Here is a 51,915-nt window from a genome sequence, read left to right on the forward strand (position 1 = left end):
CACTTGAGGAACAACAGATAATTCATCTCTTCTCGAGGGTTTCCCAAGGTTTTCGCTGAGAGTGCCTGTGTAAAGTAATTGAACAGCAGAGCCAGGAGCAGCTGGGCAATTTCCAACAGTATGCAAGGACAGAAGTTGCACACCTGTCAGGAGACATCTGATCTGTCCTGGAAAATAGACTATGAATATTGTGCACTGCACTAAGGCGTGTCCCATCTGCCCTCTCCCCAGCAGTTGATACCCAGGGCAAAGTCACCCCCTGGCATGCCACCTGCTCTGCATCTCCAGGTGCTAGATCATCATTTCTCTTCATCTCTGGGGAATCGGGAAGTGGTCACCACCAAATATGCTACTCCTCAAAGGAAGTCAGCATATTTTTTAATACATATCATTTTAACCCAACAGCAACTCTGGGTGGACCTGCCAGTGTGAGCAGCCAGCGTTATTCTTAAGTGAACACATTTTCCCTTGGGTGAAACACTGTGAATTTTTCCCAGGGTTGAGTGCTAACTCCTGGGTCACATCCCAAATGGCCCCTCAGTCCATTTTACTCCCAGTTGAAACCCTGACCTCATAGAGAATGGTTAGGTGGACTTTTTGGCACCCTGGGAGGCACACGAATGATCCTCTGCTACGAGCAGCTCAACTTGGTTGCTGTTTTGTTTTGATTTTACTTTTTATTTCGGAGAATGTGTTTTCCACACTGCAAGGCTTGTGGAATCCTAGTTCCTTAATCAGGAATTGAACCTGGGCCCTCGGCAGTGAACGTGCAGGGTCCTAACCTCCAGGGAATTCTCTGGAGAATTTTAATATACAAAGTACATTTATTGTAAATATGCCATAGGGGATTAAGGAAGTTCCCTAATGGGAAGAAAAGAGTTAATAGCAGGGCTGCAACCCACTCCCTCTTTCTCCTGAGATGAAAGGGGAAAAAAATATCCCTGGTCAAATCTTGTATGCACACTAATAACCCATGCTCTTGATAAACACAATAAGAATATATATTTACTAGCAGAAAAGTAACAGAAAATCCTTATCTATGAAATGTTTTTAATAGGATACAGCTGCCCTGTTTAAACTGCTTACTGTAAATAATCCTGGATTTTATGGATTTATGGAGAGCGTGGCTAAGCAGAGAATGGGGAATATCAGTTCAGTTCAGTTCAGTTCAGTCGCTCAGTCATGTCCGACTCTTTGCTACCCCATGAATCGCAGCACGCCAGGCCTCCCTGTCCATCACCATCTCCCGGAGTTCACTCAGACTCACGTCCATTGAGTCCGTGATGCCATCCAGCCATCTCATCCTCTGTCGTCCCCTTCTCCTCCTGCCCCCAATCCCTCCCAGCATCAGAGTCTTTTCCAATGAGTCAGCTCTTCGCATGAGGTGGCCAAAGTACTGGAGCTTCAGCTTTAGCATCATTCCTTTCAAAGAAATCCCAGGGTTGATCTCCTTCAGAATGGACTGGTTGGATCTCCTTGCAGTCCAAGGGACTCTCAAGAGTCTTCTCCAACACCACAGTTCAAAAGCATCAATTCTTCGGCACTCAGCCTTCTTCACAGTCCAACTCTCACATCCATACATGACCACTGGAAAAACCATAGCCTTGACTAGACGGACCTTAGTCGGCAAAGTCATGTCTCTGCTTTTGAATATACTATCTAGGTTGGTCATAACTTTTCTTTCAAGGAGTCAGCGTCTTTTAATTTCATGGCTGCAGTCACCATCTCCAGTGATTTTGGAGCCCCAAACAATAAAGTCTGACACTGTTTCTACTGTTTCCCCATCTATTTCCCATGAAGTGATGGGACCAGATGCCATGATTTTCGTTTTCTGAATGTTGAGCTTTAAGCCAATTTTTTCACTCTCCTCTTTCACCTTCATCAAGAGGCTTTTGAGTTCCTCTTCACTTTCTGCCATAAGGGTGGTGTCATCTGCATATCTGAGGTTATTGATATTTCTCCCGGCAATCTTGATTCCAGCTTGTGTTTCTTCCAGTCCAGCGTTTCTCATGATGTACTCTGCATAGAAGTTAAATAAGCAGGGTGACAATATACAGCCTTGACGTACTCCTTTTCCCATTTGGAATCAGTCTATTGTTCCATGTTCAGTTCGAACTGTTGCTTCCTGACCTGCATACAGATTTCTCAAGAGGCAGGTCAGGTGGTCTGGTAGTCTCATCTCTTTCAGAATTGTCCACAATTTATTGTGATCCACACAGTCAAAGGCTTTGGCATAGTCAATACAGCAGAAATAGATGTTTTTCTGGAACTCTCTTGCTTTTTCCATGATGCAGCAGATGTTGGCAATTTCATCTCTGGTTCCTCTGCCTTTTCGAAAACCAGCTTGAACATCAGGGAGTTCATGGTTCACGTATTGCTGAAGCCTGGCTTGGAGAATTTTGAGCATTACTTTACTAGCATGTGAGATGAGTGCAATTGTGTGGTAGTTTGAGCATACTTTTGCATTGCCTTTCTTTGGAATTGGAATGAAAACTGACCTTTTCCAGTCCTGTGGCCACTGCTGAGTTTTCCAAACTTGCTGGCATATTGAGTGCAGCACTTTCACAGCATCATCTTTCAGGATTTGAAATAGCTCAACTGGAATTCCATCACCTCCTCTAGCTTTGTTTCTAAGGCCCACTTGACTTCAGTGTAATTAATGAGATATAAGATGGAGATATTCCACAACCAAAAGGAAGCAATGGCTTCCTACATATTGCTCAGAACACACCTCACCTGTTAAATCTGAAACTATGACACATCCTTCTTTTCTTTTTTGTAACATGTATTTATTTATTTAGCTGCGCTGGGTCTTAGTTGCAGCATACAGGATGTTCCATCTTCTTTGCAGCATGCTGGGTCTTTAGTTGTGGCATTTGGGCTCTTTTATTTTTATTTAATTCCATTTATCGATTTTTATTTCAGCTGCACTCGGTCTTCGTTGTGGCACACTGGCTTCTTCTAGTTTCTCTGTGCAGTGGCTTCTCTCTGTGGTGTGCAGGCTTCTCTCGTTGCCATGTGCAGGCTTAGTTGCCTCTGGCGTGTGGGACCCTAGTTCCTGGGCCAGGGACTGAACCCAAGCATCCTGCGTTGGTATCTATCCCGGGTGGCACTCGTGGTAAAGAACCTGCCTGCCAATGCAGGAGGTATAAGAGACATAGGTTCAATCCCTCAGTCAGCAAGATCCCTGGAGGAGGCCATGGCAACCCACTCCAGGATTCTTGCCTGGAGAATCCCATGGACAGAGGAGCCTGGTGGGCTACAGTCCATAGGGTCTCAAAGACTCTAACACGACTAAATCTACTTAGCACACACACCCTGCATTGGTAGCTCGGAGTCTTAGCCACTGGATGACCAGGGAGGTCCCTAGAACACATCTTACTGTTAGAATGGATGGACACGCTCTCTAAACGGGGAGCTCCATCTGACAGTATTGGACTTCTCCAAGCGGAAAATACTTTACCTGTTTTGTGATTGTCTTTTTCCTTTAAATCACTAGTCTAGTATAGGCTAAGAGCTATGACTTGTGTGAGTCTGATTCAAAAGTTCAGTTCCTCTTATTACCATTCCTTTTGTTTTTTTTTTTTAAATCATGAATAGATGTTGAATTTTACAAACACTTTTTCTGCCTTTATTGAGGTGAATGCATGATTTTTCTCATTTAAGTTACAAAACAGGATTATGTTAGATTTTTTTTAATTGACCAATGAATGTTGCATTCCTAGGTAAAATTAACTTGGTCATTAAATTGTTACCTTTTTCATAAATTGCTGAACTTGACTTGCTAATATCTTACTTAGGGTTTTTGCATTCATATTTATGATTGAGATGGGTCTTTAATTTTTATGCTTGTCCTATCCTCAGGTTTGGTTTCATGGTAATGTCAAATTCATAAAATGCCTTGGAGAATGTTCCCACTTTTTCTCTTCTCTGGAAGAACTTCTGTAGGATGGTATTTACTCCCTCTCTGCACAGTCCGCTTCTTTGGACAACCACGTCCACATGCATGTATTCTTAAACATCAAACATGCTTATCTCCTCCCTTACAGGCCATGTAAAGTCCCATCCAGTTACTTCCTCTCACTGAAAGTCTGTCTGTGATGTGCAGTCTTCTCTATCAAGTCCAAATGTGGAAAACACTACCTGCCTGTCATTCAACACTCCCAATACACAAAGATAAAGAAGAAAAAAGAAACCTGCAATTCAAAAAAAAGCTACAGTAGAGAGTGGGAACCCCCAGAAGTCATGGCAATTGTCCAACACTATTATTAAACTCTCTGGGGCAGGAATAGTGAGGATTTCCTGCCCAGTCCATACTGTAAATTCTTGGGAGCCAGGCAGCCCCTGGATCTCTTCTCTGGAAGGATCTTCTTAGTCCACCGTTTCCTGTATCCACATCCGAGGTGGCACTGGAGAAAATGTCCTTCTAGGCAGCTGCCCAGCTGTTCTGGTTATTGTCTCTCAGCTTCAAACCCACCCTCAAGGCTCCGCTTTGTAATGCCAGAGCTGAGACTCTGGGAAACCACAGTTCTTTTTTTGCCAGCTGCCAGTAGGGGACCCCAGAGGGAGACTGCATTTCTGGAAGAAGGTGAAGATGTATCCTTCTTCCTGTCTACTCCTATTCCCTCAGCAACATTTTGGCGATGATTTTGACTCTGGCAACTTCAGTTTGTTCCAGTAGTGGCGGTTGACTTTGGTTTGTAATTTTCTAACATTCGTAGAATCTATTTCACTGTGTCCCCTGAGAGATACCTGGGATTCCAAGCTGCCTCCTCTTCTCAGAGGTCTGGGTTCCAGCTTCGTTTGCCAGATTTCGCAAAGAAAAACAACACCACCAGTTAAATTTAAATTTCAGATAAACTATGAATAATTTTTTTTAGTATACGTATGTCCGCTGTGATATTTGGGATCTATTTACATATAAAATAGCTCATCATTTATTTGAAATTCAGATTTAACTGGTGTCCAATTTTTTTCTTTGTAAATCTATTTAGAGCTTCTAAACTGAAATGATTCCAGGACTTCCCTGGTGGTCCATGGCTAAGTCTACTCACCCCCAATGCAGGGGGCCTGGGTTTGATCTCTGGTCAGGGAGCTAGCTCCCACATGCTACAACTAAGAGTTCCCATGCCACAGTAAAGATCTAAGATACCACACGCTGCAACTAAGAGCCGGCACAGCCAAAGAAATTAATATCTAAATTGAAATGATTCCACCCTCTTCCCTATGATGCCCCAGAGGTAGGAGTGGTAACTGCTTCCTGCAGTTACTCTCTTTATGATACTTTCTCTCTTGGCCTTTTTCATTCTCCAACATCTGCTTACCAATTATTTGTATTAAATGCTCTCTTAAAACAACTGATACATTTTCTGTTTCTTGACTGGATCCTGACTGATAGAGCACCACAGCCCATTTCTCGGTGATATGGATTCCAAAACCCAGAAATGGCCTCAAATACAATCCCCCAAGAACTTCCCCAGGGGTTCAGAAGGTAAAGAATCCTCCCAAAATGCAGGAGGCGCAAAAGGCGGGTTTGATCCCTGGGTCAGGAAGATCTCCTGGAGAAGGAAATGGGAACCCACTCCAGGATTCTTGCCTGGAGAATCCCATGGACAGAGGAGCCTGGCGGGCTACAGTCCATGGGGTTGCAAAGAGTTGGACACAACTGAAGGACTAAGCCTACACAAAAGCACTGGCAGGTGAAAGATATTTTTAAAAGGTCCTGCAGCCAGTCTTATCTTCTTTCAAGGCAACCACTTTGCTGGCACCAGGAATGGCCTGTCCAATTTGGGAAACAGAGGCAGGTGGCTTTTTCAGTTGTGCAAGGGACCAAATGATGAGGTTCTAGTCAATTTAGATCTCAGGCTTTAAGCAGAGTTCCTTCCTTAGTAAAGCTATGCTCCAATCATCTCTTCTTGCAACCTGGCTTGCCCTACTGTGAGTAAGGCATCTTTCCATCAAAGGACTTTACTAAATGTAGCAAGAAGGAGCCAGCATGTACCAACAATCCAAATTTTCCTACCCCGGCTCCTAAAGCTACTGCCTCAGTTGGTTTATGACCTTCTTTCTTCTTTTAAAAAAAAATAGTTTATTTGGCTGTGTTGGGTCTTAGTTGCAGCATGCGGGATTTTCATTGAGTCAGGCGGGATCTTTCCCTGTGGCGCATAGACCCTCTAGTTGCAGCATGCGAGCTCAATAGTTTCAGCAAGAGGGCCTAGTTGCCCTGGGACATGTGGTATCTTAGTTCCCTTACCAAGGATTGAACCCCTGTCCCCTGCAATGCAAGATGAATTCTTAACCACTGGACCACCAGGGAAGTTCCTGTGACCTGCTTTCCAAGATTAGACAGACAACAATGGGAATACATATTTCACTTCTGTTACTTTATTTTTTATTTTATTGAAGTATAGTTCATTTACAATGTTATGTTGTATTAATGTCTTCTATACAACAAAAAGACTCGGTCACATGTACCTATGGGACTTCCCCCGTAGCTCAGTGGTAAAGAATCAGCCCGCAATGTTCAGGAGACACAGGAAATGTGAGTTCAATCCCTGAGTCAAGGAAGATGCTCTGGAGGAAGGCATGGCAGCCCACATCAGTATTCTTGCCTGAGAAATCCCATGGACAGAGGAGCCTGGCGGGCTACAGTCCATGGAGTCGCAAAGAGTCAGACATGACTGAAGCGACTGAGCAGCGTGTGTGTGTGTGCATGTGTGTGCGTGTGTGTGTGTGTGTGTGTGTGTGTATTTCACTTCTGTAATAAAAGGCTCACCTGTTTTCCAGCCTGCAAAAATCTGTTCTTCATTGCCCCAGACCCTACCTCCTCCCTGAATCTACCCACTTTAGGGTGGATTTTGTTTTCTGCAGAAACAGAAATTCTGATTCAAGTAGGAATTTTAAGTGATAGAGACCTGAAAAATCTACAACTTAAATTCTGGATTTAATTTTTCTAATGAAATGAGAAGTCCAGAGGTAGGCAGCCAGGGCTGTGTCATTCCATAAAATCATCAGGGACTTAGGTCCTTTTGTTATCCTGTCTGTCATCTAGCACACAGCTTTCATATTTAAGATTCCTTCTGGGTCATAGGATAACTACTGGAGCTCCAGTCATTAAAGTCAAGCTCCAGGAAGGAAGAAAGGGAACATAAAAGGGCAAAAGATATATACCAACTGAACTAGCTCATCTTTTTAAAGAGCTTTCCTGGAAGCCCTACCCAATAATTCCTACTTACATTTTGTTAGCCAGAATGTAGTCACATGACCACTCCTGCCTGTGAGAGAATGTAATTTCTTAGCTGGGAATATTGCTGTCTCAGGATTATGTTTATAAGAAAGTGGGAAATAAATCTTGATAAGTACATCTTAGCTGTTTGGATCAGCATGGGTTAGAGTGTAACCCATTAGCCATGAGCATCCCACATGCCATGGGCATCAGTCAGTATATTTAAAGAGAGCATGGGCAACACACAAAAATCAGTTTTGATTCTATATTCCAGCAGTGAATAATATGAAAAGGAAATCAAGAAAACAATTCCATTTACAATAGCATCCAAGAGAATAAAATACCTAGGAATGAATGTAATCAAGGAGGTAAAAAACTTGTGTACTGAAAACTAGAAAACATTGTTGAAATTTTAAAAGGTTTAAATAAAGAGGAAGACATTTCATGTTTACAGATTAGAAGACAATATTATTAAGAGAACAATACTCCACTCGGCAATCTACAGATTCAACACCATCCCTAGTAAAACTCCAACAGCCTTTTTTTTTTCTTTCAGAAAGAGAAAAACTGATTCTCAAATTCATGGGGAATTGCAAGGGACTCTGAATGGCCAAAGCAATATTGAAAAAGAAAAATAGGGCTGGAAAGCTCAGACTTTCTGATTTCAAAACTTACTACAAAGCTACAATCATCAATACAGTGTAGTACTTATATAAGAATAAATATATAGACCAAGGAATAGAATTGAGAGTCCAGAAATAAACCCAAACGTCTATTGACTTTCAGTAAGTGAGCCAAGACCAATAAGGGAAGAATAGTCTTTTCAATAAATGGTGCTGGAACAACTGGATAACCATATACAAAAGAAGGAAGTTGGATCCCTACCTCACCCCACATACAAAAATTAATGAAAATGAATCATTGACCTGAGTATAAGATCTAAAACTATAAAACCCTTAGGAGAGAGAACATAGAGGTAAATCTTCACAACCTCATATTTGGCAATGGATTCTTGGATTTCACAACAAAAGCCCAAACAAAAGAGAAAATAGATAATTTGGACTTCAAAAAATTAAAAATTTTGTTTTCTCAAAGATGTGAAAGCAACTTACAGAATGAGAGAAAATATGTCCAAATTGTATATCTGATAAGGTTTCAGAATATATAAAGAACTCTTACGATTGAACAATAAATAGACAAACAACCCCATTTAAAATGAGCAAAGGACTTGAATAGATGTTTCTTCAAAGAAGATATACACATGTCCAGCACATACATGTATGTCCAGTACATACAATGATGTCAACATCATTGGCAATTAAGGAAATGCAAATCAAAACCACAATGAGATACCACTTTACATCCACTAATATGGCTTTAAACAAAAGGACAGATAATATAATAACAAAGATCATAAGGCTATGGAGAGACAGAAACTCCTGTACATTGTTGACAAGGATGTAAAATGGTACATCTACTAAAGAAAGTTTTGATAAGTTCCTCAAAAAGTTGGATAGGATTACAGTATGACCCAGAAATATAGTAATACATTTATTCTTAGGTATATACCCAAGAAAACAAAAACATATATTCACAGAGAAACTTAACCACAAATATATTTATCAGCCCTATTCGTAATGGACAAAAGTTAGAAAAAAACACAAAGCCCAGCAACAGATACATGGATAAGCAAAATGTGGTATAAACACTCAATGGAATACTATTCAAGCATAAGAAAGAACAAAGTATTGACACAGTTGCATGCTGCTGCTGCTGCTGCTACTAAATCACTTCAGTCATGTCCAACTCTGTGCGACCCCATAGACGGCAGCCCACCAGGCTCCCCCGTCCCTGGGATTCTCCAGGCAAGAACACTGGAGTGGATTGCCATTTCCTTCTCCAATGCAGGAAAGTGAAAAGTGAGAGTGAAGTCGTTCAGTCGTGTCTGACTCTTCGCAGCCCTATGGACCGCAGCCTACCAGGCTCCTCTGTCCATGGGATTTTCCAGGCAAGAGTACTGGAGTGGGTTGCCGTTGCCTTCTCCACAAGTTGCATGAACATGCCAAGTGAAAAAGCCAGACACAAAAGGCCATATTTTGTTTGATTCCTTTTATATAACATACCCGGAATAGACAAACCTGTAGATACAGAAAGTAGGTTAGCAGTTACCAGGGAATGGGGGAGGGGAAAATAAGAATATGAGGTAATTTTCTGGAGTGATTAAAAAAACGTTGAAACTAGAGAGATGGCAGTTGTACAACATTGTACAAACACTAAATTTAAAACTTCTTAAAAAAACTTTAAAAAATTTGTTTTGGCTGCATCAGGTCTTCATTGTTATATCATGAGAGACATTTCATTACGGTACAGCCTCAGAGTCCAGAAGTCTGTTCTTTACGTCTCTGTCTCCTTTGCTCCCATGCACATTGGATCGCCAGTACCATCTTTCTAGATTCCATACATATGCCTTAATATATGGTATTTGTCTTTCTCTTTCTGACTTACTTCACTCTGTATAATAGGCTCTAGGTTCATCCACCTCATTAGAACTGACTCAAATGCATTCCTTTTTATAGCTGAGCAATATTCCATTGTGTATATGTACCACAACTTCCTTAACCATTCATCTGCCGATGGACACATAGGTTACTTCCATGTCCTAGCTATTGTAAATAGTGCTGCAATGAACATTGGAGTATACATGTCTTTTTCAATTATGGTTTCCTCAGGGTACACGCCCATGGGATGTACCAGTGGGATAGCTGGATCATATGGTAGTTCTATTCCTAGCTTTTTAAAGAATCTCCGTACTAGTCTCCATAGTTGTTGCATCAGTTTGCATTCCCACCAACAGTGTAAGAGGGTTCCCTTTTACCTATACCCTCTCCAGCATTTATTTTTTGTAGACTTTTTGATGATGGCCATTCTGACTGGTGTGAGATGATACCTCATTGTGGTTTTGATTTGCATTTCTCTAATGATGAGCAATGCTGGCACCTCAACTTTGTTTAAAAGCGTGGAGGAAAAAGTGGTCATGGACAGTACAGTTAATCAAGCAAATCAGTTAAGTGTAGGTCAATTAAGAGAGGTTCTTCTAATACATTTAATCTAAGTAGTAAGACTGCACTAAATTTCTTAGCAAGAAGGTAGAGGGTCGCCTACCAAGCCACAAGGAAGTGTTCTCTCCTCCCTTGTCTGAAGATTCTGATCCTCTCTTAATCGGTAAGACTGAACCCTCATTGCTGTAGAAAACTTAAGGCCCTTGTTGCCCGCTGGCCAGAACTGAAGCCCAAAACTAGCGTATCTTACAGGATAAAAAGCAGACCAAAAAAAATAAAATAAAATAAAATAGGCAAGAGGAGGTCTGCTGAAAGAAAAAGGTGCAGCAATTTGCTACTTTATATAATGAAAAAGCAGGAGACTATTTGTGGAGGTGGATTTGGAGGGTCCTTAAGGAAAGCCTGAATATAATCTCAGATCAAAATGAATGTATCGATCTCAGTGTGCTTACTGGAGAGTCTGCATTCAGTATGCTCCCTCTGACAGCTGGCAGCTGTTATTCTAGCAACTTGAAGTGTTGGTTTATGCAAATGTGGATACAATACTGCCCCATCATTAATTTGTATGACAGTCGAAATCTCTTGGCATAAACCAGAGGAAGAAATTCAAAGATTTCAAGAGGCAGGATGATTTGTTGAATCTATACATATGCATCTTGCTGACCAAGCCTATATTATCTTCTTTGAAAAGATCCACATTTTACCTCCTTTAACAAAGCTGAAGGACAATTGATGAGGGAAGTGCCCAAAGCATTAAAAAGTACTCTTCTGACCATCCTCTGTAAGTCAGGAATGGTGGAGTTTGGTCTAAATTGAAATAGACTCTCATCTCAGGGAAGATGGGAGGATTCTGGGGTGGTGGAGTCAGGTGGTAGCAGTTATCCATCAAATACCAAATGGGAAGGATTACCAATAAGGAGCAGAACAGGCATGAAATCACAGTGGTTTGACCCACAGAAGTCTTTGAAAGTAATTTACTAATCATAAACAGTTCCCATTTAGGCTTTTCCCCCATTTAGTTTTTATAACAATAACAAGAAAAAATACTTCTGTGTCCAATGAACAAAGGCTTCTATTGACATAATAAACAAATTTAATCTTTCATCCAATCCCCATATCCAAATCAATTTACAAATGTTCTGACCACTAAGAAAAAAGAAAATCTAGGATCCTTAAGGAAAGATACAACAAAAACACCATAAGATCATACTGCGAGTCTTTTTCCTGCCTGATCCAAAGAACTTGTGCTCAAACACTGGCCACACTTCTTTCTAGACACCTATAAGTCCCCTGTGCTGCACAAGAGTGTGGGCTTATGGAAATGTGTGAATCAGTACCAGTTGGAAAACAGAAACTACCCTACATATTTCAAGCAGAGAGGAATTTAATGCATGGATTGGTCACAAAGATATTGGAAATGCTGGAAGTTAGTGGCAAAAGATGGAAGTCTCTGGAACCCAGGAAGCTGCTTTCACTCTTAGGCTGATGCCTACAACCCCACACTCACTATTGACAATGCCGGAGAACCCGCTGCTGCCAAAGATAAGGCACCTCCTGAAGCCGAAGACTTTCTCCCTTCTACCTTCAAATGTAACCAGACGGACTTTCCTGGCAGTCCAGTGGTTAAGACTTCCAAGAGTCGATCCACGTATCTGTCACTTCATCCCACAGGCAGTCACGCTGGAGGCCCTATATGGGCAGAACACAAAACATGGAAAACAGCAGGTGCCAAAGGGTGAGAAGAATCCAGTGAAAATATAATAGCCTGACACTACGTTAAAATCCTAGAGCATATGCCTGAACACATCAGGACACTTACTCCAAAGCAAAGGGCAAGGTTGCTGCACTTTAGACTTCCTTCCTCACAGAAGGAGCCCAGCACCTGACAGGTCTCTTTGGATTTGGGAGGAAACATACAGCATGATTCGTGCCGACAAAGGTCTTAATAGTCAGGGTTATGGTCTTCCCAGTGGTCATGTATGGCTGTGAGAACTGGACCGTAAAGAGGACAGAGCACCAATGAATTGATGCCTTCCAACTGTGGTGTTGGAGAAGACTCTTGAGAGTCCCTTGGACAGCGAGATCAGATCAGTCAATCTTAAAGGAAATCAACCCTGAATATTCATTCACTGGAAGGACTGATGCTGAAACTGAAACTCCAGTATTTTGATCACCTGATGCAAACAGCTGACTCATTGGAAAAGTCCCTCATGCTGGGAAAAATTGAAGGTAGAAGGAGAAGAGGGCATCAGAGGATGAAATGGCTGGATGGCATTACTGATGCAATGGATACGAACTCGGGCAAACTCCGGGAGATGGTGAGACAGGAAAGCCTGGCGTGCTGCAGTCCACGGGGTAGCAAAGAGTCAGACACGACCAGGCAACTGAACAGCAACACACAACGTGACTGGTAAACTATTCCTACCCGTCTATCAGTTTCCAGCTTTGAGGAAGGTACAGAGAAAGCCAAGTAAGAGAGGCCTCTCCAGCTGATCCAGGCTGCAGTGTAAGTAGATCAGCCTTTGCATCCTGATGACCAAACAGATCCACAGCTCAAAGTGCCAGGTAAATTAGGATGCTCTATGGAGCCTATTGCAAACAATGATAGAGGAAACTCTGTAGCCAGATCCTTGGGGTTTAGGGGTTAAAGCCATGTTTCCTTTGGGCTACCCTAGTGGTTCAGCAGTAAAATAAAGAAAAACCCACTGGCAATTCAGGAGACGCGGGTTCAATCCCTGGGTCAGGAAGATCCCCTGGAGAAGGAAATGGTAACCCACTCTAGTATTCTTGCCTGGACACTGCCATCAGCTGAGCGACTAAACAACATGCTTTATTCATAAAAGAGTATTTCTCTTTTGTGAGCTAGCTCCTGGAGTTTTAATGGGCTCTGATAGACTGCGCACCTGACCACAGGGCTCCAGATGACCTTGCGACCTGAGCTGCCCATGGTGAACTGGATGTTCTCTGATTAATTCTTATGCCTGCAATTCTTCAGGGGAAATGGTCCATGTAACACCTGGCCCAAACAGACCTGAAGAGGCAGTGTGTAGGTTGTCCTCCTCCGAGCGTACCCATTCCTGCCACATTGTTACGATAGCGTCAACCCAGGAGACTGAGAAGGAAAAACGTAGAACTGCTGTATGTGCGGCTCTGTAAAACATGCAGGTGTCAGCCAGAAATGCGGGCTGCTGCGGCTGGAGCACCCCGTTCAAGATGACCCTGGAGGGCAGAGGAAGGAAATGTCCTGGTGGCAGAACATGGCGTAGAGCATGTGGTTGCTTCTACTTTGTCTCGAAGGAGACATTGGACCATAAAGAAGGCTGAGCACCAAAGAACTGATGCTTTTGAATCGCGGTACTGGACAAGACCCTTGAAAGCCCCTTAGACAGCAAGGAGATCAAACCAATCAATCCTAAAGGAAATCAACCCTGAATGTTCATTAGAAGGACTGATGCTGCAGCTGAAGCTCCAATACTTTGGCCACCTGATGCAAAGAGTCGACTCACTGGAAAAGACCCTGATGCTGGGAAAGATTGAAGGCAAAAGGAGAGGATGGCTGCACAGGATAAGATGGTTAGATAGCATCATCGACAAGGCACATGAATCTGAGCAAACTCTGGGAGATAGTGAAGGACAGGGAAGCCTGGCGTGCTGCAGCTCATGGGGTCTCAAAGAGTCAGACACAACTTAGCAGCTGAACAACAACCACAACTTGAAGGAGAGATGGCCTGAAATCAGGATCGATACTGAATCCCAGGCGATGGCTACTGAAGAGAACAAAATGAGAGTCTTGGGAACAAAAGCTGGCGACAGAGGAACAAGGATAGACCTGCTGAAATAGGCCCAGACCGTATGTTCACAGCTGTGGGTGTGATTGCAACAAGGCTCCCTATATGGGAAAAACTATTAGAGGTTGGCAGATTGTGAAAGAGCAAGAAATGGTTTTATAGAAATGGTTATGTGGCCCCAAAGTCTAGTGGAGAAGAAAATCTCTCCCCAGGTAGAACTATAAGAAGTATGTCTCACCGTCCACTTTGCCTGTAGGCAGAGAAGACCTGAGCTCAGGATCTGTACCAGCTCATGGCCTAATGATATGAGGAGCTCTAAGTTTTAAAAATTAGAAGTTCATGAGAAAGAAGTTTGCAAAAGATAGATTTCTACAAATATCCAACATCATAAGACAGGAGTATGCCATATGAATGCTCACCATGGGCCCCCACCAAGGGGAAGTTTTTATTAGCCAGAAAATAGGATGCTCTGTGGGTGTTAACTGGATATTAACCGATGACCTTTTCCCCCAGCCAGTCCAGCTCTTGTTCAGTGGGTTCACACACAAAGGACCATGATGACAGGGGTGGAGATTAGCCATGGGCTCAAGAATAGGAATATTCCTCACCAAGGGGGGTCAGACAACCAACAGGATTGATACCCAGTTAAGGGCTTCCCTGGTGGCTCAGAGGGTAAAGTGTCTGCTTGCAATTCGGGAGACCTGGGTTCAATCCCTGGGTCGGGAAGATCCCCTGGAGAAGGAAATGGCAACCCACTCCAGTATTCTTGCCTGGAAAATCCCATGGATGGAGAAGTCTGGTAGGCTACAGTCCATGGGGTCACAAAGAGTCGGACATGACTGAGCAACTTCATTTCACTTGTGCAAAGCAGCTAACAGCACTGGACCCTTGCATGCATGCATGGTAAGTCGCTTCAGTCATGTCCAACTCTTTGCCACCCCATGGACTATAGCCCGCCAGGCTCCTCTGTCCATGGGATTCTCCAGGCAAGAAAAATGGAGTGGGTTGCCATTTCCTTCTCCAGGGCATCTTCCCGACCCAGGGATCAAAACCACATCTCTTCTATCTCCAGCATTGGCAGGCGGTTCTTTACCACTAGCGCCACCTGGACCCTTGAACTGGTATCACACCTTAAGGGGAGCAGCCAACTACTTGGGCGGATTGATTACAGAGGACTCTGTGATGGAGGCAGGACTTTGTCTCACTAGAAGAGGCACTTATTCTGGATATGGATCTGCTTTCCTTGCCTCCAACGCCTCTGCCAGAACCTCCACCTGTGGACTAAATGCACAGTCTTGATATCCCATACAGTATTGTTTCTGACCATGGAACTCACTTCACAAGAAAAGAAATGAGACAGGATTCACTGGCCTTGCTATGTGCACCATTAGCCAGTCTAGAATGGTAGAAAGGCCTATTAAAGGCCCAGATAAAGTACCAACTGTTAGATAACACTTTGGGAGGTAGGGTACCATCTGCAAGATAGAGTAATCCTCCGAACCAGGGTACTGTCTCTCCTGTAGCCAGTCACAGAGTTCGAGAACCAAGGGGCTGGATGCAGGAGTGGCTTCTTCTAACAATGAAATCTGTTACTCACTCAAAAAGTATCTGTTTCTTGGGCTTCCCTGGTGGCTCAGTGGTAAAGAATCCCCCCCTGCCAACGCAGGGGACACGAGTTCAATACCTGATCCAGGAAGATCCCATACACTGAGGAGCAACTGAGCTTATGTGCCACAACTACTGAGCCTGCGCTCCGGAGCCGGGGAGATGCAACTACTGAGCCCACGTGCTGCAACTACGCAAGCTCACACCCCCCCAGAGCCCGTGTTCTGCAGCAAGAGAAGGCACCGTAGTGAGACGTCTTCCCACCGCAACCAGCGAGCAGTCCCCTCTCACCACAACTAGAGAAGAGCCCAAGCAGCAACGAAGACCCAGCACAGTCAACAGTAAATAAATATAATTATTTTTTAAAAAATGATCTGTTTCTTGACTGCAGGGAAGCAAGGTATGTTAAAAGCTTCTAGAGTCCAAGGAGGGGAATCCTCCACCAAGTGAGACAATTTTTTCCACCAAACCGGAAGTTGAAACTGCCACTCAGCCATTTTTAAATAATTTTTAAAATATTTATTTATTTAATTTTTGGCTGCGTCAGGTCTTAGTTGCAGCTTCTGGGCTTCTCTCTAGTTGAGGCGCATATGCTCAGTAGTGGCGTGTGGGCTCGTTGCCCTGCACCATGTGGGGTGTGATCTCCACCAGGGATCGAACCCACGCTCCCCGCATTGAAAGGTGGATTTCTTAACCACTAGACCACCAGGGAAGTCCTGACTCAGCCATTTTGAGTACCTCATGCTGCTGAACGGACAAGCAGAAAAAGAAATCAAGGTATTGTGCAGGGTTCAGAACTCTGGCTCTCAAGGGGAAATAAGTTGTTACCACACGACAGGGGCCAGAGGCCTAGGGACAGACTCACCTGTATTCCCTAAGAATCCTATTCCTACTGCAAACCCTGTGATCAAAGTTACTGCAAGACCGCTGCAATTCTATACAAGAGAATCTGTCTGTTCTGTGGGCACAGAATTTGACTATCTTACTGACCGAAGGCAGAAGGGACCTGGAATAAAGAAGGAAAATCATAAAGATCAACTTTTGAATAAGTCAAAGAGGGACTTCCCTGGTGGCTCAGTGGTTAAGACTCTGCGCTTCCAAGGCAGGGGCCGCGTGTTCCGTTCCTGGCCAGAGAACTAAGATTCCACGTACAGCACGGCATAGCCAAAAATAATAATATTAATAAATTAATCAAGGAGGTGAAGATTATAGCCTCTACTTGATCTTCCTTCCTCAGTGTACATAGTTAACATTTTAACATACATTTTCGTCTTCTCTCTTTTCCCCACTTCTGTCTCTTTGTAATTGAATATGGAGATTACCTTCACCATCCAGTCACAGATCACAGATTTTCAAGAAGGGACTGAGAAAAAGCTAGAGGGGGGACATCAAGGCATTGGGGTGCCTTTCCTGGAGGGTTAAGAGTGTTTTTAATTACAGGAATAACAACCGCTTTCTACTCCTTGGGGAGCAAGTCCCAGTTTGGGACACAGGGATATATGTTTGGCAGCAAATCGGGTTCATAGACTGTTAATGTTTGGGCCATCCACACTGTAGAGAGGAAAAGACTCCCTCTACCTCCCAGGTTCCATAGCTAGGTCTATGAAATAAACTGATAACAGGTGGATTAACAGGAGAAAAGGTATACAAATTTATTCATTTTTAATATTGGGTACATGGGACATAGTAGGAAAAAAAAAACAGTAAATACCAAAAAAAGAGGAGGGGTGGGAGTTAAAAGATTATACACTGACTTAGGGTTTTCCCAGTGGCTCAGTGGTAAAGAATCCACCTGTCAATGCAGGAGAGACACTGGTTCAATTGCTGATCAGGGAAGATCCCACATGCCGTGGAGCAAGTAAACCTGTGTGCCACAACTACTGAACCCGTGCTCTAGAGCCTGGCAGCTGCAACTGCTGAGCCCACGCGCCTCAACTTCGGAAGCGCACACACCCTAGAGCCAGTGCTCCGCAGAAGAAGCCCCTGCAACGAGAAGCCCGTGCGCCACACCTGGAGAGTAGCCCCCAGTCGCCGCAACTAGAGAAAAGCCTGGCAGCAACGATGACCCAGCACAGCCAAAAACAAAAAACCAAAACTTTAAAATATTATACGCTCACTTAATAAGGAGACACTTAGGGGAGAGAGTAAATGATTTGGGGGAAAAGATGAATGGGCCCTCAGAAGAATATATGATACAATAGATATGACACTTTGGGACAGTTTGTCTGGGAGTGGGGTCGACTTCTAGTCTCTTCCCTGGGATTTATGATAACTGAGTTCCTTTAGGAGGATTTGTCCTTAAGCAAATGAAGTTCAGAGAAAAAGCTGTTTCCTGAATCTGTCATTTTTCAAGTGCCTTCAGTGCAAAATAATCAATATTCCAAGGCAACATATTTGAGGTTGACATTTCCTGAACTCCTTCAGCGTCCAACCCCGGTCTCCATTTGGGCAAAAACCCTCAATGTCTGTTACAGTCACAGTAGGGAGAAAACACTAGTTCTCACCTCCCACTGCTGTGTCCTTCTACAGAAGTAGAGTGGGCTAGCTCTTTCGTCTGCCCACTCTCAGATACAGCCATGGAGCAAGTTTATGATGTACCAAGTCCCAAGAACAGTGCTGAAAGCAGCTGGAATATATTATTACTGTAGTTACTGTTTTTAAACACAAGAAAGAGGCGCAGGTAATACAGCTTGCTTCCCTGAGTCAGTCCACAGCGCCACCTTCTGGAAGCCTTGGTGACAGCCACCCTGGTAGACAAAGTCGTCAATCAACCCTTTCGCAGAAACATTGGCCCTGTTTTGTTTTTACTCTTAATTTACTTTCTAAAAATTAATTTTATGTATTTATTTTTGGTTGCTTGGGTCTTGGTTGCTGAGCAGGGGCTTTCTCCAGCTGTGAACAAGTGGGGGCTAATCTCTAGTTGCAGTAGGCAGGCTTTTCATTGTGGTTGCTGCTCTTGTTGCAGAGTGTGGGCTCTAGAGAACCAGGTTCCAGTAGCTGTGGTGCAAGGGTCAGTAGCTGTAGTTCCAGGGCTCAAGAGCACAGGCTCAATAGTTGTGGCACATGGGCTTAGCTGCCCCAAGGCATGTGGAATCTTCACAGACCAGGGATCAAACCCTTGTCTCCTGCACTGGCAGGCAGATTCTTAACCACTGGACCACCAGGGACGTCTCCTTTTGTGAATTATAAAGTGGTGCCTAGACTTACCAGAGGCTGGAAGGAACAGGGTTCTGCCCAAGATCACACAACACAACTTGTTAGGAGTATAACTAGGACCAGAGGGGTACCAGGAAAAGTTTAACAACTGGCTTAGGGGCAGGGCACATAGCTTGCAATGTCTGTAGATTTGATGATGCAAACGCTCCCACCTTCGTTGATTTTAAACTACCAGTGTGACATCACGTAATGCAGAGTTAGGAAGAGATCACAGTAAGTCACACACCATTACTTGGCATTTTCTCCACATATATACAGCAAAGACATAGATGATAGCAAAATGTATAAAAATATGAGTTTGGGGCATTTATTGCCTTTGTTTTTATAACATTTTATTTTCTATATCATTTATTTAATCTTAAGTTTCTATAATTTACATCTTTGTAATGGTTGTGTTTGGGCTCAGCGGTAAAGAATCCTCCTACCAATGCAGATGAAGGTTCAGCCTCTGGGTTGGGAAGATCCCCTGGAGAATGAAATGGCAACCCACTCCAGGATTCTTGCCTGGGAAATCTCATGGACAGAGGAACCTGGCAGGCTACAGTCCATGGGGTCGCAAACAGCCAGACATGACCTGGTGATTAAACAACAACCATGGCTGTGTTCAACAACCAGCATACTCAGCGCTAGAAGGCTGAATCAGAAACTTCCTGCTGGCTTTTAGACATGCCCTGTGATCCTTCCACCAGCAGCTTGGAAGTGAAGTGAAAGTAAAGTCGCTCAGTCGTGTCCGACTCTTTGTGACCCCATGGACTGTAGCCTACCAGGTTCCTCCATCCATGGGATTTTCCAAGCAAGAATACTGGAGTGGGGTGCCATTTCCTTCTCCAGGAGATCTTCCCAATCCAGGGATTGAATCCAGGTCTCCCGCATTGTAGGCAGATGCTTTACCGTCTGAGCCACCAAGGAACTCCACCAACAGCTTAGGCATTTTCATTTTGTACTGCGTCCCACAATTTACGCAGCTAGTCCTGCAACCAGCTCTGTGCTGGATTTCCAGAGCAGAACCAGGGCAGGCTTTGGAAACTTCACTTCCAAGGATCATCCTGGGCCTGGCTGCCTTCCACTGGGGAAGCCCAGACTGTCTAGAGGAACCAACCAGAAGGGCATCCTAGTACCACTCCCGTTAGCCCTGCTGGAGACGGGAAGCCAACTTCACTTGAATGAGTCCACAGCACCATCTGGTGGCAGCTGGGTGTTAGGGCTCCGTGGGAACCAAAGCTGGGAGGCTCCTGGGACAAGAATCATCCACTAAGAAGGATCCAGCAATGCAGGAGAGGAGATGTGGGTCAAAGGAGGTTCTGAGGGTCAGGGACAGGGTGAAATGATGCATTCATACTTCACCTTAGAATTAGAAGAAAACTCAGATGTCCCTAGACTGGTGAAAAAACAATGCCAAAAAGAAAAAGCGACCAATGCCCATAACCCAAGATTAAAATCTACTTCTCCTAGCTCTCAATGTCGTGATCTTTAACATACCATTTAGTTCAACAGATGCTTATGAGTCCTCTAACAGTGCCTAGGACAAGGGTGAAGGACTAAGACAATAATAATTGCCATATTAAGGGCTTTCATATGATATGTTAGGGGCTTTTTTGTTTTGTTTTTATGGGTTTGTTTGGTTTTTTTAGCCAAGCCCCAAGGCTTGTGGGAACTTAGTTCCCCAATCAGGGGTTGAACAGAGCCCTACAGTACTGATAGCACAGAGTCCTAATCACTGGACTGCCAGGGGATTCCCTGTATTTTACTTCTTTTACTTAATTCTCACAACAACCAGAAGTTGTATCCCCATTCTAATGATGAAGGCACTCAAGCGAGGGAAAGTTAACTCACCCAAGGCCATGTTGCTGGGAAGTGGCTGGGCTGGGATTTGAATCCAGATCTCCTTGATGTCATTCAAGGGAGCCAGGGCTCAGGGTGCAGGGAAGGACAGATGGGGAAGACCAAAGAGATCCAAGAAGGTCCCACTCGGTCCACACACACTGAGGGCCTCACGCGCGAGTGCTGTGCTAGGCCTGGGGGTGGGAGGGTGAGAGTGGAGGACACAGTCCTCGTCTGTCTGCAGCTCGCGGCTGGGTGGGGAGGCAGGACATGAACCTGGACAAAGTGAAGGAATATGCTATGGTCAGAAACTTGGTTTTATCATAAAGCCTTGAGTTCAAATCAGAGTTCTGCCATTTCCCAGCTGTATGACCTGGGAAAACATTAATCTCTCTCCATCTCTCTGAATCTCATCTTCTTCCACTACAAAATAGAGATCAAAAATATTTCCTACCTCATAGGACAATTGGGAAGATAACACAAGGTACACTGCGTAAGATGATTAATAAATAGCACCATTACTGTGTGGTCACCAAATCACTTTGCCTTCACGGCACAAGTCATTTCCTTATTCTAAAACCTCTGGTGGGGACACCCCTGGTGGTCTAGTGGTTAATACTCCATGCTTCCACTGCAGAGGATGCCCGTTTGATCCCTGGGGAATTAAGGTCCCACATGCTGCATGGTGTGGTCAAAAAAATGTTTTAAAACACTTAATAAAACTAAATCTTTAAAGCTCTGGTAACTCTCCTCTATCCATGGATTAGGTTTGAATTTTTAGCTGTTCATCCAAGGTTCTCAGGAGTAAAGGAGTTAATGATCTTTACAACCTCATCTCCATCTTCTTTTTTCAATTTTCTTTTTAGCCACTCCAGCTCGCTCCCAATTAGACTTGTCTTTGTCCCTACTCTCCTTACATGTTCTATTTCACTTGCCCTACCAATATTCCACTCCAGGCACCGTTCTAGGCACTCGAATATCTGGGGGAAGAGCATTCTAAGCAGAGGGAACAGCAAGTTCAAAGGCCCTGCGTCAGGAGAGTGCTGGGAATTTTCAAGGCCACTGAGGCTGGAACAGAAGGAATGAGAGGCCTAGCAGGTCAAAGTCAGGTCAACTTCAAGGAAACTGTGAGGCTGTCACGGCTTTTCCTCTGAGTGAAATAAGACGTTGGAGATTTCTGAGCAGAAGAAGACTGTGGCCTTTTCAGATTCAAACTCTGAATCCATTAAACAATAACACCCCATTCCCATCTCCCCCTGGGCCCTGGTAACCACCATTCTATAACCTGTCTCTATGAGTTTGACTATTCAAAGCATCTCATATAAGTAGAATATTACAATATCTGTCCTTTTGTGGCTGGTTTATTTCATTTGGTATAACGTCCCTCTTATAGCATGTGTCAGAATTTCCTTCCTTTTTAAAGCTAAATAATACTCCAACATGTATAAGTGTGTAGCACATTTTGTTTATCCATTCATATGTCAAGGAACACTTGGGTTGCTTTCACTTCTTGGCTATTGTGAACAATGCAGCCGTGAACACGGGTGCACAAGTATCTGCTTGAATTTCTGCTTTCAATTCTCTGGGGTATATACCTAGAAACGGAATTGCTAGATCACATGGTGTTTCCATGTTTAATTTTTTGCAGAATCATTATACTGTTTTCCGCAGCAGCAGGACCACTTTACACTACCACTGTCGTACGCTTTTTAAAAGATTGCCTTCAGGATGAACTAAGACTAGACTAATAGAAGGCAAGAGTGGACAGAGATACCAGTAATCCAGGTGTGAGATGATGGTGGTTTGGACCTACATAGTGGCAATGGAGGTGGTGAGAAGCTACTGGATTTTTATTTTGATTTAAAGGTAGCACCAACTAGATTTGCCAAGGAATTATCTTTTGAGTATGAAAAAAGTGAGAAATTAAATTGTCTCCCAGGTCTTTGGTTTGAGCAAGTGGAGGGATATGGCTGCTATTGACAGCTTTGGAGAAGTTTGCAGGAAGTTGAGGCAGATACATCGGGAGTTTGGGAACACATTAAGTTAATATGCCTGTTATACAACCAAACACAGATAACGATCCTGGTGTTCAGAGAATACGTGTGGGTTGGAGAGAAAATTCAGAGAACTGTCAGTGTATAGATGGGATTTAAAATTATGTGGCCTGATGACATCATCTGGGGAAATGATGACAGAGATCGAAAATGAGAGGGTCAAGGACTGAGCCCTAGGACATTCTAGGGACAAGAAGCAGGTGTGAAAACAAAACAGCAAAAAACACCTAGAAGGAGACACCAAAGTAGGAGGAAATTCAGAAAGGCAAGATGTCCTGGAAGCCACGTGAAGAAAACGTCTGAAGAAGGAAAGTGATCAATTGCGTTAAATAAGATACTGATGGTTCAAATTAGATAAGAATTGCAAATTGGCCACTGCTCTTTGTACCCTAACAGAAGTAATTCAAATAACTGTGGAGAGGCAAAAACCTCACTGAAGTGAGATCAAGAGAAAATGGAGACGTGAGTATAGGGAATACTTTCAGGAGTTTTGCTTTAAAGGGGAGTAGGGAAATGGTGATGGGTCAAGAGAGGGTTAGTTTTTTGTTTGCTCGATATTAAGATGGGAGAAGTAACAGCATGCATGATGACAGAAATAATCTTGTAAGAAGAGAAACAAAATGGAGTGGGGGAAAAGAATTATTATAGCTACACCCATAGACAAGAGACAATATATAGGCACCTACCGAAGAGCACAGGGAACTCTACTCAGCACTCTGAAATGACCCATATAAGAAAAGAATCCAAAAAAAGAGTGGATATATATGTATATATATGAGGTCTTCCAGGTGGCATAATGGTAAAGAATCCACCTGCCAGTGCAGGAGACCCAAGAGATGTGGGTTGGATCCCAGCCCATTCTTGCCTGGAAAATTCCATGGACAGAACACTCTGGCAGGCTACATTCCTTGGGGTCACACCACTGAGCAACTGAACACAAATGTATAACTTATTCACTTTGCTGTACAGCAGAAACTAACACAAGATTATAACTCAACTGCACTCCAGTAAAACTTTTAAAAAATTAAAGAGAGGACGGGATCGGGGTCAAAGTATGAGGGTGCAGATGCAGGCAGGTAGCAGATGAGGCGGTAAGAGCAACGGAGGCCTCATTCGGAAAGTTACCACACACACAAAATCTTCCTCCTCCAGACACACACACACAAACACACACACAATCTTTCAACCCCACACCACACACACACACACACACACACACAGAGTCTTTCTCCAGACTATCAACTCCAGACTCACACACAAAATCTTCCTCCTCCAGACACACACACACAAACACACACACAATCTTTCAACCCCACACCACACACACACACACACACACACACACACAGTCTTTCTCCAGACTATCAACTCCAGACTCACCTCACACACTCACAAACACACACACATTCACGTAGTTTTGAGCTGGGTCGCCAAAAATTGAGCTAACTAAATGTGTCTGTCTCCCCAATCTCCTGAGAGTGCCTCCCCCAAAGGTTGCATCGAAGACATCTCTGAATTTTCCTCCAAACAACGCCCAGACCTCCACGGACTGAGCTTGCTCAATTAGCCCGAAGAGACCCCAGGCTGCTGCTACGCGGCAGGTTTCATAAAGGGGGGCGGTCCTAGCCCTGCGCTCAGGGTTACAGACGTTCGAGCTCCAGGCTGGCTCACTCCCTGCCTCCTCTCTACCCGGGTTACAATTCGAACCCCCAGCCACCGGCCAATCTTGACCCAAAACGGCCACCGTATCCTATGTCAGCGGATACCAACTTGGATTCGATGTTGGGGGGCGGGGCTAACATTTGGGGTGGGGCCTGGAGACAATCCTGAGAGCGGATTGGACCGAGCTTTCAGGAGCGGAGTTTTAAGTCCGAACCCTGGCCCGAGTCTGGACCGAGTTTAAGGAGGCGGAGTCTAATGATGGAGCCAGGCGGATATGGGGCTGAGGACGATGTCGGCGCGGGGATTGGGCCGCCCCCTCCGGGGTGGTGCTTGAGGGGGCGGTGCCGTGTCGGAAGTCAAAGGTCAGTAAATAGTGGTGATGTCATGCGGGCAAGATGGCGGAAGGGTGAGCCCGTCATCCAGTTCTCTGGGCGTTGGGCCCCGAATTCTCCCCATGGCTGGGGTGCTGGGCCAGGGTTCCCCGGGGGAACGGGAGGCCAGCGCGGGCCTGACGGAGCTGAAAGGGCGGGGTGGAATCACAGCGTGAGGGGGTGGGGAAGCGGCCTTTGATGCCCCAACCCACGGGCCACATCTGAGAGGGGTACTGAGACCCGATCATTGCGCGGGCCCGAGTCGCACCGCGGGGCCTCCAGATGTGTCTGTCTTCCGCAGGGAGGACGTGGGATGGTGGCGGAGCTGGCTGCAGCAGAGCTACCAGGCAGTCAAGGAGAAGGTAAGCTGGGCCAGCGCCCTTCCTCCAGTGGGGCCCCAAGGCACCTCCCTGAACCCTGTTCCGAGCGTATCCCGCTGAACCTTGTGGGCTCCGGGCCTCAGGGACCAGGCTCACTTGGGCCCTCTGGGAGGAAAGACCCCCGACTTAGACCAGTGTGACTCTACCTACAGTGAAACAGAGATGGTCTTAAAGACTGGAGCGACCGTGTCGTCGGAATCCGTGGGAAAGAGTGGTGTATTCCCACTTGGGAAATTCAGCTTTGTAAAAGAGAGAACATTTGATCTAGGCCTTGAAGAAAAAGGATTCTGCCATAGAAACTTCCTCCTATAGTCATGCAAATAGTAGCGTGTATGCCATAGCCAGCACTCTGACTCTCTGGCCCTCAGGATACCGACATTAGCCCAACAGTTGCAGTCGTGCGCCTCCCCAAACTCATGGTCTAGTGAGGAGACAGCAAGCCCTGTGGGGTGAGTGAGGCTTGGCTCTGCCCGTGGACAATGCCACTGTGTGTTCCTGTTCCATTCCGCGCTGGTTTGTCAAAACCAACTCATCTGAATTCTGGAAAAAGTTAATTACCATTTACCTCAAGCATCTGGGATGAGTCCTGCTTCAGGGCAACTCCAGGAGGCTTCTGGCTTCAGTTAAATCAATGCTCTACTCTGTGAGCATTTTTAGCCTCTCCTGGCCTACATACTAGCCTTTCAGCTACAGCCCAGAAAATCTGAGAATGGCCTGAGCTGTTTATGTTGTTAATGAAGACTCAATTTCAAACTGAGTTTGAAGTTGAGGGAGAATTTCAAACTGAGTTCTAATAGAAGAGACCCCAGAGTAGCTTGCTTCTTGTTGAGCAGTCTTCTGGAAGGAGAGTCTGACATTCATTTAGCAAATGTTGTGTGAGGGCCTCCTATGTATTACTGTCAAGGTTAGTCTTCCCATAACACGAAAATCAGGTCGTTGATTAGCCTTCCATCTTTGTTCTCTCATTTGAAGCAGGGGGAGTGGGTATTGTTTCTGCCTTTGACAATTCCCCATTTGAAAAGAAGAGTCTTAATTTCCTACACTTATATGAGCTTTGGCAAGATATTTAACCTCTTAAAGCCCCAGTTCCTCATCTGTAAAGTGGGAATAGTAATAATACCTACCTGACAGAATTGTTGTCATGATTAAATGATGATACATGTTAAGCACCAAAACAGTATCTAGCACACACTAAGTATTAAATAAGACTTTTCTTTTTTAAGTACTGAGAGTGATGGGGAAACCTCTTAAATACCAGCTACCATTTTCTGTTAATTTTGTTCTTGGCCTTTCAGTGCTTTCCTTTCCTCACTATCCTGGCTGTGTCTGGACCACTCAGTTCCCAGCACCCCCACCCCCCAGTTTTCTTGCACCCCATAGCATATGCTGCTCCAGAAACTACATCTTTGAGATGGTGCTATAATCTGCATTCCTCTTCCTCTTACTTCCCCCTGTTGTGTGTGTGTGTGTATGCGTGTGCGTGTGTGTGCTTGCACTTGCCCATGAACACTGGTGGGAAAAGTTACGTTGCTCTTTGCCTCTACCACGGATTCCCCAAACTCATCTGGGCCTGGTCTTGGGCCTCTCAGCCTCTACCCCCTACCCTAGCAAGTGTTTTCAGTCTCATATTTGCTCCTCCCCTTGCCTTCAGTAACTTTCCCCAAACCTAACTGTCCCCTCACATTCCCTGTCCAACCACTTCCTTTTTTTCTTGGAGGTGACAGCCTCAACCTCCTCCTTTTTAAAATTTGAAGTCAACATCATGTCTCTTGACTCCCCACCCCTGAAGCCACTACGTACAGACTTATCTTTGTAAACACTCAGCTTCACCTGCCACTTGCCAAATCCAGCGGGTGTTTTTCAGCCCTTATCTTCTGGACCTTTCTGCTGCTTTAGACTCTAGCGGTCACTCTCTTTCCTGAACGTCTACTCCCTTGGCTTTTATGGCTTGATTCTCTCTCAGTTCTCCAGCTGCTTCTCCAGGCTTTCCTGTTTCATAGGTGCCTCTGCCTGCCTCTTAAAGGCGGTGTTTGAGGAACCTGGTCCTCAGTGCCTTGTGCTGTTCACTCAATGGACTCTTCCTGGATGAGCTCTTCCATTTTCATTTCAGGGTGTCCTTTCCTTGGAGCTTTAGTATTTGAGAATAGCTCCTGCTGGACAATTGACCCAAATATCCCCCAGTCGCTACAGATACTATATAGCTTCTATATAGTACTATATAGAGACTATAGAATATATATATATATATATATATATATATATATATATATATAGCTATATAGCTTCTCTCTACACTTGCTCCCCCTTCAGCATTTCCTCCGTTGGCTAGCAGCCCTGCAACCACCCAGTCACTTAGTTTAGTTGCCAGTAGCTCTTCCTGACTCTTTGTTTCCCTCAGTCAACACATCTATTTAATCACCAAATCCATCTTTTTTGCCTAATATTTCTTGAACCAGTTCCATCCTGTCATCCTTCCCAGGGCTGTCCTTATTCATATTCTTCTGCTTTCTCTCCTGGACTATTGCAACAGCCTCCTGACTGGTCTTCCTCCATTTCTGATCTACTCAAGTCTTGGACCTGTCATCCTTCCCAGTCTTAGGAGTGACATGTCAAAACCACAAATCTCATCATGTCATCCTCCAGATGGTGGTGGTTCCCCATCACCAGCAGGGCTGACCAGGCTCTCCGTGGCCACCCTGTCAAGGTTTCTCCCTCACCGCTTCTGCTTTGCTCTTTATTTTCATTTCCCCCAGGACCGATGCTTGTAGGCCTCAGTAAACCCCAGGTGCCACCGTGCCCAGGCTTCCTTAGTAACTCCTGCTGATTCTTGAAGGTTCCGTCCAGGCTCCCCTTCACCAAGTCGCTCCAGCCTGCCCACAATACACTGGTCACTGCTCTGCCCTTGCACCTCAGCACTGTTACGTGAGCATTTTCCCCAGGAAACTGTGACCTTCCAGAGGGCTGGCACCATGTCTGTTCATATTGGTCCCCTCAGAGCTCACAGTCAAGTGAGGGAGACAACCATTTGTTGGATAATCATGTAAATGGTTAATAATTAAAACTGCCCTGGTACATGCCAGTCTAACTCTATGCCAGGCTCTATGTCAGACACTGGAAGAGTATCCGTGAATAAAAAACAAAGGCTTTGTGTTCACAGAACTCGCTGTTTACCCAGGAAGATAGACACTGAACAGGTAATCAGAAATCTAAAGTAGAGGAAATGTTAAAGAAGAGAACATGCAGGTGCCATGAGCAGAAGCCAGCCTGGTCTGAGGTGGCATCAGGGAAGCCCCCCAGGGGGGTGACATATAGGCACAGCTCTGAAGCAGGAACAGGAGTTATCCAGCTGAGGGGGTTCGTTCACTGTGTTTGTTCGCTTGAAGGGTTAGAGCTATGTGTCAAGGAGAGGGAATGATATATTCAGACACCCTGAAGTAGGAAAGATACTGGAACACTGGGAGATTTTGAGCATGGCCAGCTGGAGCTTGGTGAGGGGCATAGTGGGAGAGTCTCCCAGAGGCGAGATTATATGCACCTTGTAAGCGAAGGGGAAGATTTTATACTTTTATATTTGCCATTGGCTACCATGTAACCACTGAAGGCTGTAAAGCAGGGGCATCTCTGTCTGCTGTGACTTAGAGAGCTCCCCCTATTGCCATGAGGAAAAGATGTTAAAGGCATCTTATGCAACCTGGGGGGTTTCCCTCATAGCTCAGTTGGTAAAGAGTCCGCCTGCAATGCAGGAGACCCTGGTTCAATTCCTAGGTCGGGTAGATACCCTGGAGAAGGGATAGGCTACCCACTCCAGTATTCTTGGGCTTTCCTTGTGGCTCAGGTGGTAAGGAATCCACGTGCAGTGCAGGAGACCTGGGTTTGATCCTTGGGTTGGGAAGATCCCCTGGAGAATGGAAAGGCTACCCACTCCAGTATTCTGGCCTGGAGAATTCCATGGGGTCTCAAAGAGTTGGACACAACTGAGAGAATTTAACTTTCATGCAACCTGGGAGAAGAGTCCAGATGAAAGAGCAGGTTAGCCTGGACTAAGGTGGCAGTAGTGTGCATGGAGAAAGAATTAATAAATGACTCTTCCAGTCCAGTTAAGGAGTCCCAGATCTGAAATGGAGGCTTTCCCACTTGCAGAGAAGCCTCTGGCTGATAGATGAGACTTCCCAGTCTGAGGAGAATGAGGCAGACCCTTCCCCAAGGAAAAAAATCACCAGAACACTCAAAAAGACACTTTAAAAATGCAGGTAGCTATCCCTTATAAAATGAAAGGGCTTGCAGAGGTGAGCACAGAGATAGTCCAGGAAGACGTCTTAGAGTGGGTGAGGATGAAGACAACGTAAGACTTAGACAAGAGCTGAGGGGTTACTGTTGCCCACTGGGTCTGAGCACAGAGTGAGAGGCAAACTGTCCGACAGAAGCAAGTGTCAGTTCTGCCCAGAGGAGCTCTATGGATGAACAGAGCTTTCAGATGGTGGAACCAAGGCAGTCTAGGAGACACTCTGATCCATTGCTTCTCTTAACACCCCTTTTGTTGAATATAGAAAAATGGCACACCTTTTTACTGGTATTGTCAAAAATTGCTTATAAAAGCTTTCTAAACTATTGCTGTTATGAAAACAACCTGTTTGTGAAACCTTTCACACAAGTAATTTCACCTGCTGTCTCGTATTTCAACTGAATTTCCTTGTAACAAAGGAAAGAAGAAGTAGAAATAGAGAACATTTTCCTTTGATTAAAAAAAAAAACCTCCTTTCTCTTCCTGTTTGCAATTGGAAACAAAGGTCATGGCTTACAGCATAGCGACGTGATGCAGTCTGTCTTGTTTTCAGACTGCACGTGCCCCCTACCCCAGTCTGCTCATGAGAACCACCGCTCTAGGCCACCTCCCTCATTACCTAGGAGAAAACCGAGGACTTGGTGAGAGTTCCTCCTGGCCACAGAGCTTCTAAGTACCTGGGCTGAGCTCAGTCCCCTGTTCTCAGAGCAGCAGGAAGTTCTGTGCTCTCTGCTGTTGGGTAATGTCGTGGGATTGGGACAGGGAAGCATTGTTTCTGAGCCCAGGTGCCCATGTCCATTGTTTTCCATGTTTCTGTCTGGTACTGAAGCGCAGGAAACAGGAACAAAGGGTGGTGGAGCCACTGGCTGTCAGCTCTTTCTGTCTTCCCTTAGTCCTCTGAAGCCCTGGAGTTCATGAAGCGGGACCTGACGGAGTTCACCCAGGTGGTGCAGCGCGACACGGCCTGCACCATTGCGGCCACCGCCAGCGTGGTCAAGGAGAAGCTGACTGTGAGTGCCGCCTCCACCCCCCAGAGCCTGAGCGCCATGTTTCATAACCTACTTTTTTAATTAATCACCGCAGACCCAGTTCTGCAGCATCAGAAACGGCATGGTATTCTTTTTTTTCTCTGACATTTTGTCCGTTCGTTCTTCTTTTTGGCTGTGCTGGGTCTTCGCTGCTGCCCAGGCTTTCCTCTGGTAGCGGCGAGCGGGGACTCTCTCTAGCTATGCCGCGTGGCCTTCTCACTGTGGCGGCTTCTCCTGTCGAGCACCGGCTCTGGGGCGCGCGGGCTTCGGTGGTCGCGGCTCCCAGGCTCTGGCGCACAGGCTCAGGAGTTGCGGTGCGCTGCCTGTTTGCCCCGCCACGTGTGGGATTTTCCCGGACCAGGGGTTGAACCTGTGTCTTCTGCATTGGCAGGCAGAGTCTTCACCATTGAGCCATCAGGGAAGCCCACGGCATGGTATTCCATTGTGTGGATTTGACCACTGCCTAGTTTCCTGATTCAGTTTTTTCCAATATTGTAAGCAGAGCTACAGTGAACATTCTGATTGCTTAATCTTTGCCTTTAATATTTTCTTCCAAATAAGGTATTGAAAAGGATATAAGATGAATATAGTTTTAGACCTTTTAATATCTACTGTAGAACTACCTCCAAAAAGTTTTTGCCAGCTGTATTTTTACTCGTCCAGGTTTTATCAGTCAGAGATGTATACTAGAATTCTCCTCTGAGATAGGAATTAGATTCTCAAGTCAGCATGAAAAGTGAAAATTGTATACGGTCAGAGATACCCCCGCAGAGCTCAAATTTCCAAGGAAGTATAGGGTACTGGTTTTGTATTACAACTTCCCCTTTAGTAGTAGAACAGACTTCAGTTTCTTTGATCACCAGTGGAATCAGTTGCCTCGTAATTAGAGGCCATGTTATGAAAAACATATTGTGGAGTGTTTTCAGCCAAGCTTCTTTTGTTGAATCTTAGAAAATACTGTCTGCCTGCTGACCACAGCCACTGATGAGCATGAATGACAAGTAGTCACCCAGCTGAACCGTGGCGTGTCCAGCCAGTAGCAGAGACACGACTTGTTTCCTTCATTTATTTATTCCTTTTTTCATTCAACAAATACAATTATATACCTATGCCAACATGCGCCAGACACAGTTGACAGGCTCAAGGAATAAAATGCCTGGGCAGCCTCATCGGTAGTAAATATGACACTTTGCTGCAAGGTTTGTGGAGCCTGGTCCTGTCTCTCAGCACACCATCCCTTCTTGCTCAAGGGCATTCTGACCAGCGTGGCTCCAGATGGGTGGCCCACTTGCCCCTTCTAGGGGGTCCATGCATTGGCCCTCAGCTCGTCCCAGGTTTGTCTCTAGGCAAGGCTGTCGGTCCTCATCCTGCCCATATTTCCTCAATCTTTCATACAAAATACCTCCTGAGCAATGATGATGATGAGATTGTAATATTACAGTACTGCTAGTTATTAAATGTTTGCTATGTGCCAGACATTGTGCCTGCCTTATCTCTTAAAAAATCTCCGAAGTAACCCCCTGCGGGCAGTATATTTAGCTGCATTTTATAGATAAGGAAACAGACTCTGAGAGGTTTAGGTCTCATTACTAACAAGTAGTAATGGAGAAGGAAATGGTAACCAATTCCAGTGTTCTTGCCTGGAGAATCCCATGGACAGAGGAGCCTGGTGGGCTACAGTCCACGGGGTCGCAAAGAGTCGGACATGACTGAGCGACGTCACTTTCACTTTCACTAACAAGTAGTAGAGCTGGGATTCAGATCCCAGATTGACCCGAAAAGCTGGTACCTTTCCCATCTCTCTCCCTCTAAGTCCCTTTTCCCTTCTGAATGTCTGTGCCATGGATCCTCTCCTGTCAATCTTTGATCAGCTTGACTGGCCTTGAAATTTTGGTGAAACAGCCAGTGAAGGAGCTCTGCTCTGACCTACACAGGCCTACGGCAGCCCTAATGTGCACCCCCATCTGAGGGGTGGGGACCCTGGCTGCCCCACTCTCCGTCTCCAGGCCCAGAGATGGAGTGAACCATTGTGAATATTTCCCTGGTCCCCCTACACAGTACACTTTGACCCCTGATGCTTCATCCCTCTCTACGCCAAACCCCAGATCGTAGCCTGCTCCTGAGCCACTTCACGTCCTCTGTTGGCTTCTCTCTGCAGACTGAAGGCTCCTCTGGAGCGACAGAGAAAATGAAGAAAGGGCTGTCTGACTTCTTGGGGGTGATCTCCGATACCTTTGCTCCCTCACCAGACAAAACCATCGACTGTGACGTTATCACCCTGATGGGCACACCTTCTGGCACGGCTGAGCCCTATGATGGCACCAAGGTATTCACTAGCGGCCCCGGGCTCTAGCTTCCAACCTGAGCTCACAAAAGCAGTACATGTTCATAAGAAATAAATACGTGTATGTAATTAAGTTGGAGAATACCAGTAAGCAAGAAGATAATTATTTCTAAACCCATAATCCCATCACTCAAAGAGAACCACTGATTTCTCCTTGGTGTATAACCTCCCATTTCTTTTGGCTCGCAAACACTGGTGAAGATAGTATGGGTTTTTCTTTTTAACAGAAAAGCACTTTATATATGCAGTTTTCTAACCCGCTTTTAAAAAATTTATAACTGTTAGCATCTTTCCTTGTGACCATCAGTTTTAGTGTCTTTAAATTCTTGCAGGTGTGTATAGCATAATTTATTCAGTCATTTCTCTCGTGTTGCACATGTAGATTCTTTTCATCCATAACAAGGAGTGCTCGAGAGCATCATTACAGGCATGCATGAGTTCCACATTTGTGGTGTTTAAGACTGATTTCCAATTGGAATAAATGTACAGGAGGAGTACGTCTTCAAAGCAATAATACCATCAGCAGTAGTGTATTTCTGCTACATTTTATTTTCTCACCATTATTTCTCACATTCCCTGGAGTATTTTCTCCCACACTCGGGGTGTGGTGTCACACCAGTCTGGCCAGCATTTTACCGCATTGAATTTCCGCCCCAAACATGGTTTTTCAAGCGTGTTTTTCAGCCCTAGTATTAGCACCACCACTTAGTACACATTTAAGTGGATTGTGAAATTTTTTTAATTACAGAAGTTTAAATTATAACAGTGAATCAACCAGAATCACTTGCTAAAGTTCTGATGCAGCCCACCCATGCTTCCTGTAACAACAAGGAAGGAAGGAGGGGCTTTCCATGTACCAGCTAAAGTTCACGACGCCTGTGGCCCTAATGGGAACACAGCTTGCAGTTCATTTGGCAGACTGGCTGTGAAACTAAGAAATTCTTGATGAATTGGTTTAACTTGAGTTAAATGTTCTAAAATTTGCCAGGGAATTTTGGACTTTATTAATATACTTGCACAAATGTTTCTTATATATCGTATAATTCAGAACTATTTTATATATATGATTCTGTGGCCTGCTTGCTTTATTTTCTTAGTTTCCAGGGGTGGAATACTGGATGCAAAACCATTTTTCTAGGAGCCCCAGTTTTAGATTCCTAGCCCAGTGCTCCACCCATAACCCATACTGTTAGTTACCAGGGCCCCTGTTGGTATGGTAGCCAACGGGCAAAGCTGGGTCATGGTTGATTGTCAGAGAGGCATTGCCTTCTGTCCCCAGTACCCCAGAATTTCTTTTCTTTTTTCTCTTTTTTTATAGGCTCGCCTCTATAGCCTGCAGTCAGACCCAGCAACCTACTGCAATGAACCAGATGGTGAGGGGGTTGTGGTGAGGGGGCAGGCTTGCTGGGCAGGGAGGCCAAGGGAGTCTGGATCGTACACCCCGTTTGTCTCTGCAGCAGTGGCCAGGTAGCCTCTGTGTAAAGGACCAGAGCCGGGGCTACTTTGAACCCTGCATCTGGTGGGATGGGTTGATGGTTGCCTTTCCTCCCTGGACGCAAACTGTTTTCATCCCCATCTACAGAGGCTTTGCTCCTCTCATCCCTTATCTTCAGTCAGGTTTCCTCCCACCCCTGCTGCCCTGCCTGCCTTCCCTCTGGCCTGTTTGCTAAGCTTCTGATGTACAGCAGGCTCCACATCTAGAGAGAGGAACTGGTATCTAGGTGGGAACTAGACACCAGAAATGAGTGGAACTCTGAATCAACCCTGCCCAGACCTCCAGGAACCTGCCTGCCTTTAGGAGAGAGAAACGGAATAAAGCAAAGATAACTAGAAATGGAGTGATTGCTTCCACAGAAAGAGGGGAGCAGTGGGAACCCAGAGGATGGCACATAACCCAGCCTGGAAATCCTAGGATGTGAGGCCTGAATTGAGGTTTTAACAATGAATTAGAAGTAAACTAATTTTACTTGTAGAAGTGGGAGAACAGTGTTGAAGCATGACAACAGGTCATTTGAAGGTCTAGAAAAACCTAGGCATTCGAGAATACCAGACAGAGAGTACGTGTGACGAAATGAGGGCAGTGAGAGCTGCCAGGGGCACTGGACTGAAGGGCTTTGGGTACCAGACTAAGAAGTTGGAATTTTGTCCCCAAAGTAGTGGGTCTTAACCTTTTTTTGCATCACAAAGGCCTTTAAAACTCAGTTGAAAATCATAAGCCCTCTTTCAATAGAATGGTATGTGCAGTATGGGAATTCTTTAACCCTTTGAACCCTATCCTTGGACCATAGTCTAAAAAGCCGTACTGTAGAGAACTGTTGAAGAGTCTTAAGACCTGATGTGATCAGATTTTGCATTTTATAAAAGAGCCTTCAGGCAGTGTTTTGTTAAGGATGAAACAGAGAGGGAGAGACAAGACAGGAAGACCAGTTAGGAAGCTGGGTAGGAATCCTCATGTCAGAGGTAAAGCCAGAACCAGGGAAGGGCCGGGTAGACCAAAGAGGAAGGTGTGCATATAAGAGACACTGAGAAAGTGGAACCCAGAGTGACTGCAAAGGGAGGAGCCTAGGAGGGCCCGCAGGTCTCCGGTGGACAGCTGGGTGGGACAGGTGCGGGAGGGAAGAAGGTGAGTGTACGCTGTATTTGCAGCATCTGGGCAGGTGGGTGTGTCCTGGCACCTGGACCTCTGGATCTGGAGCCCAGAAAGGTAGCCTCAGCTGCCAGACGGAGGAACTGTCAGTGGGAGAAGGAGGTTAAAACTCATGGTTTAGTGGAGGTCATCTTGGGAGAAAATGGAGAATGAGAAGAGATAAGGAAAGGAGAAAGAGGAGCCCACCGAAGCCTCAGATGGAACTACTAGAGCAGTGGGAGGAAATAGAGGCAAGAGTGAGAAGCCAGGAGAGAAGAGAGCTTCAAGAGGAAGGTAGTCTTTCCCAGGCAGGAACTGTAGGATGGCCACATGACCAAGGACGGAGAAGTTGCCGTTGGATCTGGCAGCATGGCGTCACTGGTGAGCTGAGAGCAGCTGTTCCAGAGGAGAGGCTTCGGTAGCCAAGTGTAGTGAGCTACAAACCACGCAGGCCCCAGAGAGAGAGGAGACTGCAGCCCCTGGAGATCACTGAGGGGCCATGCCCTGATAGCAGGCCCACCCATCCCTTCACCCTGCCTGATCCCCCACCTTGGGCCATGTGGCTTTGGAAAAACCCTTATGCTTTCCTCATTGTCCATGTCCAGGCTTTGGTGTGTTTTCTCTAAGCCCAGGGTTCTTTCTTCAGCCCCACAGAACTGACCATCAGTATCTGTCTCTCTGCAGGGCCTCCAGAGTTGTTTGATGCCTGGCTTTCCAAGTTCTGCTTGGAGGAGAAGAAGGGGGAGATCTCAGAGCTCCTTGTAGGCAGCCCCTCCATCCGGGCCCTCTACACCAAGATGGTGAGGGCCTTGCCGGCTCCTGGCTGAAGGTGTGGGGAGGTGGGAGGGTCATGTCCAGAGTCATTGTGGAGTCCTCTGGCCTAGAGCACAACAGGAGGTCCTGTGGAGCCTAACCAGCCAGCTCCTGAGCCAAGAATCCATATGAGGGAATCTAAGTCACCAGGCTTCTGGCAATCACGGTGAGAAATGGAAGGGCCAGCAAAGCCTGATGGCAGTTCTCTTCACCTCCTGGGCCAGAAAGGTGGGTCTGGCAGTTGAAAGTGCTGTGAGAATCACAGCTCAGCTGCTTAGAGCCTCTGAAATCCAGAATGACTGGGAGCTGGCTGATAAGGCTCGGGACATGGACCCCACACAACCACTTCTGAAGTCCCATCTCCACTGTCCCCTCCCGCCAGGTGCCTGCAGCCGTTTCCCATTCAGAATTCTGGCATCGGTATTTCTATAAAGTCCATCAACTAGAGCAGGTATGCTGGCCTAACCAGGGGAGGTACTCCACTCAGCCTTGGGTAGGGGGCTGGGTTTTGTTGAGGGAAGAAGGGGACAGAGGATACCAAGAGTTCTGGAGTCAGAACCAGAGTCTGGGAAAGGGGGTTCCCGGACTGCTCCTGGCCATCTACTCCTCCCCCACTTTCAGGAGCAGGCCCGGAGGGATGCCCTGAAGCAGCGGGCAGAACAGAGCATCTCTGAAGAGCCTGGCTGGGAGGAGGAAGAAGGTAAGAGGTATTGAGAGGTGATGAGCAAGTACCAGGTCCTGCCTGTGGGGGGCTCTCTGGGCCATTCTCTCTGAAGCCTGGAGGGACATGGCACCTCAGGAAAGAGGAGGGATTGAATACAGTATTTGCAGGTGCCAAGGATAGTCTGAGCTAACAAGGGAGTGTTTACCAAGTCTGGTGGCCCCAGGTTTAGGTACAGAGATTGCATGTGCCAGTTGCCAGCCCATGGAGCAGCTACTTCAGAGTAGGAGGTGCTTATTGAAATTCCAGATTTCTTTCTTCTAAGACTCTGGGCATGTGGCCAAACTTACATATTTTTAAAAATTTTTAAATTAATTTTTGGCCTCAGCATGCGGCATGGGGGGAGTCTTCATTCCCTAACCAAGGACCAAACATGCACGCCCCCCTACAGTGGAAGCATGGAGTCTTAACCATTGGACCTCCAGGGGCATCCCAGACTTGTATTTTTAACAAGCTCTGCTGGTAATGTTAATGCTCAGCCAGACTTGGGAAGCGCTGGCTTAGGGACAGAGCTGAGCTTCCTCTGCCTGGTAGCTCAGCTTATTAGGAGTGTGTTAGAGCCACCTGTATGATATGTTAACACAGTTATTAAGTGCGTATATTATATGCCCAACCCGTACTAAAAGCTCCACACGTATGGGCCTTACCACAACTTATATTATCCCTCTTTTGCAAATGAGGCAGGTAGGTCAACAGAGAGTTAAGTGGCTTGCCCAAGATCATGCATCTGGGATGTAGCAGAGCTCAACCTGAACCTCATCCCGACTGACTTTCAGGTCTTGGCTTTCTAAGCTGTCATGTTACCTTGGGCTGCACTTGTAGAAGCTGAGTGCCTACCAGACATGCACTAGGCCTCACAGGTAGGAGATACTTTGACCAGCAGGGAGTACCTACAGAACTACCATGGAGAGGGGGTGAGGAAACCGACACCCATAGGTTTGACTGGAACAGACTTTGATGAGGACCTGAGCTCTGTCTGGTGGTCTCCATGATGGTCTTGGGGCTGACCAGAGTACATCACTCTCCTTCCTTTCTCTCTTGACAGAGGAGCTTGCGGGCGTTTCACCCACATCCCTAAAAGAGGCAAAGATTCCTGTGGCCAGACCTTCCACATCACCTGAAGGAGGACCCAGTCCCCAGAGCCCCTGTGAAGAGAATCTGGTGACCCCCGTTGAACCTCCAACAGAGGTGACCCCCTCGGAGAGCAGTGAGAGCATCTCCCTGGTGACACAGATTGCCAAACCGCCCCCTGCCTCTGAGACCCCAGCACTGCCCAAGGACCTGTCCCAGAAGCTTCTAGAGGCATCTTTGGAGGAACAGGACCTGGCTGTGGATACGGGCGAGACTGGACCCCCACCCCGAGCTCAGTCTAAGCCCCACACCCCTGCTTGCCGCCCCAGCGGTCCAGAGCCCCGGCCTCCAGCCAGAGTAGAGACTCTCAGGGAAGAGGTCCTCACAGACTTACGGGTGTTTGAGCTGAACTCGGACAGTGGGAAGTCTACACCCTCCAACAATGGGAAAAAAGGTAAGTCAAGGCCAAAGCCCAGGGAGCATGTGGGGGCAGGGCAGGTGAGAGTTGCCACCTCACAAGGCAGACTTGTCTCCTTGCCCCTTGTGAGGATCCTAGGAGAGATGGCCTTCGTTTGTGATACTGATAATGGTGACAGCTACTATAGGTTGAGTGTTTGTTACTGTATTCCATCAATTCGAACATGCATTCTTCTCTGAACTTAGGATGCATCTTATAACTGTTGGCGTCTTAGAGTCAACAAAATAAGATTTATGTCAGATCATGGGTTAAGGATGTAACATTGCGGTTAATTTCTCAGTTCCCAGGGGAGCTTGTTAATTTCTAATTTACATCTCATTTCCCTATATTACTGTCCTCATTTTATAGTTGAAGAAAGTGAGCCTCAGATGTTAAGTAACTTGCTCAAATTCACACAGCCAGAGAGTAGCAAGGCCAGATTCAGACCTAGGTCTGTCTGACCTGAAACCCATGCCCTTAACTACCACAGTGTGCCAGTTCCTATCCTTTTGGACAATTCAGTTTCAGGGTGGGAACTCCTATGACACTGATTGCTGCCAAGGGTCTTCTCCCCTGGATGACCTCAGGAAAGTCATTTAGCTTCCCCAGGCCTCCTTTAATTATTATTATAAAATACATGAACAAAGCTTACGTGTACAGTTTAAAGAAGAATAAAATGAATACTCATGAACTTGCAGTGACCTAGCTTAAGTAACAGAGCTTTAGTTTCTTATCTGCTTAGTGAAATTTTAGACAGGAGACACTTTGACTTTGTGTCGGGGAGGAACCTCTCTAACTCCTGCAGTTAGAGAACGCTGGTATTGCTGGTGTCAGCCTGTTTTGTACCATCCAGTATACCTCTGCAGAGGCAGCCGATTGTCAGCAAGACCTCCCGTCAGCTCCTCACCCACAGGCATCCTGTCTGCCCACACCCAGCACCAGTCAGCCACCCAGCTTGCCCAGCAGGTGCGCCCTGGGCTGCTGGCAGTGAGTGAGTGGCTTGCTGCCGTGGATGGGAACGGGCCCCTCACACCCTGCCCTGCTCTCCGACGGAAACTTCAAGATTTCTAGTTTCCAACACAGTGCTTTCTTTCTGACTCTGATTCGGTGAGGTCATCCATTGAGCTCCTACCTGCTCTTTATGAGACATTGAGGAGGGAGGGGCAAAGGCTGTAGTCTTTTATGATGAAGCACGAAGCAGTACGGGGCAGGCTTGGTACCGGAGGAGTTCAGAGAAAGAAGGAACCCCTGGGCATGAGCAGGTGTATCAACGAGGAGACAGGCATTGTATAGACAGGTTGGAGAGTTTGGGGCAGGTGTGGGCGGGGAGCGGTAGTCCAGGCTGCAGGGTCCTGCAGAGTCCAAAAAGCAGAAGGCATGGGGCATGTTGAAAGGGGTGACCAAAGCCCACTTTTCTGTATTGTTCCCAGGAGAGGGAGGAATAAGAAGAGAGGTGGGGTTGGCTCAGAAATAGAACTTAAAATCTTAAGCCAAATTCAGAAAATTGAACATGGTGCCACAAAGCAGCAGGTCGTGCTGCGTGTATTACATGCCCAGCCTGCACTAGGAGCTTTACATGTAGAGGCTAAGCTAGGGGCTCAGCCTTGGGGATGCAGACAGTTCTGGGTTCAAATCCCAACTTTGCTCATAAGCCATGTGACTTCAGAAATGTTACTGATCTTCTGTCAGCTTCCGTTTTCTCTATAAGTTGAGAGTCATTGTTTCATGATAGAGCCTCAGTCAGGGAAGAAATTGGGGTAGAGCCCTGCTTTGGGGAGATGATCAAGATAATAAGAGGTACCAACCAGTCTCTGGACACTTCCTGTATATTTATATAGCTCTGTGCTGAGCACTTGATATGCATACCACTCAGTCCTCACCAAAAATCCTATGAGAGCTGTGAGGTTTTCCTTTTTTTTTTTCTTTTTTACTGGTAGGAAACTAAGATAAATCACCCACCCAGTAGGCATTTAGATAAATGTGAAATAACCTTTGGGAGAGTGCAGAGTAGGTGGTAGACTCAGCAGGCGCTGTGGGGTTGCTGGGCGGATGGTATGAAGGGTCCTTTTGAGATAATGGTCATGAATTTTGAGAAAGACCAGTCACCGCTGTTGCACTTTTGTCCCGCCATGTTCAGTCGCTCAGGTGCAGGCACAGAGCAGGTGGGGAGTTGGACTGAATCAGGGTTGAAGTTTATCCAGGTGAACTCAAAAGGACAAAAGTGGAGTGTATGCAGGAAGTGATCAGAATGATGGTTCATAGAGTCTGAGCTGGATAAGGGTGGGGATAACAGTGACACAGCTGGAAGGTTCAAGAATTATTGGTTCCATTTGGAAGCGGGCTACTGGAGAATGTGACGGGTAGAGACTGGAAGAAATGAGATCATGGAGAAGTGCAGCGGAAGCTCCTAACTGTTTGCCCTACTGCATCTCACACGCTTGGTGGGGCAAAGCTGGGGTCTTGGACTGAGAGGGGACAGTGGGAACAGAGTAGAGAGAGTAAAATCTTAAAAGAATAGATTTTTTGTCCTGGAGGCAGAGTGACTCCTTTTCCTTCCTGTGTCCACATCCAAAGATGACATGAGGGAGGCATGGTCTGTGGGCACAGCAGTCTTCGGGGTGGCCAAGCCAAAGGGACTCCTGAGGTCCCAGGGTGATGCCTGTCATTGCAGAACCGCTTCCCTCCTGCATTTTTGTGCCGAGGGCCAGTTGATTGAGGAGACTAGACTTAGCCTGCTCAGGCACCCTCAGCAGGGAGCAGGGAGAGGGGATTGGAGCGGGCCCTGTGGACTGAGGACTGGAAACAGCCTGGGGCTTACGGCCCTGCTTCACCACTGACTGACCACCTGGGAGGGATTTTGGCCTCCATTTCTTCTTTGGAGAAGCAAAGATCCAATTAAACAGAATAAGATGAGCTGTGAGTGACAGCACTATGATGTTAGTAATCACCCAAAAACTCCCCATTTCCTTACAAACAAAAGAAAACAGTAACACTCCATGGAGATGTCTTAAATTGTTGCATAGATCAGATCTCTGCCACGTGCCCAGGGTAATGGCGATCTTACTAGTACTCTTGTTGTGTGACAGGACAGGATGGGGAGGAGGCAGGTGGCAGAGAAAGCCCAGATTCACCTCTGTGCCACTCGAAGCCTTTGTCTCCTCATCTGTAAACTGGGACTGTTCACATCCACTCTCTGAGATAGGTATGAAGTGCTCCAAAAATGTTACCCGAGACTCTCTTCTACCCAACGGGTTTGCCCTAGCATTTAAGCCCTGAAGAGAGTTTCAAATCCCTGGAGGGAAACCTGAGGTTAGGAAGAGCTGTCATGACCACAGCCACAGCTCTAAAGGGAGAAATCAGCTGGGAGTCTGGCTTCTAACCCACAGGAAGCCTGCACTGACAGAGAACCAGGCGTGAGCCGCCAGAGTGTCCTGAAAGCACGGGGAACCTTGCACGCGGAGTCAGAAGAACTGGGTCTTTGTTTGAGATCTGATCCTGACTGGCTCAGGGACGATGTGCAAAATTACTTAGCTGTAGGACCAGCCTTTTACAGGTCCATTTGTTGAATATCCACTGTGTACGTATGTTACAACCGACTCAATGGACATGAGTTTGAGTAAACAGGAGTTGGTGATGGACAGGGAGGACTGGCGTGCTGCAGTCCATGGGGTCTCAAAGAGGCGGACACAACTGAGCGACTGAACTGAACTGATGTATGTTACAGGCACTTTACATGATGCTGCTATTTGTAACACTTGTATCTCAAACTGCAGGCCAAGATCTATACAGAATCATCCAGATTTCTGAGCCACCACCTACACCTGCTAAATCTGAATGAGGGGAATGGGCAGGGAGGAATCTGCTTTCTAATAAGCTCCTCCGGTGGTTCTCTGCAAAGAGGATGGTTTTATTCTTATTTTATCAGTATAAATAAACTGAAGCCCAGAATAATTTGCCCAGGACTACACAGTAGAAAAAAGAGGGTTCCACCCAGGTTCGCTCGACTCTAGAGATACTGTGTGCTATGTGCTCAGTCCCTCAGGCACTCAGTTGCGTCCGACTCTTTGCAACCCCATGGACTGCAGCCCGCCAGGCTCCTTTGTCCATGGGTATTCTTAAGGCAAGAATACTGGAGTGGGTTACCATTCCCTTTTCCAGGGGGTCTTCTCAACCCAGGGATCGAACCTAGGTCTCCTGCATTAGAGGCAGATTGTTTACCATCTGAGCCACCAGAGAAGTGCAGAGACACTACCACACTGCCTATGGCTAGATGGGTGACTAGAGAGAACAGTGCAAGAACCCTAAGAAGGAATGTGAGGCCCAGGCTTGGGGGGGGCTCAGAGCCTGTGTGCATGTTAAGGAGCAAGCTAGACAAGAAGAAACAAGGTATTTACAGGTGGTTCCCTTGGGGGATCAGAGCTTACTTTTTTAAAAGATGCTTTAAAAAAAAAAAAATGATTACAAAGTAATGTATCATTTTAGAAAAAAAGAAAAATTACCCCCGACCTCCTCGCCTAGTGATAACGATTGTTGGATTCTTATGGGTGTTTTGCTCTTCCTTTGTGTGTGTGTACGTGCATCTGTGAGCATATTTTTTTAATGAAATCATACTGCATGTATTTTTTTTTACAGGAACTATTTTTGTCATTTTCTTCTCAGTAATAACTTTCACATGTACTTTTTTTTTTATATTGCCTATAAGAAGGCATACCCAAATATGCATGTTTGGAGCAGTGGCTGTCAAACCTTAGCAGGCATCAGAATCACCTAGAACTGGGAGGAGCAAGTGATTTCTGTACAGAGCAAGGTCACACATATTTAGGCCTCAGGGGACATGCAGTTTCTGTCCCAGCTTCACAACTCTGTCTTTTCAACATGAAAGCAATCATAGGCAATATGTCAACGAATGGCCATGGCTGTGTTCCAGAATTTTATTTCCAGAAGCAGATGGTCGGCTGGATTTGGTCCACAGGCCATAGTTTGCCAACCCTTGATTTAGAGAAAGAGTCCATGGATGTTTATTGAGTACAAACTATTTGTTCTTGTCACTTGGAATACATAAGAAAATAGAAGATCCCTGTCCTCCAGGAGCTCACATTCTAGTTTCTCTATTATTAGACAACAAGCACAGGGAACCTGATTATGTAATACACTAGAAAGTGATAAATACAATGGAAAAGACCATCCCGAGCAGAGTGAGGGGGACAGGGTTGCAACTGAAAATAGGACAATCAGGGCAAGCCACATTTAGATGGTCAGATATGAGCAAAGGTGTGAAGGAAGTGAGCAGGTTGGCCTGTGGGTATCTGAAGAAGAGTTCCAGGTACAGGGAACAGTCCTTGCAAAGGCCTTAGGTGGGAATGTGCCTGGTATGATTCAGTAGCAGCAGGATCAGTGTAGGTAAAATGGAGCGACTAAGGCAGAGGAGGTTCATTGTTTATTTCTTCTGAGAGATTTCCATGGCTCCAGGGAGTTTCTGGACCAAAGTGTTTCTCCACTACTCAGTAACTTACTTTTTCTCACTTAATAGTGTAAGATTATTTTGCCATGCATACAAATGTTCTGTAGCCTAACCTTTAAAAGCCGCATAACTTTCCATCATAGGACTATACCCTTTACTTTTACAATTCCCTAGCAGAGGACTTTTAGGTGGTTTTTTAAGTTTTTATCACTGTAACAGCACTATAGTGAACATCCTTTTGGTTAAATTTTTTTTTTTTTTCCTGAATCCAGTATTTTTCCTTAAAATAGATCCCTAAAAGTGAGATCACTGAGCCAGAGATAGCAGGGTGTAAGCCCTTTGGTGTGTATTTGTCAGGCCCTGCTAAAGAGTTCCATCACCCCCAGCTACAGCCTCTTCACATGCCCCTTCCCGTCTTTCACACTGTGGATCATGGTTCTAGGCTCGAGTACAGACATCAGTGAGGACTGGGAGAAGGACTTTGACTTGGACATGACTGAAGAAGAAGTGCAGATGGCACTTTCCAAAGTGGATGCCTCCGGTGAGGTGAGTGCGCCTGCTGATGGTGGGCCACAGGGAAGCAAGCCCAATGACCCCAGGTCTGAGGACTCTCTCCACCAAGCCCTACTGGCCCCTCACAGTGGATCCCTTCCTATCTGAGGTGGCCGGCTGTGGGAAGGGAGCCAGGGCCTCCCGCTCAGGCCCTGAACAGTCATCAGCAGGCTCAGGTTCTGGTTCCCCTGAGTTCCAGGGGGGTGGAGAGGGGCAGTTCTTGACATTAGTTCCTATCAGCATCACCTGAGGAACCACCAAAAAAATTCAGATACCAGACGCTGCCCCAGATCTTGTGACTCATGGTCACCAGGTGTGGGACCGTAAGACCCTGGCCTTGGAGACAGAAGACTGTGTGATCACTTGACCTGAGACTCTGCTGCCCCATCCAAACATGGCCTTGGCCGCTATAACCTCACACGTTGTGGTGGGCGATGCATATGCACCCATTAGGCACAGAGCCTGGGACATGGGAGCACTGATGAGTGTTCCTAAAACCACCGCAAAGTAGAAGCTCAGAGCCCTGCTGCTCTTACGCTTCACTACCTCTCCAAATGAAAACTGATACGAAGGAGAGGCTGGGCAAAAAGCTCTCACAGCTAGTAAGGGACAGGACTGAGGCTCCAGCCCACACCTCTGATTCACATCAGTGTTATATCAAGAACTGTCACACAACAACCCCATGATTCCGTCCATCACATAGCTCAGGGAACCTGCTATAAGGAGGGAACAGATTAGAGAGATGGGAAGGGCCTTATTTTTCATATTGGGAGACTGAAGGCTGGGGGCCACCTGTGACCTCACTATACCCAGAGGAAAGAAGGCTCATGGTGCCCTCATGCCACGGGGCTTTCTTAGCGCTGGTGTCTTTGTAGCCCTCTTTAAACCTGACATGAAACATACTGAACAGAGTCATTCTGTAACCCATTATACCAGGGGATCCACTGGCAACGGGCCAAGAGAGTTGCCTGGGAGACTTCAGCAGGGGATCAGGGTGTTAGAGCCCCAGTGAAGGCCCGGTGAGCCCCTCTAGTCCTGTGCCACGCTGGCTTCTGATCAGAGTGCCACGCTCAAGGTCGCTGCCTCTTGGAGCTGTGTTCTTCTCAAGCTCTCCTTAAGGGACTGACTGACTGGGTTCTTGCAGGCAGGGCATCCCCTCGTGGTGTCCAGAGTTGGCTGGTAGAAGCATTTCCTTTGAGTCTAGAACCATCAGACCCACACTTTAGGCAGAGGGCAGCTCTGCTCCCCAGATACTCCTTGAAGCTAGTAGTTCATTTTCATAGGAGGCAGGGTCCAGCCCAGGAGAGTGGGGCTTGGGGTTGCAGGGAGGGCTATTCTGAAATGGGGCAGCGGGGGAGCTTGGGTCTGGACTTGACTCAGAGGAGTAAATACGTGTTCGTGCTCTCCATTATCTCCATTGTCCCCCCTTTGCAGCTGGAAGACGTAGAGTGGGAGGACTGGGACTGAGGGGAGCCAGAGCAAGCAGCTCCCCCACCCACAGCACTTCCCACTTCCCTCGCCCGTCTCAGCCCGGCCCCGGAAGACACTGACTAAGAATGTCCCCCAAATGGCCTCTGTCAACCAGAGCTCTTGGCAGATTCTGGGTTGTTCCTTGTTGGCCCTTCGGGCCTCTGCTCACGTCTGGGAAGGGGCTCGCTTAATCCAAACCAGGAACTCTGACTTGTGCCAACCATAGGATGACCTGAGGGCGAGGAAACTTCCCCCACCCACCCCACCCCTCACTGGAAGAGCCTACATTTCTCTGCTGAATACCCACTGTTCCTGGGGACTCCTGCTGAGGTGTCCCAAGGGATAGCCCTTGCCCATGTGCCTGTGTAGACAGAGGCTAAACCACCAGTCTCATGGAGGATGCCGAGACAACACTGTGTCACCCATGAGCCGGCAAGGAAGGCCGTGCCACCTGCCCTTGGCTTGACAGAGATGGCAGACACACTTTGGTTCCTATCCCAGCGGGTAAGAGGCATTCATTTTTGGGAAAGTTGCCTCCCTTAGGAATCTGTCCCTCCCAGGCATTTTCCATTCCAGGAAGGGCTCCTTGTGGTTCAGAATCTAGAGACCAAACTCGCTCCTTTCCCCCAGTCCAGGCTGGTATGTTCCCAGCACCTTTCCCAAGCCGTCTTCATGTCGGATGCACCCGAGTCCTTAGCCCAGCTGTGCCACCTGCAAGAGTCTGCTCTTGCCCTTCTTCCCCTCCCCAAGAAGGGAGGGGGCCACTTCAGGCCCTTCCATGTGTTGTCTGGCGGGGTACCTTGTCCAGCCAGCCACCCACTTTGACTCCCCCGTAGCTTAGGACACAAGCCAGCTACCAGCGGTACAGAGCAGTGATCAAAGCCGAGTACTTACAACTCCGGTAAGCCCAACTTCTCCGCCTCAACCCTTCTGCCTCTTGGAGGGATACGCTGGGGGTGAGCTGCTTGAGATTCTCGACAGGCTTCTGTAAAAGCTCTTCCTCCTGAAGGCAGATCCAGTCTTGGTGGCTCTCACCCTCCACGCTGGTAAAGCTGCACCTCTCTCGGGGGGACGAGGGGCTACAGGAATCCCTGGAGACCCTGGTGCTTCACGATGCTGCTCCGGTGATTCTTGTACATAATCTGGTGTGTTCACCAATGATTTAAAGGGATCGTGGTCAGGGACGCCAAGAGAGTGGTGGTCACTTCCACTTCAAACCTTCAATGAGGGGGTGGGATGGAGAGAATGCTGAATCTTTTTTTTTTTTTTTTTTCATGGGATAGGATTTTTCTCTTTGTAATTATTTCTTTAGTTTAATTAACCTTTTGGTTGTTTGTGCAATATTATATATTTTAAATTATAATGTATCTCCCCAGAGTATTTTGTAGCTGGGATAAGAAAAAAGGAAAAAAAAAAAAAAAAGACTCTAACAGCTGTTAGTTTTGTAATTAAAAAAGAAAGAAAAAAGAACTTTGTCCTGAACCTTTTCCAGACTTGCCGTTAACAGCTATTAAAGAGATTCAACAGAAGCTGGAAGGTGTCTGGAGCTCTGTTCTTGTCCCTTACAGCAGCTGCCCCAGAGCCAGGGCAAGACAGGGTGTGCAGGGTGCCCTCCTGCTTGGAGCCTGGGGGAGGGGTCAGGATGGGAGGTAGTAGCCTGCGTTCCAAGGAGGTCCCTTGTCTTCATCCCAGACTCACCTTGGCCTTTGGGGTGAGGAAGGGACAGGGCCCCCAGAAGGCCTCTCACCAAGACAAGGAGTCAAGAGGCCGTTTCTGCATTCCCAACGCTTCTGCTTTTATTTGGAAAGGAAGGTGCAACAACAGTGGTTCCAACTGTTCTTGGTTATTTTTCTCTCCTCCCCCTGTATGTGTATGATTCTGGGGTCTATTTTTAAGTAACTTTAGTTAAACACCTGTATGAAAATCACTTGTCAGCCATAATAAAAGGGAAGTCTGAATGAGGCCCTCTGGTTCCATGAAGATCTTTAAAGGGAAAGAGAAGTAAAGCTGGGGAGGGTGTAGGTAAGTTTAGGATAAGTAGACTTAAAGTGTAAAATATAGATATCACCATCTTAGAAGCGGGTTTTTGGGTTTGCTTTCTCCCCCTACTTTATTGGGGAGGACTTGCCATTGCTTTTATGAAGTGCTTGCTAGCCATGGATGCCAACTAACTTCTTCAATTGAAGGCCGGAGAGTCATGTCTGGTTCCAGGAGCCGCTTGAGCAAGTCCTGGCATTCAGCCGAGATGCCCAGATGAGTGGGGAAGGACACCCCCTTCTGCTGCTGCCACAGCATCTTGGGGATGTCTGTGTCGTCAAAAGGCAGGCTGGCACAGAGCATGACGTGCAGGACCACGCCCATGCTCCAGATGTCACCCTTCGTGCTGTCATGCGGGATACCCTGCAGCACTTCGGGGGCGGCATAGGCGGTGCTGCCGCAGAAGGTCTGGCTCAACTCCCGGCGCGATTTGGGCAACACCTTGGCAAAGCCAAAGTCTGTCAGCTTCAGGCTGAAGCCCTGCAACAAGGCGTTCTCACACTTGAGGTCCCGGTGGGCCACACCACAGCCGTGGCAGTAGCGGATGGCCTCGACCATCTGACGGAAGAGGGCCTTGGCCCGGCTCTCAGGCAGTGGCCCCCCATTCAGCACACAGTCAAAGACATCCCCTCCTTCAGCCAGCTCCATCACCAGGTAGATTTTCCCGTCGGCAGACTCCAGCATCTCATACACTTGGATGATGTTCTTGTGGTCCAGGGTACGGACAATCTGGAGCTCCCGAGGCAGGAATCTCTGGATAAACTCTAAGGAAACAAAAGAGATGGAGAGTCAAGTCCAGAAGAGCCTAACTCCTCCCTCTGTCTCTCTGTCTTCCAACTTCTGTCTGCCCACCATGTCTGGGTTGTGGGCCTTGGTTCCCTTTAACAGCCTTCAGTGTCAAACCGCCTGGACACTGCAGAGCGTTCACTTCTGTCTTTGTAGTTAATATATTATTCAAAGGAACTAGTCCGTCAGCCTCAGGGACTGTTGTGAGCAGCCTGTGAGACCATGGATAGCAAAGTCCTGTGGGAACTTTTAGACAAATCTATTGAACTCAGTTATGAGGCCTGATCTGCCCACAGCGTGGTAAGCTAGCCCCTCTCACCTGTGCCCCCTGAGCTGCCGTTCTTTCCATGAGCCCTGTCTTTTCCCCATCTCTCTCCCTTGCATCGGTTCCTGCCCTCTGCTAGCCCTGGCCATGGCCTGACCAATCAGTTGACCTCCTAGAATAAGAAAGGCGTAGTAGGCTCTGACTCTGCTTCTGAGGGTCCTTCACTGCCTGCCATGGCAATCCACTCCAGTACTATTGCCTGGAAAATCCCATGGACAGAGGAGCCTGGCAGGCTACAGGCCAAGGGGTCTCAAAGAGTCGAACACGACTGAGCGACTTCACTCACTGCCTGCCACATTCATTTTGGACTTTCAGAAGGTGTGATTTTCCTAGACTTTCTCTGTTCCCCACTGACTGACCCCAGAGCCACAGCCTCTCTTGCTTTCTTTAGTTTAAGACTAAAGGGGAGGAGGGAATTGATCCTTCTGACTGGAGGAAGCACCCACCCACCTCAGCCAGCCCTCCCTTCCTCCAAAGGGGCCCCAGCTCACCTTCTGGCCCTCCCATCTTGTCTATAATTTTAATTGCCACTTTTCTTTGGTGTTTTTTGGAAACTGCTTCTTTGACTTTTGAGTAGGTCCCTTCCCCAATGGTCTTGCCCAGCTGGTACCCATTGGAGAGCAGAAAGTCCTCCATGCTGTCTAGCACCTCCTTCCTTCCTATCACCCTCTCAGCTCATGCTGCCTCTGCGAGGCAGCGCTACTCCACCATCGCCCTCGGCCCGCTTCTTTTCCCCCCAAGGACTTCATCCGCAGCCGCCCCCAGCGCTACAACATTCTCCGTCCGGACACAGGAGCCGCGGATGGTGGGGAGGGAGAGGGTCAGACATTTTAAAACTCTGGCCCAATTGTGATGTAAATGCTGTGTGACCCTGGGCCAAAATGGGCAATGCCCCTATCTGCCCTCACCACCACCACCACTACCACCGCAAAACCCAGCATGGGTTAAGTCACCTCCGTGCCCCGCCCCCGCGCCAGGCAGTGGGTCGTAGCCCCGCCTGTAGGGGTTGCTGCGATGTCTGCGCTCGGCCCGGGATGCCAGGCTCTGTTCCGTGGACGCCCCCATCGGGCAGCAGGGGGTCTGCGCGACCCATGGCCAGAGCCCTCCAGCTCCCGGCTCGCCACCGCGCTAAGTGCCCGGGCGGCGCGGGGTTCCCCGGCTGGAGGAACGGGTTCTGTGAGGTCAGCGCGCCGCGGCCCGGGTCACAATGCAGCCCGTCCCCTCGACGCCTGGGCCGGGACGCGCCGCAGACACCTGCCCGGCTCCGCCTGGACCGGAGCGTCCTCCCGCGGCCAGGGCTCGGGCAGCTGCTTCCAGCCTGGGACCGGCCTCGGCCTCCGGCAGGTGAGCAACGGCCCGGGGGGCGGGCGCGGGGAGGGGGCTCCCGGCCGCCCGGGAGCGGCCTGACCGCCACTCCCCGCGCAGAGCGCCCCGGGGCCTGGACATGAGTGCCCAGGAGCCCCCGCAGGGTCGGAGATTCCCCATTGAGGCCGGAGACTCCCCTGGCCTTGCCGCCGCCCCCGAGTCCCAGGACAGCCCGGAGCCGGTAGCTACGGAGCACAACCCGGTCAGGTGAGGCCAGCGCCCCTGCCCGCGGCCCCGCCCCTGCCCGCGGCCCCACCCCTGCCGGCTTTCCGTCCCCAGACCAACCCGCACCCGCGGCCGAACCCCTGGGACTGATGCGCCCCCTACAGGATGGGGCCGGCCGCCCCCTCAACGCCCCCCGTCGCGCCCCGCTTTCCGCAGGCCGCTTCGACGCTGCCCCGGCTGCCACTGCCTGACGCTGCTGCACGTGCCCATCGACGTCTACCTGGCCATGGGCGGGAGCCCCCGGGCCCGCGCCACCTGAGCGCGCCTGCGCAAGGCGGCTCCGCGGGAGCCGGGCGGGGACGGGGCCCGCCGCGGGCCACCACGCTGAGGTCGCGCGCGCGCCGAGCACGAGACAATGATGCACATTTTAAAATAAAAGAATGATGCACATTTTAATAAATCACAGCATAAACTGTTCTTTCCACTCCGGCTGGCCGTGTCTGTCTTATCCCGTCGGCTCGGGCCCGCCGGCTGCTCCGCCCCATCCAATATCACCTTTCCCTCCGCTGCTTCCTCCCTTGGGCCCAGCCCCAGGGGCCCGCCCTTCCCTCCGGGTCGGCTTGCTTCTGGCTGGGCACCAAACCCTCCCCTCTTTTTTTTGTTACTGGTCACGACCCCCTCCAGGGCCGTGCTTCTGCTTGGGCACTGCCCTCATCCTTCTCCCTGACACTCCCCTTGGTCTCTCCAGGAAAATCAGCATTACTGTGCTGGACTCTGGGGGCCCAGAAAAGCTTGAGACTGGAGGAGATGGACAGACAACTCAGAATAAAGAGAATGGCCACCTACCCCGGGCCCATTTAATTCTCCAAAGATGGGGTTTGGTTTTTGCTGACTTCTGTTTTGTGACCCTGGGCCTTTCTGGCTTTGTTGGAGGGATTAGGAGCTGCCCCCACCATCTCCACCCCTGGTTTCTCCTAAGGACTGGTGGGGTCAGAGAAAGACTGGGGAAGAAGTCTTGAAAAACTGATTTCTTATTCCTATTTTACAGGTGAGGGAACTGAGCCTTAAGCCACTTGGCCCCTTGGCCAGGGCCCCCCAGGTGGCAGGTGATGCTAGTGCACTCCTCAGTGGCCTCAGACTTAAGGCAGCAAAATGCATCCCTAGGAGGGGCCCATGACAGGAGGGCTGCCTGGAAGCTGAATGAGTATTTCCAACTTTCTAATTTTGCTTT

The 51,915-nt window shown here is 47.4% G+C and overlaps 3 protein-coding genes across 7 annotated transcripts; 2 read left to right on the plus strand and 1 right to left on the minus strand.

Moving 5' to 3' along the window:
- The first annotated feature begins 24,565 nt into the window (after positions 1 to 24,565).
- BSDC1 (BSD domain containing 1) lies at positions 24,566 to 47,535 on the plus strand. Of its 4 annotated transcripts, none has more exons than XM_027965345.3 (11): positions 24,566 to 24,792; positions 25,103 to 25,163; positions 30,357 to 30,473; positions 32,650 to 32,817; positions 34,154 to 34,208; positions 36,146 to 36,261; positions 36,657 to 36,725; positions 36,896 to 36,974; positions 38,041 to 38,520; positions 44,427 to 44,530; positions 45,971 to 47,535. In XM_027965345.3, exons 1-11 carry the CDS (start codon positions 24,686 to 24,688, stop codon positions 46,001 to 46,003), a joined length of 1,389 nt encoding a protein of 462 aa, XP_027821146.2. In that variant the 5' UTR covers positions 24,566 to 24,685; the 3' UTR covers positions 46,004 to 47,535. The 4 variants fall into 4 exon arrangements, with proteins under 4 accessions (XP_027821146.2, XP_060267352.1, XP_027821147.2 ...); XM_027965346.2 differs by lacking the exon at positions 24,566 to 24,792 and adding an exon at positions 24,795 to 24,836; XM_060411369.1 differs by having other exon boundaries at positions 44,427 to 47,535.
- Positions 47,231 to 50,219, minus strand: TSSK3 (testis specific serine kinase 3). 2 transcript variants are annotated; one of them, XM_042244441.2, is made up of 2 exons: positions 50,108 to 50,219; positions 47,231 to 48,807 (listed from the first exon to the last, which is right to left on the minus strand). In XM_042244441.2, exons 1-2 carry the CDS (start codon positions 50,217 to 50,219, stop codon positions 48,143 to 48,145), a joined length of 777 nt encoding a protein of 258 aa, XP_042100375.1. In that variant the 3' UTR covers positions 47,231 to 48,142. The 2 variants fall into 2 exon arrangements, with proteins under 2 accessions (XP_042100375.1, XP_004005070.1); XM_004005021.6 differs by lacking the exon at positions 50,108 to 50,219 and adding an exon at positions 49,646 to 49,887.
- Positions 50,163 to 51,168, plus strand: FAM229A (family with sequence similarity 229 member A). Its single transcript, XM_004005022.5, has 3 exons — positions 50,163 to 50,498; positions 50,580 to 50,726; positions 50,901 to 51,168. Exons 1-3 carry the CDS (start codon positions 50,362 to 50,364, stop codon positions 51,001 to 51,003), a joined length of 387 nt encoding a protein of 128 aa, XP_004005071.1. The 5' UTR covers positions 50,163 to 50,361; the 3' UTR covers positions 51,004 to 51,168.
- The last annotated feature ends 747 nt before the right edge of the window (positions 51,169 to 51,915 follow it).

The sequence above is a fragment of the Ovis aries genome, chromosome 2 (assembly GCF_016772045.2).
Source record: "Ovis aries strain OAR_USU_Benz2616 breed Rambouillet chromosome 2, ARS-UI_Ramb_v3.0, whole genome shotgun sequence".
In the NCBI taxonomy this organism is placed as follows: Eukaryota; Metazoa; Chordata; class Mammalia; order Artiodactyla; family Bovidae; genus Ovis; species Ovis aries.

What these genes read in the sequence shown, in the direction of transcription:
- FAM229A (XM_004005022.5), top strand. Translation starts at nt 50,362, where the DNA reads ATGCAGCCCGTCCCCTCGACGCCTGGGCCGGGACGCGCCGCAGACACC. An exon ending in CCGGCCTCGGCCTCCGGCAG is followed by an intron (nt 50,499 to 50,579) that starts GTGAGCAACGGC and finishes CTCCCCGCGCAG; the next exon opens with AGCGCCCCGGGGCCTGGACA. An exon ending in ACGGAGCACAACCCGGTCAG is followed by an intron (nt 50,727 to 50,900) that starts GTGAGGCCAGCG and finishes CGCTTTCCGCAG; the next exon opens with GCCGCTTCGACGCTGCCCCG.
- BSDC1 (XM_060411369.1), top strand. Translation starts at nt 24,686, where the DNA reads ATGATGGAGCCAGGCGGATATGGGGCTGAGGACGATGTCGGCGCGGGG. An exon ending in TGCCGTGTCGGAAGTCAAAG is followed by an intron (nt 24,793 to 25,102) that starts GTCAGTAAATAG and finishes TGTCTTCCGCAG; the next exon opens with GGAGGACGTGGGATGGTGGC. An exon ending in AGCCCTATGATGGCACCAAG is followed by an intron (nt 32,818 to 34,153) that starts GTATTCACTAGC and finishes CTTTTTTTATAG; the next exon opens with GCTCGCCTCTATAGCCTGCA.
- TSSK3 (XM_004005021.6), bottom strand. Translation starts at nt 49,790, where the DNA reads ATGGAGGACTTTCTGCTCTCCAATGGGTACCAGCTGGGCAAGACCATT. An exon ending in CAAGATGGGAGGGCCAGAAG is followed by an intron (nt 48,808 to 49,645) that starts GTGAGCTGGGGC and finishes TTGTTTCCTTAG; the next exon opens with AGTTTATCCAGAGATTCCTG.